The following is a 72,089-nucleotide window of genomic DNA, read 5'->3' on the forward strand; positions in this document are numbered from 1 at the left end:
TTTTCGGAGAGCTTTTGAACTTGAGTGAACTTTAATTTCTTGTTTTCATTGCCTTCAATTTCATTTTACATTTGTCTTGGATCTGGGATTAGAGAATTGAAGAAATTCTGTTTCAATCTCAATCTTGGATCTCTCTGTTTTCTTTACTGTTAATTGAATTCCATTTCCGGTTCATTGTTCTTCATCTCTTTTCTTTGCAATTTACAATTCCCTTGCAATTGTCTTGTTGGATCTAGGAAGGCATTGAGATCTAGACTTGGTTTTCTAGTCTCTGTGTCCTGAGATCTGAATTTCCCATTCCACTTCTCTGTTTACTGCTTTCTATGTTCAGTTACTTTTCTGCTTCATATCCGGTTCAATCCCAATTCCCTTTCCCTCTTCTGTTTAATGCAATTCAACCTTTCTTTGTTTAAATTCTGCAAATCCATTCCCCAATCCCCTTTACATTTCAAGCAATTTACATTCCTTGCACTTTAAGATTCCGCAATTTACATTTCTTGCACTTTAAGTTTCTGCCATTTAATTTCTTGTTCTTTAAGTTTCAGCAATTTATTTCTTGTTCTCTTTACTTCAATGCAATTTAATTCTGCAAGTCACAAAACCATCAACCAAATCTTGATTCGCTTGACTAAATCAACCACTAAACTAAAATTGCTCAATCCTTCAATCCCTGTGGGATCGACCTCACTCCCGTGAGTTTTTATTACTTGATACGACCCGTTACACTTGCCGGTTAGTTTTGGGTGTTTTGGGAGAGATTATATTTCCTCCAAAATATCTCATCAAGTTTTTGGCGCCGTTGCCGGGGATTGATTAGATTGACAATGATTAAGTGAGGTGGTGATCTAGATCAAGCACTTTTTCTTTAATTTTTGACTAACCCACTAACTGTTTGAAGTTTTGTCTCAACCGGCTACACTCAATTTTCAAGAGAATCACTGTGTTTTCTATTGATTGATTCATATGTCACAGGAAAGAAGAACATCCCAACATGAAGCCGCAACTCATTACACTAATAGAGAACAATTGTTCTTATGGTGGAAATCCCTTGGAAGATTCTGAACAGCATCTATCTATTTTTCTGAGGATCTGTGATGTTGTCAATCATGATGTCTACAAGCTCTTGCTATTCCCTTTCTCACTAAAGGATGAGGCAGCACAATGGCTTGAAACTCTCCCCCAAGGAAGTATCACTAGTTGGGATGGTCTGGTTGCCAAATTTCTAGCCAAATTCTCTACATCCCGACAAAACATCAAGATGAAAGAGGGAACACATCCATTCATGCAAGGAGAGGAAGAACCATTGCTCAAAGCATGGGAAAGATACATGAAAGCAAATGACAAAGTGGCTTTCCAAGCATTTTATGAAGGATTAACCCCAGAGATGAGAAAAGCAGTAGAGCACTCCTCAAATGATTTACTCAGAGCAACAGCAACTAGTCAAGGAACTGCAAGGTTCAACGACAAGAGAACCAACAACCAACACTCATTTGAGACACCACCAAATGCAACTTTGGAGGAAGATACAATGAATTCTGAAGGAGTGAAGGCAGTCATGAATCAAAGCAAACAGCTACATCAGCAAACTCAGCAACAATTGGAGTCAATGGCTAGACAACTTGATTTTCTCCACTCCACTACAGTGAATGCACAGTTCCCACCATGGAAACCACATTCTTATCTAAGAATGAGGGAACCTCAACATCAGGAACCAAGGAACTTCAACTACAACAACCATTTCCCAAACTTGCAAAAACCACACTGCCCATCCTTCCAACCTCAGATACCTCACAACCAACAACTTTCACAACACTATCATAGATTCACCAACTTGGAGACCTTGATAGAAAAAATGATGAAACACCAAGAAATAACAAACAAAAACTATGAAGCCTCATTGAAGAACCTGGAGAGGCAGATTGGGCAGCTCTCCAAGCAAATTTCTATTGAGAGACCTTCAAGCTCACTGCCCAGTGACACAATCCCAAACTTGCAACAACATCACCACATAATCTCACAGAATTCTCAAAGGATCTCCAATCTAGAAAGTGGAGTAGAGAGAATGATGACACATATAAAGAGGATGAACAAACACTATGAGGACCTACTCGGGGAAATTGGGAAGCAAATAGAACAATTAGCCAAAAACCCCACAGAAACAAGTAAGAAGGAAGCAAAGCCTCACTTAGATGGACAATGGGACAAGGAGAAGAAAGCTCAGAATCTGAAATAAGCAAGCACAGAGGATGTCAAGCTAGTGACAATAAAAGAGCGCTTGTTGGGAGGCAACCCAACCCGAGGTAGTTTTCTGTTCATAGCTATTTTAATAAAAAGGCTAATTAGTTTTATCTATATTGCAAGAAGCTAAGTTTGGTGTTGCACACCAAAACAATCTAAGGGAGAATGAAAGATTCTAAGTTTGGTGCTCCACCAAAATCTCTTCATAAAACACACTCTCACCTTCTGCATAATGCTGGCTTCAAGCATGTTGGATAAACTAGTTAACTATTCTGCTGTTTCCTAGTTTTCAGTTTTATTGCTTTTGAAAAAGAAGAAAAAGAGTTTCACACATGGTTAATTTGATGCATTGGCAAGGTACTAAGTTTGGTGTTCCCACACCAAAGTAAGTACAAAGGCCCACAAATAAATCATGCAAGCTAACCATGTTTCTAAGTGCTTGGGGAACAAGCAACTTCCAATATCATTGCAGAGCATCATACAAGCCTTTGGAGGGAGTAAGAATCATCAACCAAAGAAACAAAAGATGAACATAAAGGTCAGCAATGGTGATGAGAAGGAAAGCAAGTGAACTCCAACAGGTTGTATTGTTAAGTGACTGTTTACATCAAATATTGCTGCTATTGCAAGTTGCTGCCTGTCTGCATAGTATAGTTTTTATATATATATACCCTTGCTTGCATGCATAGCATGGTTTTCCTTTATAATTCAATAAGCAAGATGTTTGATCATTCACAACATCCTCATCTTCAAAACTTGTTTGCACTCAATTTCCAAGAAATGCATCACATGAAAATTCTTTGAAAAGAAGGATTGAGGAATTAAACAATTTTGAGGCAAGCAAAAGATTAGGAGAAGTGGTGGTTCTAGTTGTATGATTTTGTATTGAGGTTGCATGCTTGTGAAAACTTGCATGGGAGCTCATAGGCAGGACATGAAGTTCAAAGAAGTGTTGTGGAGATTCTCAAAAATTTATTGATCCAAGAAGCAGCAAACAAAACAAAAGAAAGAAAAGAAAATGCAAAAACAAAAAGAAAATGGCCCAAGGCTCTGAGCATCAATTACTAGGCAGAAAAAGAAAGAAAGAAACAAAAACTCAAAGAGTTGTTATCCTAGTAAATGCTTGTGGTTGAAGTGTGTCAAGGAAAGAGGCTTGAGCAAGTAAATCCTTAGGGGTGCTTTAACACCTAATACCTTAAAACCAACTGGTTTAGGACTATTGATTGAAAGCTTATCTAAAGAGCCGCTTTGAGACATGATAGTTAGAGTCGAGGCCAAAGCACAGAAACTATAAGCTGCTTCAAGGTGATTACATATAAAGAGATCTCCATGATACCATTTGGATGAAAATCCTAAGACCTACGACTCCCAATATGTAAGGACTAGTGAGCACTGAAGCCCTTGCATAAGCATATGATTTAGAGCTCACCCCACTGATACTTGATCACTTCACTCACTGCACTTTACAAGTGTTCCTCAATCCATCTTAATTGAAAGAACCTTGGAGCATAAATCTATTTCTTGCTTGGGGACAAGCAAGCTTTAAGTTTGGTGTTGTGATGACAAGTCATCCTAGCCTATTTTAGCTAGTCTTTTTCTTTTATTTTCAGTAGAATTATGCACTTTCTTGAGCTACAAGCAAGCTAATTGAGTAGATTTTCATGTTTCCCTTGATTGAACCAACCATATATGAATTTATGCCATTTCATGAGGTTTTATGCTATATTTGTTGCATATTATGAAAGAATGAATATCTCATGATTTTGAGCATAGCTTTGATGAGTTTGGTTGATTAATGATAGGTGAAGAAAGCTTGGAGAAAAGTTGAAGCAAAGAGGAATGGCTAGGAGTGAAGAGAAGACAATGGAATAAGTGAAATTGAACCAGGAAGCAAGAAGTTAGCCCCAACGTTAGCCCCCTAACTTGGAGGCTAACGTTGGAACTTGAAATTTCCTCCCTGGCCATCCCACGTTTGCGCCAACGTTAGCCCCCTAACTTGGAGGCTAACGTTGGCACATGAATTCCTCCCTGGCCATCCAACGTTTGCGCCAACGTTAGCCCCCTAACTTGGAGGCTAACGTTGGCACATGAAAACATAAGGGAGAAGGGCCAACGTTTGCGCCAACGTTAGCCCCCTAACTTGGAGGCTAACGTTGGCACCACAAGCACACTAGACAAGGCCAACGTTAGGGTCAAAGTTAGACCCCTAACATTGGCACCAACGTGCATACCAGAAAAATGTGTTTGCTGCTATGAAAAGTTGGAGCCAAAGTTAGACCCCTAACTTTGGCTCAAACTTTTGGTCCAACTTTTGCTAACCTCAAAACCGGTTCAATTGGTTCACTTCGGTTCTTCTCCAAACTTCAAGAGCAATCAACCAAGGCCTCTTTCAACCCAATTCCACCAAGAGCAAAGGCCCAACTCAAGGCTTGAAGATCATTTTTGAAAGTGTATAAATAGGATAGAATTCAAGTTCTTCGGGGAGCTTTCCTTTTAGAATTTTCATAATAGTTTTCGGAGAGCTTTTGAACTTGAGTGAACTTTAATTTCTTGTTTTCATTGCCTTCAATTTCATTTTACATTTGTCTTGGATCTGGGATTAGAGAATTGAAGAAATTCTGTTTCAATCTCAATCTTGGATCTCTCTGTTTTCTTTACTGTTAATTGAATTCCATTTCCGGTTCATTGTTCTTCATCTCTTTTCTTTGCAATTTACAATTCCCTTGCAATTGTCTTGTTGGATCTAGGAAGGCATTGAGATCTAGACTTGGTTTTCTAGTCTCTGTGTCCTGAGATCTGAATTTCCCATTCCACTTCTCTGTTTACTGCTTTCTATGTTCAGTTACTTTTCTGCTTCATATCCGGTTCAATCCCAATTCCCTTTCCCTCTTCTGTTTAATGCAATTCAACCTTTCTTTGTTTAAATTCTGCAAATCCATTCCCCAATCCCCTTTACATTTCAAGCAATTTACATTCCTTGCACTTTAAGATTCCGCAATTTACATTTCTTGCACTTTAAGTTTCTGCCATTTAATTTCTTGTTCTTTAAGTTTCAGCAATTTATTTCTTGTTCTCTTTACTTCAATGCAATTTAATTCTGCAAGTCACAAAACCATCAACCAAATCTTGATTCGCTTGACTAAATCAACCACTAAACTAAAATTGCTCAATCCTTCAATCCCTGTGGGATCGACCTCACTCCCGTGAGTTTTTATTACTTGATACGACCCGTTACACTTGCCGGTTAGTTTTGGGTGTTTTGGGAGAGATTATATTTCCTCCAAAATATCTCATCAAGTTTTTGGCGCCGTTGCCGGGGATTGATTAGATTGACAATGATTAAGTGAGGTGGTGATCTAGATCAAGCACTTTTTCTTTAATTTTTGACTAACCCACTAACTGTTTGAAGTTTTGTCTCAACCGGCTACACTCAATTTTCAAGAGAATCACTGTGTTTTCTATTGATTGATTCATATGTCACAGGAAAGAAGAACATCCCAACATGAAGCCGCAACTCATTACACTAATAGAGAACAATTGTTCTTATGGTGGAAATCCCTTGGAAGATTCTGAACAGCATCTATCTATTTTTCTGAGGATCTGTGATGTTGTCAATCATGATGTCTACAAGCTCTTGCTATTCCCTTTCTCACTAAAGGATGAGGCAGCACAATGGCTTGAAACTCTCCCCCAAGGAAGTATCACTAGTTGGGATGGTCTGGTTGCCAAATTTCTAGCCAAATTCTCTACATCCCGACAAAACATCAAGATGAAAGAGGGAACACATCCATTCATGCAAGGAGAGGAAGAACCATTGCTCAAAGCATGGGAAAGATACATGAAAGCAAATGACAAAGTGGCTTTCCAAGCATTTTATGAAGGATTAACCCCAGAGATGAGAAAAGCAGTAGAGCACTCCTCAAATGATTTACTCAGAGCAACAGCAACTAGTCAAGGAACTGCAAGGTTCAACGACAAGAGAACCAACAACCAACACTCATTTGAGACACCACCAAATGCAACTTTGGAGGAAGATACAATGAATTCTGAAGGAGTGAAGGCAGTCATGAATCAAAGCAAACAGCTACATCAGCAAACTCAGCAACAATTGGAGTCAATGGCTAGACAACTTGATTTTCTCCACTCCACTACAGTGAATGCACAGTTCCCACCATGGAAACCACATTCTTATCTAAGAATGAGGGAACCTCAACATCAGGAACCAAGGAACTTCAACTACAACAACCATTTCCCAAACTTGCAAAAACCACACTGCCCATCCTTCCAACCTCAGATACCTCACAACCAACAACTTTCACAACACTATCATAGATTCACCAACTTGGAGACCTTGATAGAAAAAATGATGAAACACCAAGAAATAACAAACAAAAACTATGAAGCCTCATTGAAGAACCTGGAGAGGCAGATTGGGCAGCTCTCCAAGCAAATTTCTATTGAGAGACCTTCAAGCTCACTGCCCAGTGACACAATCCCAAACTTGCAACAACATCACCACATAATCTCACAGAATTCTCAAAGGATCTCCAATCTAGAAAGTGGAGTAGAGAGAATGATGACACATATAAAGAGGATGAACAAACACTATGAGGACCTACTCGGGGAAATTGGGAAGCAAATAGAACAATTAGCCAAAAACCCCACAGAAACAAGTAAGAAGGAAGCAAAGCCTCACTTAGATGGACAATGGGACAAGGAGAAGAAAGCTCAGAATCTGAAATAAGCAAGCACAGAGGATGTCAAGCTAGTGACAATAAAAGAGCGCTTGTTGGGAGGCAACCCAACCCGAGGTAGTTTTCTGTTCATAGCTATTTTAATAAAAAGGCTAATTAGTTTTATCTATATTGCAAGAAGCTAAGTTTGGTGTTGCACACCAAAACAATCTAAGGGAGAATGAAAGATTCTAAGTTTGGTGCTCCACCAAAATCTCTTCATAAAACACACTCTCACCTTCTGCATAATGCTGGCTTCAAGCATGTTGGATAAACTAGTTAACTATTCTGCTGTTTCCTAGTTTTCAGTTTTATTGCTTTTGAAAAAGAAGAAAAAGAGTTTCACACATGGTTAATTTGATGCATTGGCAAGGTACTAAGTTTGGTGTTCCCACACCAAAGTAAGTACAAAGGCCCACAAATAAATCATGCAAGCTAACCATGTTTCTAAGTGCTTGGGGAACAAGCAACTTCCAATATCATTGCAGAGCATCATACAAGCCTTTGGAGGGAGTAAGAATCATCAACCAAAGAAACAAAAGATGAACATAAAGGTCAGCAATGGTGATGAGAAGGAAAGCAAGTGAACTCCAACAGGTTGTATTGTTAAGTGACTGTTTACATCAAATATTGCTGCTATTGCAAGTTGCTGCCTGTCTGCATAGTATAGTTTTTATATATATATACCCTTGCTTGCATGCATAGCATGGTTTTCCTTTATAATTCAATAAGCAAGATGTTTGATCATTCACAACATCCTCATCTTCAAAACTTGTTTGCACTCAATTTCCAAGAAATGCATCACATGAAAATTCTTTGAAAAGAAGGATTGAGGAATTAAACAATTTTGAGGCAAGCAAAAGATTAGGAGAAGTGGTGGTTCTAGTTGTATGATTTTGTATTGAGGTTGCATGCTTGTGAAAACTTGCATGGGAGCTCATAGGCAGGACATGAAGTTCAAAGAAGTGTTGTGGAGATTCTCAAAAATTTATTGATCCAAGAAGCAGCAAACAAAACAAAAGAAAGAAAAGAAAATGCAAAAACAAAAAGAAAATGGCCCAAGGCTCTGAGCATCAATTACTAGGCAGAAAAAGAAAGAAAGAAACAAAAACTCAAAGAGTTGTTATCCTAGTAAATGCTTGTGGTTGAAGTGTGTCAAGGAAAGAGGCTTGAGCAAGTAAATCCTTAGGGGTGCTTTAACACCTAATACCTTAAAACCAACTGGTTTAGGACTATTGATTGAAAGCTTATCTAAAGAGCCGCTTTGAGACATGATAGTTAGAGTCGAGGCCAAAGCACAGAAACTATAAGCTGCTTCAAGGTGATTACATATAAAGAGATCTCCATGATACCATTTGGATGAAAATCCTAAGACCTACGACTCCCAATATGTAAGGACTAGTGAGCACTGAAGCCCTTGCATAAGCATATGATTTAGAGCTCACCCCACTGATACTTGATCACTTCACTCACTGCACTTTACAAGTGTTCCTCAATCCATCTTAATTGAAAGAACCTTGGAGCATAAATCTATTTCTTGCTTGGGGACAAGCAAGCTTTAAGTTTGGTGTTGTGATGACAAGTCATCCTAGCCTATTTTAGCTAGTCTTTTTCTTTTATTTTCAGTAGAATTATGCACTTTCTTGAGCTACAAGCAAGCTAATTGAGTAGATTTTCATGTTTCCCTTGATTGAACCAACCATATATGAATTTATGCCATTTCATGAGGTTTTATGCTATATTTGTTGCATATTATGAAAGAATGAATATCTCATGATTTTGAGCATAGCTTTGATGAGTTTGGTTGATTAATGATAGGTGAAGAAAGCTTGGAGAAAAGTTGAAGCAAAGAGGAATGGCTAGGAGTGAAGAGAAGACAATGGAATAAGTGAAATTGAACCAGGAAGCAAGAAGTTAGCCCCAACGTTAGCCCCCTAACTTGGAGGCTAACGTTGGAACTTGAAATTTCCTCCCTGGCCATCCCACGTTTGCGCCAACGTTAGCCCCCTAACTTGGAGGCTAACGTTGGCACATGAATTCCTCCCTGGCCATCCAACGTTTGCGCCAACGTTAGCCCCCTAACTTGGAGGCTAACGTTGGCACATGAAAACATAAGGGAGAAGGGCCAACGTTTGCGCCAACGTTAGCCCCCTAACTTGGAGGCTAACGTTGGCACCACAAGCACACTAGACAAGGCCAACGTTAGGGTCAAAGTTAGACCCCTAACATTGGCACCAACGTGCATACCAGAAAAATGTGTTTGCTGCTATGAAAAGTTGGAGCCAAAGTTAGACCCCTAACTTTGGCTCAAACTTTTGGTCCAACTTTTGCTAACCTCAAAACCGGTTCAATTGGTTCACTTCGGTTCTTCTCCAAACTTCAAGAGCAATCAACCAAGGCCTCTTTCAACCCAATTCCACCAAGAGCAAAGGCCCAACTCAAGGCTTGAAGATCATTTTTGAAAGTGTATAAATAGGATAGAATTCAAGTTCTTCGGGGAGCTTTCCTTTTAGAATTTTCATAATAGTTTTCGGAGAGCTTTTGAACTTGAGTGAACTTTAATTTCTTGTTTTCATTGCCTTCAATTTCATTTTACATTTGTCTTGGATCTGGGATTAGAGAATTGAAGAAATTCTGTTTCAATCTCAATCTTGGATCTCTCTGTTTTCTTTACTGTTAATTGAATTCCATTTCCGGTTCATTGTTCTTCATCTCTTTTCTTTGCAATTTACAATTCCCTTGCAATTGTCTTGTTGGATCTAGGAAGGCATTGAGATCTAGACTTGGTTTTCTAGTCTCTGTGTCCTGAGATCTGAATTTCCCATTCCACTTCTCTGTTTACTGCTTTCTATGTTCAGTTACTTTTCTGCTTCATATCCGGTTCAATCCCAATTCCCTTTCCCTCTTCTGTTTAATGCAATTCAACCTTTCTTTGTTTAAATTCTGCAAATCCATTCCCCAATCCCCTTTACATTTCAAGCAATTTACATTCCTTGCACTTTAAGTTTCTGCCATTTAATTTCTTGTTCTTTAAGTTTCAGCAATTTATTTCTTGTTCTCTTTACTTCAATGCAATTTAATTCTGCAAGTCACAAAACCATCAACCAAATCTTGATTCGCTTGACTAAATCAACCACTAAACTAAAATTGCTCAATCCTTCAATCCCTGTGGGATCGACCTCACTCCCGCGAGTTTTTATTACTTGATACGACCCGGTACACTTGCCGGTTAGTTTTGGGTGTTTTGGGAGAGATTATATTTCCTCCAAAATATCTCATCACCCCTACTAACCTAACCCTAGCCGCCTAAGTTTCCATTCTTCTACCAAACACATGGCGGCAGCAGCAGTAGAAAAATAGAAAAAAAGAAAAGAGAAGTGAGGGGGAAACAGAGAAGAACGAAGATGGAGAAGGAAGGAGAAATGGGGAAAAGAAAGAGAGCAAGGGATCTGAGGAAGAAGAGAGAAGGAGAGGGGAGCTGAGTCGCCAAGAAGGGAAACCGTTCGCGACCCGTCGCCGCCGCTGGAGGGAGGCCGACGTCGCATCCAGCCACTGTCGTTATCACTGAGCCGCCGATAAGTCAGACTCGCCGTCAATGAAGCTTCCATCGCCGTCGCCGCGCTCCACACCACCGCTGAGCTGCTTCTACTGCTGTTGTTACCATCTCACCGCCAATGCATGTCGCCGCCGCCACTTTCAGCCATCGCCATTCGAGTCCAGTTGCCGTTACCTTGCTTCGTTGTCACCAAAGGAGAGGGAGTCGCGAGGAGCGTTGCTGTCATGGACAAGCAAAACGCAAACAGTGAGGAGGAAAACTCGTCTGATGAGGAGAAGGCTGCACCATCGTGCCTGGCTACCGGAAAATGGCATCGTGGTCACCGAGGAGTACGCCAAAGGTGCTGCTATCCTTGTTCTTCCTTCCTAGTGGTCCAGTAAGCCTCTTTTTCTCAGAAAATCTCTCTTTGTCACTATTTTGTTATGGATTATTGAGTTTTGCGCGACTATTTTATGTCAGGATTGAGTTATTGTTGTTAGCTGGTGCCCTTGTGACTGTTACTGCTACAGAACATAGTCGGAGTTGACGCCATTTCTGGGCCAAAGGTAAAAGGTTTTCTATAACGCATTGGTTCGACTAACTGAGGTAGGGGGTTTATTTTTAAAATTAAATGTTTTAATTTAAGAATGCCTAAAAAGCTTATTGAGTAATTGCAAATAATTTACGAGAGTTTAGTATTACTAGTTGATGTGAATTTGTTGAATTGTGGTTGTGAATGGTGTTCAATTGGTGTTGTTTGTTAAACTGAGATATCAATTAAGTTTGGATTGAGGCTGTGAATGTTGCTGGAATTTCTAGTCATGTTAATTTCTTAGTTTGGTTATTGATTTGAGATTTGTTTGATAATAGTGAGTACTGTTGCAATGATTTGGGAATTGTTGTTTGTTGATTATGCTAATTCAATTTGGATATTGTGGTATTGAATGCCGAAGTGGACTGTTGGTTATTAAATTGAGTTAAAGTAGGTTGATTATTAAGAATCATGCTGTATTGATGTTTGTGGAATCAGATTAGTGAATTGTTGAGAGAATGAAGGAGCCCGTAAGGGTTGTGAATTCGAATGTTAAGGGAGGTCCTGTCTGAGTTTTTATAAAGATATACAAAAAGGTGATTTTGATTTGAAAATCTGACTTATAATCATATTTTGAGAAATGTTTCTATGTTGAGAAAAGAATAGGTTTACATATTTACACATATCAAGAAAATGGTTTAATATTGAAAGGTTTGATTTATATTTCTAAAGTAAGGAATGACTTGGGTTTAAAACTGTTGGAAAGAGTTTGAGAAAGTGTTGGTTGATTTATTGGTAACAAATGCAGAGTTGAAAATAATTTAATATTGAAATTAGTTAGCTTTCAGATTTATAAATGCTTTGATAATGGATATGGTTTATTGGATTTATCAATGATTTTTTAGAATTGAAAATAGTTTGGTAGGGACCCTGGAAGGGTGGCATAGTCCGAATTTTGGAGGAAATGCTGCCAAATTTTTATAAAACTCTAAGACTTTATTTAAAGCGTTATTTAAAAGCAAATTTGATTTAAGAATATTATTTGATTTTGATTTATTATGGAAAGAGCCTTTTTTATTCAATTTATTAAGAAAAGTATAATGTTTTAAATTCAATCTTTTAAGGAGAGATTTTGTTTAAAGTTAGGATTAGAGTTCAGTTTGTTAAGATGAAGAAAGAAGGAGAAAAGAGAACATGGCACGTGTGATTTATGAAATGATTAAAAGGTCATGAGAGGGTGACGAAAAGTAAATAGTTATGGTGCCGATGTGAAAATGTTAAGTGATATATGAGTTTTTGTCGGTCTAGAAATTTTCACAAAAATAATCACGGTGCAAGTGTAGTCCAAACCGACAAACAACCTTCTATCAAAGTTTAATTTGGTTGTCACAAGTTCAACCCAATAAAAATAATCGAGAGTATTACTCCTGGGTCGTTCTCCCTAAGAATTGCAATCGAGTGCTCAATTATTGGTTATGAGTTTCACGGGGTTGGGTTGATGATAAGACAAGAAATTAAATGACAAGAAAAGTAAATCAAGTGACTAAAAATGACAATTACTAAAAAGAGGCATTCATGGCAAGGATTGAGAATCTAGGTTTTCTATCCTAGTCATTAATCATAAGACAATAATTATCAAGAGCTAATCCTATTTCGTTATCTCCACATTGGAAAAAAGTCAAATAAGCCTTGTTAATCCTAATCCATAAGTAATGTTAATGGATACAAGACTAACTAATCACTCTAGATCATCAATCTGAATTGGATATTAATGACTCAAGAGCAGCTAATTTCTCTTTCCAAGCCAAGAATGCTCAAAATCTACTCTAAAGTCCAACCAAGCATTTTGTCAAATACTTGGAAGGCATAAAAAGAAAGCATTGTAAAATTGCAAGGAACAATAAATTCTACAACTACCCAATGCAAGAAAATAACAACAATAACCCAAACAAGCATTAAAAAATTGCATTAAAGGAAATTGAAAGTACCAAGACTGTTCATAAAACTAAAAGTGACGTAAAAGAGAAATTAACAAGTAAAACTAAGAGAATTAAAGTGTTAGAACAAGGAAAAGTAAAAGAAACTATATCAAAACAAGAATCAAAACCTAAATCTAAGAGGAAAATCAACCTAAAAACCCTAATTCTAAAGAGAAGAGGGAGCTTCTCTCTCTAGAAAACTACCCTAAAACATGGTCCTAAGCTACCCTAATTGCTCCCGCCCCCCTGCCCATTCTTGATTTCTACCTCAAATATTTTATAATTGAGTTATTTTGGCCTTAGCAAGCTCAGAAATTTCCCCCAGCGTGTTGCCTTTAATGAGATCACGTGCCGCTTGTCACGCGTATGCGTACGCGTCGGCTGGACGAGTTTCTTCTTCACGCGTACGCGTCGCTCACGCGTACGCATCGCCTTGAATCTTCCAAATCCTTATTTTCCATTAATTCTCTACATTGCATGCTTTTCTCTGCACTCCTTTGATTCATGTCTTGCCTCTTAACCCTAAAATCACTAACAAACATATCGAGGTATCGAGTGGAATCAAAGTGAATTAAATTTATCAATTTTAAAGCCTAAAAAAGCATGTTTTTAACCATTAAGCACAATTTAGGGAGAATTAAAAAACCATGCTATTTTAATGAATAAATGTGAGAAAAGTTAGTAAAATCCTCTAAATTCAACACAAGATAAACCCTAAAAATGGGGTTTATCAACCTCCACACACTTAACCAAGCATGTCCTCATGCTAAATTCAAGAAAGACAAAAGGGTAATGAATTTATTCAATGCAAATTATCTAAATGCAAGCTACCCACAAGTATCTAGCTATTCTAATTACTATATGTGTGTGTGTGTGTGTGTGTGTGTGTGTGTGAAGAGTTCACAAACTTGCAAGATAAGCAATGATCAAAGATGGACATATGGAATTGAGCAATTGAACCCTCACCAGATGTGTATATGCACTCTAGTTGCTCAAGTGTTTAGGGCTAATCCACTCAAATCTCCTCTAATCATGCTTTCTAAATTTTCTTCTTCATCTAACCAATCAACAAATATTTAGTGTACATATGCAAATATCATGAGGGCTTTTCAAGGTTGTAATGGGGCAAGGTAAGGGTGAAGATATATGTGTGGCAAAGTGAGCTATCATTTGAATCTTTCACTAACCTAAGTTCTCGCCTAACACATACACACACTCTATACAATTCTAAAATCAAGCTTAGCTACCCAAAATCTCACTTTTACATATATACACACACTCATGTATCAATTCCAATTCCATCACATATGCATTGATCTTCTTATTGAACTTCACATTGGCGTAATTTTGTACCCTATTCATTATTTCTTTTTCTTTTCTTTTCTTTTTTTTCTTTTTTTATTTTTTTTATGAAATTATTATTTATACAAAGGACATCAATGCATATGGTTTCTATACTTTCACATGAGTACACACCCAAATTCTCAATATTTCTCAATAAAAACAAAACACATTCTCATCAACCAAAGTTCTCACATTTTTCCACACTTAATTAACACACACACTCACTATCTTAAGTTAACCAAAGATTCAAATAGGACAAATAATTGTTTTTCTGTTTAAGGCTAGTGATGTGGTAATATAAAGAATAAAAGGGGGTTAAAAAGGCTCAAAGTGGCAAACAAAGGTAAATGAAATGGTAGGCTATTTGGGTCAATTGAGCTATAATCAAATGATGGCCTCAATCACATAAATGCATGAATATACACTAAATAATGGACATATAGAATGGAACAAACCAAAGATTACAATCATAGAGAAGAAAACACACAAGAATCAACCGGTCCTGTTGACAGAGGAAAATTGTCGGTAAAGATTTTCACAAAAATTCGCGTTGCAAGTATAGTTCTAAACCGACAAATTATCCTCAATCAAAATTTAATTTGTTTGTCACTAAAGCAAACCCAATAAAAATCAACCGAAGTATTTAAACCTCGGGTCGTCTCCTAAGGAATTGCAGAAAAGTGTAGTTATTATTGGTTATGAGAAAGTATATTTTTGGGTTTTGTGATAAGAGGAAAGTAACGTAAATAACAAGGAATAAAATAACAACTAAGAAACAGTCCTAACGAGGATTGTGAATTGGAATTCCTATCCTTATTATCATCATCAATTGTGATGGTAATTACCTTTTGGTTTCACTTAGTCAACCTCTAACAATGGAGGAAAGTCAAGTGAAGAAAAATCAACTTAAGTTCACAAGTCCTAATCAAAGACTAGATTTAGTGAAGCCTAAGCCAACTAGCAAGTTTCAATCACCAATCAACAAAAGAATTTTGATAAATCAAGAGTCTCTAATTGATCAATCCAAGTTAAGAACGTAAAAACCTAATTTAAAATCCAACCAAGCATTTTATCAAACACTTGGAAGGTATAACATAAAAACATAGAAACTAACAAGACATAGAAAAATCTAAAACTAACCAAAGCAGGAGGAAACAATATCAACAAATTAAAGAAAACACTCATAAACATGAAAACCTCAAATTGCATTAATATGGAAATTGAATCTAACATCAAGAGTTGATAAACTAAATTGGAGAGTACATAAATCAACAAGAGAAGATAGATAAACTAAAGTACTAGGACAAATAAAAGTATAAGAGAGCTAATTAAAGTATAATAGAAATCTGAAATTTAGAAGAACTAAAGCTAAAAACCCTAAAACCTAGAGAGAGGAGAGAGCCTATCTCTCTCTAGAAAACTACATCTAAAACCTAACTAATGTTGTATGATTGATTCCCCCTCCAGCTCCACTCTACAGCCTCTAATCTGGATTTTCGGACCTGAAACGGGGTCAAAAAGGAGCCCAGAAATCGCCCCCCGTGTTTTTTGCAAATTGCAGCACGTGACGCTCTGTCACGCGTACGTGTCGCCCACGCGTACGCGTCGCTTGACAAAATCCTGGTCACGCGTATGCGTCATTCACGTGTACACGTCGCTTGTCTCCCACAGTAGTCACGCATACGCGTCGTCCACGCGTGCGCGTCGCTGCTAGCTTCTCAAAACTACACTTTCGTGTGTTCCTTCCACTTTTGCGTGCTTCCTTTCCATCCTCCAAGCCATTCCTGCCCTATAAACTCCGGAAACACTTAACATACATATCACGGCATCAAATGATAATAAAGGAGGATTAAAAATTAGTAATTTAAGGTCAAAGAAGCATGTTTTCAATCATAGCACAAAATTAGGAAGGAAAATGTAAAACATGTAATTTATATGGATAAGTGTGAGAATAATTGATAAAATCCACTCAATTCAATACAAAATAAACCATAAAAAAGTGGTTTATCAATCTCCCCACACTTAAACATTAGCATGTCCTCATGCTAAGTTCAAGAGAAGCTAAAAAGGGGTGAAGAGGGATGGTAGAATTATGGAATGCAACCTATCTATATGAATGCAACTAAATGTAAAATACTTCTACTATTATCTATTTATATATATATAAGCATATATGTGGTCAAAGTGAGTTAAATTTCTAAGAAATCATATATGCACAATCAAGGGCTAATTCAATCATATCAAAGCACATTCACAATTGAGTTGAGTTATGCAAAAGAATTCACAAACTTGCAAGATAAGCAATGATCAAATATGGACATATGGAATTGAACAATTGAACCCTCACCAGATGTGTATATGCACTCTAATCGCTCAAGTGTTTAGACTTCAGCCACTCAAGTCTCCTCTAATCATGATTTCTAAAACTTTTTTCTTCATCTAACCAATCAACAAATATTTAGTGTACAAATGCAAACATTATGAGGGCTTTTCAAGGTTGTAATGGGGATAAGGTAAGGGTAAGGATATATGTATGGCCAAGTGAGCTAACAATTGAATCTTTGACTAACATAAGTTCTCAGCTAATACATGCACACTCTCTATACAATTCTAAAATCAAGCTTAGTCACCCAAAATCTCACTTTTGAATATTTTCACACACTAGCGTATCAATTCTAGTTCCATCACATATGCATTGATCTTTTTATTGAACTTAGCATTGGGGTGAGTTTATCCCCTATTCATATATTTCTTCTTTTTTTTTTTTGCTTTTTTTTCATAAATTAAAGCATAATACATCAATGCATATGGTTTTTATAATTTCACACGAGTATACACCTAAATTCTCAATATTTGTCAATAAAAATAAAACACATTCTCATCAACCAAAGTTCTCACATTTTCCCACACTTAGTTGACACACACTCACTATCTTAAGCTAACCAAAGATTCAAATAGGATAATTAATTATTTTTTTGCTTAAGGCTAGTGATGTGGTAATATAAAGAACAAATGGGGTTAAAAAGGCTCAAAGTGGCAAACAAAGGCAAATGAAATGGTAGGCTATTTGGGATAAGTGAGCTATAATCAAATGATAGCCTCAATCACATAAATGCATGAATATACACTAAATAATGGACATATAGAATGGAACAAACCAAAGATTACAATCATAGAGATGAAAATACACAAGAATAAAAATCATGGTTAATTAATGTAACTATATAATTAGGCTCAAAAACTTACAGGTTGTGTGTTCTTAGCTCAAAAACCATATTCCAAATTGTAATACATCATGCAAGTTTCAAAAGGTTTCAACTTAAATCAATGTGAATCTTAATGCCCATTTTAAGAAAAAGATACATTCCTTGAAAATTTTATCAATTTGACCAACATTTCTTATATTATATATATACTAAATGTAATGCTGTGATTAAGAAAAGTAAAAAATTTGTAGTTCACTCCCTATTTTCAATCAAACCAAATTCTCATATGCAAAAGGGGTAAACTAAGCTCAACAATCCACATTTATCCAAATCACAACTACTAGACCAAAATAACTATATATATGTACTATTAACTAAAAGTGCAACTCAAACTAAAAATCTAACATGTATACAAACCAAAGTGCAAAATGCGATAAACTCAAAAGTATCCATAATAATTAATATATACAAAAGCTGAAAGTGCAATAAAGTAAAAATGTGCAAATACTGAAAAGTAAAACAAAAAATAAAAGCAGAATTGTCTAAATGGTTCACCAAAATATAACTCTGCCGATGAAGGCAACCTCCCCACACTTAAATCACAGCATCGTCCTCGATGCTTGGTGGACGAAATTGTGATCACATTAATGTAGTACTCTTTGTTATTGTATGGAATCATTATTATGGCTCTTTACTATGTGTGGACACAACTCCGTTCAACTAACCAGCAAGTGTACTGGGTCGTCCAAGTAATAAACCTTACGTGAGTAAGGGTCGATCCCACAGAGATTGTTGGCTTGAAGCAAGCTATGGTCACCTTGTAAATCTCAGTCAGGCGGATTTAAACATGATATTTTATTAGATTAAAATAAACAATAAAAGGGATAGAGAAACTTATGTAATTCATTGATAGGAATTTCAGATAAGCGAATGGAGATGCTTTCGTTCCTCTGAACCTCTGCTTTCCTGCTATCTTCATCCAATCAGTCTTACTCCTTTCCATGGCTGGCTTTATGTGATACATCACCACTGTCAATGGCTACTTTCGGTCATCTCACGGGAAAATGATCCAATGCCCTGTCACGGCACGGCTAATCGTCTGGAGGCATCACCCTTGTCAATGGCTTCATCTTATCCTCTCAGTGAATAATATGCTCACGCACCCTGTCACGGCACGGCTATTCATCTGTCGGTTCTCGATTATGCTGGAATAGGATTTACTATCCTTTTGCGTCTGTCACTAACGCCCTGCAATCGCGAGTTAGGAGCTCGTCACAGTCATTCAATCATTGAATCCTACTCGGAATACCACAGACAAGGTTTAGACCTTCCGGATTCTCTTGAATGCCGCCATCATTCTAGCTTACGCCACGAAGATTCTGGTTAGGAGATCTAAGAGATACTCATTCTAGCTTATTTCATGTAGAACGGAAGTGTTTGTCAGACACGCGTTCATAGGGGAGATGGTGGTGAGCGTCACACATAATCATCACCTTCATCACGTTCTTGGGTGCGAATGGATATCTTAGAAGCGAAATAAGAAGAATTGAATAGAAAACAGTAGTACTTTGCATTAATCTTTGAGGAACAGCAGAGCTCCACACCTTAATCTATGGAGTGTAGAAACTCTACCGTATGAAAATACATAAGTGAAGGTCCAGGCATGGCCGTGTGGCCAGCCCCCTAAAACGTGATCAAAGGATCATAAGGTAATCCAAAGATGCCTAATACAATAGTAAGAGGTCCTATTTATAATAAACTAGCTACTAGGGTTTACATGAGTAAGTATTTGATGTATAAATCCACTTCCGGGGCCCACTTGGTGTGTGTTTGGGCTGAGCTTAAGTGTTGCACGTGAAGAGGCCATTTGTGGAGTTGAACGCCAGTTTTTGTGCCAGTTTGGGCGTTCAACTCTGGTTTTGGATCCTTTTCTGGCGCTGGACGCCAGATTTGGGCAGAAGGCTGGCGTTGAACGCCAGTTTACGTCATCAATTCTTGGCCAAAGTATGGACTATTATATATTTCTGGAAAGCCCTGGATGTCTACTTTCCAACGCAATTGGAAGCGCGCCATTTTGAGTTCTGTAGCTCCAGAAAATCCACTTTGAGTGCAGGGAGGTCAGAATCCAACAGCATCAGCAGTCCTTTTTCAACCTCTGAATCTGATTTTTGCTCAAGTCCCTCAATTTCAGCCAGAAATTACCTGAAATCACAGAAAAACACACAAACTCATAGTAAAGTCCAGAAATGTGAATTTAACATAAAAACTAATGAAAACATCCCTAAAAGTAACTAGATCCTATTAAAAACTTACTAAAAACAATGCCAAAAAGCGTATAAATTATCCGCTCATCAATGCTCTCAATCAAGCTAGGTGAGAAGGATCATCGCCCACTGGTCTACTGTCTGCTGCAAGTGTCGGTGCCTCTGTCAAATGCTCAGGCTGAGTCGCCTCATGCTGCACAACCTCCTGCTGGTCCTCCTCCTCCTTAGAGTGCTCCGAGGGTGTGTCAGGCTCAGAGGGGATGTCCGTACGCCCAGTAGTCATAATCAGCTTCAGATGGGTATAGCGTCGCTTGTTGCAACACTCCGACTGCTCATAGCATCGCTGATTGTGGCACTCCATCTGATCAATGCCCTCGAAAAGGCGCTGCACAAGGTGGTAAACTATCTGAGAAGTGGATAATAGTGCTGTTGAAGTAGGTAGTGCTGCTGAGGATGTGGCCGCCTCAGTGGGAGTAGTCTTATGTGGTCTGTGGCCTAGAGGTCCAAACCACTTGCCGTGCCAAATAACCTTCTTGCAATCGGCAATCGGTGGTCTCTCATCCTGGGGCTTCCAAGGCACCTTAGCTCGAGTAGCCATCTGAGTGATCAAATAAGGAAAAGCCAAGGTGCCTCTGACATGAACTCTAGACATATACTTCCTGATGAGTCTTGGAAGGTATAGGTCCTTCCCTTCCATGACACACCAAATAAGGTGGCTCATAGCAACTGACACCTCTGACTCATGAGTGCTAGGCATGACATAATTGCTCAGTATCTGTTGCCACAGCCTAGCCTCATCATTTAGATAATCAACCTTGATATCCCGTGGAGTTTCCTTCGACTTTCCCATAGCCTACGGAACATCAAGATCAATGGCTATAGTATGTCGGACGGCATCCCAATCAAAGCTCATAAATCGAATAGCTTCCTCGGCCTTCTGAAAACCATCTGTATCATCTGTTTTAAGCCAGAAGTGGAGGATATCCTGTATTGACTCCTCTGTGACTAAGATCTGCTTACCCCTAAGCTGCACTGCATCAAGGGTCATCCTATAATAGTTGGAATAGAACTCACGGACCCATCATGCGTTCACATCCGCCAGATCTCTATCCAGAAATACCCAACCTCTGTTCAATCTAGGGGCGGCAATATGTACCCTACCCGCAGGTACCCAACCCGACCCCACCCGATCGGGTAGGGTTGCCAACCCGATCCGCAGCGGGTAGGATAGGGTGCGGGTAGGGTTTTCGTGCGGGTCGGGTAAGGTGCGGGTTGAGCTTCAACCCTACCCGACCAACCCGCACCCTATATATGTATATGTTATATACTTATATAAAAATATATTTTAAGTAGATGTTAAACTAAAGACTTCTCACTAAATACAAAAGATCTTTAGTCATTAAAAGAAGATCATTAATTGATAATTTAATAAACTTTTTTTTACATGAAAGTTAGTTCTATTTTAAATTATCATCAAGTTATATAATAACGTTGCATTTTTTTTGTAACCCGCGGGTAGGGTCGGGTACCCGTAGGTTAAGAGCGGGTAGGGTTAGGGTTGAGATATTCTCAACCCGCGGGTAGGGTTAGGGTTGACTCCAAACCCTACCCTACCCTACCCATTGCCACCCCTAGTTCAATCTGATGTTCAGTGTACTTCCTCAAATCGGTTGATATTTTGAGTTTTCTTTCCAAGTAGAGGTTCCGTTTTTCCACAAATATTGGAAACCGGAGTTCACAGTAAAGGTTAGCAAATTTGACTGAGTCGTTAGCAGGCACAAGTTGATAAGCTTTTTCTTGATCAGAAAATTTCTTTTCACACCAAAATTCATCCAATAAAATAATGGATGACTGGCCTCTCTTCCTTTTACTGGAGCTGGCCTTAGCCTTGTCTTTCCCTTTCCTATCGACATCCTAAAAAATAGAATTCCTGGGGTACAGATTATCAAATCAAAATAGAGAAACAAAAAGGCAAAAAATATGTAAGCAAAACAAACAGAAGATAGGCAACAGAGGAGCTAAAGCTAAAACATGAAGTGAGTCAGAAAGAGATAAATCCTTGGAATGAAAGAGAGGTAGGATTCAAAGAAATCAATTAGAAATCACAATCCAAGAATCTATACAATGAAATTTAGAATGCTTGTTTGTTAAGAACAACAAGTATCATGCCTCGAAAGAAATTAAAAGAGTTAGTTTTAAAATGGTGAAAACTAAAAAGAAAAGTGAGAAAGTCAATTTAGTTAAAAGTTAGAGAAGTGGGTTAAAATTAGTGACATGGTAATATAGTTCCTAACTAAAAGAAGTTCAAAAGGTTTAAGAACAAGCAAGCTCACATCCATGCATACAATGCAAGTCATTGAAGATGAATCATGTAATGAAAGAAGCACAAAAAGAATTGAAATCATCAACAATACATTTCAAATAGAAAGGGAACCAAAAGGTACGGAAATGCTAACCCATCACCCCATGAATTAGCTTTGGTTTAAACCAAATAGCAGCAAAATAACTCATATGAATCCAAAATAAATCAAACAGGTACAAGAAATAGGAAATCCATATGATTCGGGCAACATTAAGCAAAATAAAACAACTCAAATCAGCATAGCAGCAGTCAAACAGCTTATATGAATCCAAAACAACTCAACCATAAGCTTAATATGAGGATTCATGGAAACTGAGACAAATAACTAAATTGAGTAACACTTTCAATCAGCAGTAGCATACAAAAAGTAGAGACAACTTCAATTCATACATTAAAGCAAGAACAAAGCAACAACAAAATTGTCTCGCTATAACACAGTGACGAAATTGCTCATATCAAATAACAGACCTCAACAAGAACAAAGAAACAATGAATAGCAAGGCAGCAGCATCAAGCAAACTAATGTAGCACAAGGGCAAATCAACCAGCAACACCAAAAACCAATTGCAGATAGAAAATTAGTCATTCCAAACAGTAGCAGTAATCAAGAAAAACCTAAGTCAATTATCCAGTTCAGATTCTCAAACAACCTAAGCAACTAACATGAATTTCTAACTAGCTGAATTAAGCAAAATTAAGCAATACTAACCAAATTATTTAAACAGAGTAAAACAAGCGCAGAAAGAGAAAACAGGGGAAGCTGGAAGGGTTCGGAAGCAGAAACAGAAATGCAAACTGGAGGGGGGAAAAGAGAGAGCAATTTTATGTTTCTATGTCCTTTTTATGTTCATCTTAATTGCTATTGTTGATTTCTTGCTTGTGGTAATCATGGGTTTCACTAATTCTTACATTTTGTGATGTTTACTTTTATTGCACACTAGGTGTTTGATAGAATGTTTCCTTTAGTTTTTGAGTAGTTCTCTTTACTATTGGCCAAGGCTAAGGGAATTGAGTGACCTTGAGTCATTGGGTCTCATTGAATTGGTGATTTGAGAACCCTTGGTGATCAATTTGATATCCATTGACACTAACCCACTACTAATCTAATTAGTAGATAGGTTGGGACTTATGGGTTGATGTGATCAAGCCTATTTGACCTACTTCAAGCCTAGGAGTAGATATTACGTACTTAAGGCTTTTGAAAGTAGACTTAATAGGTTGGCCTCTCATAATTATCAATGTATAGTTTGTAGACAAGGATGGTGATCTGAATTACCTATGTCTAGCCAAGAGTTCGCTCCTTTATTTTATTAGTTCTTATCATTTATTTTCTTGCCATTTATTTTCTTGTAAATTGAAAATCAAACCCCCTTACATCCTCATAGCCAATAATTGAGCATTTCATTGCAATTCCTTGTGAGACGACCTGGAGTTCAAATACTTCGGTTAATTCTTATTTGGGGTTTGTTACTTGTGACAACCAAATTTTTGATTGGGAGGATTGTTTGTTGGTGTAGAACTATACTTGCAACGAGAATTCATTCAATTGAGGAAATTTTATACCGACACGACAATTTTCACACATCAATGGTCACCGAACCCGTTCCCTCAAGAAATAACTTTCTCCTTCTTGCTGTGAACTACCGGTGTCTCATCTCCTTGCTCCCATGGTACCTCAGCCTGGTGAGCTAACTGTGTGATCAAACATGGGAATGGCAGGTTACCTCTGATGTGGACCCGACCCAAATACCTCCTGATGAGTCTCGAAAGGTAGAGTTCTTTCCGCTCCAAGACACACCATATCAATGCAATCATGTCGGCCAGAACCTCAGTCGCATGAGTGCTAGGCATGTGATGCCAGGGCATCATGACTTGTTTTTCTATGCTTTTTCACCTTTAATTTTCACTAATCATGATTAATTATTGAGTATTTTTGTGCTTAAATCATAGATTACTTTCATCTCTTTGAGTTGATCTATTTTGCAAAAATTAGTGGAAAAAGGAAGTAAAAAGCACAAAACAAGCATAAAAGAAGAAAGGAGTTTAAAAGGGAAGCAAAAAAAGCAGAGAAAGCAACGTTGGTGGCCAAAGTTGGCTCACCAACGTTGCCTCAAACATTGAGGAAGAGGGCAATGCAACGTTGGTGGCCAAAGTTGGCTCACCAACATTGCTTGCAACGTTGTGAAAAATGGGTGCAAACGTTGGAAGAAACATTGGTAAACCAACGTTACCCCCAGCGTTTGCGATAAAAATCTCAGTTGGAAAATTTGATGCAACGCACACGCGTGACCAAGCCAACGTTGATGTGCTAACGTTGCCTTAAACGTTGCTCACCAACGCCTGCGACAAAATTCTTGGAAAATTTGGTTGTGACGCGTACGCATCGATGACGCATACGTGTAAAAGAGGAATTTTAGCCAGTCTCACACACGCGTGAGCGAAGCAAACGCGCAAAATGCAGATTGATGCGTACGCGTACGCGTGACCAGACGAACATTGGTGCAAAAACGTTGAGTCAAACGTTGCTGGCAACGCCCAGAAATCCTTTTTTCAAGCAACTTTTGACTCAACATTTTCATGCAAACTTTGGTCACCAACTTCAATGCAATTAGGCACCCATGCAAAGAATGCACTCTCAAGCAAGCAAGCCCACAATTGTCAACCAATCAAGTCCGCAAGAATCATCTAGAATAGTTAATTTGATTGTAATTTACTTTCAATTTTATTCCAATTTGTAATTTAGGAAAGCCTATATAAAGGCCTTAATTTCATTGAAAGAGGGGGGACATTCAAGAGGAAGGGTCTTCGGACTCCCTTATCCATACTTCTCTTCTCCTCCATTTCTTTCTTACTTTGTAAATAATTTTAGTTATGAATTACTAACTCTTTCCATTGGAAAAGAGAGCTCTATTGTTATTCAATGGATCATTTGTAATTTTCATTCTTCTTCTTCTTTCTTTTCTCTTGATTTTGCTTGAAAGCTTTCGATCTCCATCCAATTGAACAATTGTCTCGAAAGAGAAATTATTCATACTTGGATTTTCTTGGAACCTTAAAAGAGAAATGAGGAAATCATGCTAGAAATGCTTTCTCATGTTGGACTGGGTTGGGGGTTGGATGGATATAGTGACATGTAATCCTACCAATACTTTGATCTAGAAAAACATGTGGTATAATCAGTGATCGTACTTCATCTCTTCCCATGAGCAATCAGATCAAGACGTTGGGAAATTGTTCAAGCTTAGAGAGATTGGATTGCCAAGACATTGGGATCCAATCACCTAAGATTGCCAAGAAGATCAATGAATGCATTTATTGAGGAAGAGATGAAAATGAACTTGATTCAGAGAATGTAATATCTCTTGATCCCAATGCTTATTTTATCTTTTATTTACTTTATGGTTATTTACACTTTCTGCACTTTACATTTCCAACACTTTACATTCTTGTCATTTTACTTTTCTACACTTTATTGCTTCCTTTACTTTCATGCAATTTACATTTCCTGTTGCTCATCATTATCACTCCAATATGAACCATCTAACTAGGATAATCAATTAACCATTGATTGCTTAATCCGTTAATCTCTGTGGGATTCGACCTTACTCTATTGTGAGTTATTACTTGATGACAATTCGGTATACTTGCCGAGGAAAATTTGTAGCGATACAGATTTTCGTGCATCAGCATGACATAAGTACTCAGGATCTGCTGCCACACCTTAGCCTCATGCGTCAGATACTCAAACTTGATGCCTTTGGGACCTTGTTTAGAATGACCATACTCCAAAGGAACATCAGAACTAATAGGAACAACCTGGCGCACTGTGTCCCAATCAAAATTCATAAAATGCATCACTTCCTCGACCTTATCGAAGTCATCTTTATCACCGATCTTTGGCAGGAAATGGAGGATCTCCTCAATAGCTTCCTCTGTCACCAGAATCTATCTATCTCTGAGGTGAACTGCATCAAGGGTCACTCGGTAATAATTACTGTAAAAATTCCGGACACAAGATTCGTTCACTCGCACCAAGTCTCTATCCAGAAATACCCAACCATGTTCCTCAATTTGATGCTCAGTAAACTTCTTCATATCAGAGGGTACAACTAATTTCTTCTCCATAATGAGTTTTCGCTGCAGAAATTATAGAAATCTGAGCTCATAGTACAGATTGGCAAACTTAACTGAGTTGGAGGAAGGCGTAGCTTGGTCAGCCTTCTCCTTCTCATTAAGCCGCTACTCAAATAAAGCCACATTCGCTGACTCAGGGGATGGTTGTAATCTCTTCCTCTTACTGGAGGTGGCATTAGCTTTACCTTTTCCTCTGTCAGACATCCTAAAAAATAGAATTCACAGGATACGGAATATCAATTAAAAGCAGAAGAATGAAAAGCAAACAGCATATAATCAATTAGACAGAAGATAAGAAACAGAAGAGGTAGAACTAAAACGTGAAGTGAGTATATAAAATGTAATTTCTTGGGATGGAAGGAAAACAGCATTCAAAAATCAATAAGAAATCACATTCCAAGAAATGAAACACAATAAGATTTAGAATGCTTGTCCGTTAAGAAATAAAAATTGTTATGCCTTAAAAGAATTTAAAAGGGGTTAATTGGAAAAAAGGGAAAATTAAAAAGAAAAGTTAGAAAGTTAGTTAAACCAAGAGTTAGAAAAGAAAGTTAAAAGTTAGTGGCATAACAGTTAATGATCTTAACTAAGATAATTTCAAAAATTTCAAGAGACAAGCACACTCACATTCATGAAATGCAATGCAAGTCATTGATGATGAAATATGTAATGCACATAAGCATAAAAGAGAAACGAAAGTCATCATCAATGTGTTTGATCACTTAAGTGCAAAAATTGGTGTGGAAGAATTAAACATATACTTATGTAACCCAAAGTGAATTGAAACTAAGATTTTTGTTGAAAACGGTTACAAAAGTAAAAATGGACCAATAATTATAACTTGAAAGAACCTCAATCAAAAAGGAACAAGATTAGGCCAAATTGAAGATTTGTGAAAACAACTTCGATGGTTAAGCAAAAATAAAATTGAAATATGACCATGAAGGAGAAAAAATTTTGACCTAACTTGAAAATTTAAGAACCTAAAAGAGGTTCAAATGCAATTGGCCAACAAAGGTCTATTTGACACAAAAATCCGTCAAATAGCTCCTTCTTGCCATCAATCAAGTAATTCAAATAAAGGGAAGCAAAGAAGAGGCAGAATGCTAGCCGACCAATTCATGAATTGAGTTTGGTAATAACCAAATAGGACCAAAGTGAAAATGTACTAATAAACCACTATTTTATGGTTTATCTTGTGCTCAATTGAGTGGTTTTTATCAGGTCTTTGCACACTTATTCATACAATTTGCATGATTTCACAATTCCTTCCCAATTTTGTTCTATGATTGAAAACTTGCTTCCTAAGCCTTTAGATTATGTATTTTGATTCCCTTTTATACCATTCGATGTCGTGATTTGTGCGTTAAGTATTTTCAGGCTGTATAGGGCAGGAATGACTTAAAGGATGGAGAGGAAGCTTGCAAAAATAAAAGGAACACAAGAAATAAAGGAGATGACCAGCGAGGATCGATGCGCACGCATGGCTCACACGTGCGCGTGACTTGAAGCTTTGCACAGCGACGCGTGCGTGTACCTGACGCGTACGCGTGACTGACGCGTACGCGTGACATGCGCCACGTGCAGAAAACGTAGAAGACGCTGGCGGCGATTTTGGGCTGAGTTTGGACCCAGTTTTTGGCCCAGAAATGCAGACTAGAGCCAGGGGACAAGCAGAGACTCAACACACATTCACTTTTACACAGTTTTTAGTTTTAGTTTTGAATCTTGGAGAGAGAACACCACTTCCTCTAGGTTTTCTTCACATTCATAGTTTTAGGATTTTATGCTTTTGATTTGGATATTGAGAAGAGTTACTACCTCCGTTGAAGTTTCCGTCATTCTAGTTTGTTTTCTTATTTCCTTACTCTTTTAATCACCCATTAACCCTGTTCAGATATTACATATGGATATCTTCAATTTTGGAATTTATTAATGCAAAGAACTATTTTTGTCTTTAATTAATTTTCTGTTATTATTTTATTTGAATTTTCATGTTTTCTTTTCTTCCCCTTTTATCGTTTATGAAAATGGCATTCATGTTAATGGAGTAAACTCCCAACTTGACTTGGGAGTTGATTAAAAGGAGACTCTTGAGTTGGAATACTCAAGTGTCAATTTTAATTGGAAGTTGTTGGCTAACTCTCCATTCACTAACGCTAATCCTTCCATGGGAGAGGATTAGGACTTGTGAATTAGAGTTAGCTCAATTACTTGACTTTTCCTTATTCGGTAAAGGTTAACTAAGTAAAAACAACAACCTCTTGCTATTACACTTGGGAAAATTCAACAAGGATAGAACTTCCAATTAATCTTCTCCCGGTTAAGGCTTTTTATTTTGATTATATAAATTCTCTTGCTAATTTTCATTGCTTTAATTTACAATCATTTATTTTTCTGTTCTCCAACTCTTAAAATTTCTCGGAAAATTCCTGACCAATAAATTGCACTCTATTGTCAACTCGTTGGGAGATGACCTGGGAATTCTACTCCCAGTAATTTAGTCTAAATTTGTGACAACCCTTTTTAAATTGATAAGCGGAATTTTCGTCGGTTAAGAACTGTACTCGCAATGCTATTTCCATTATAAATTCTCAATCGGCAATTTTTCGCCCGTCAATTTTCGGCGCCGTTGCCGGAGAGTTGCAATAGCGTGCTAAATTATTGGTTGGTGTAAATATTTTTAGTTTTACATATTTGCATATTTTATTTTATTGTATTACCATGAGTTGTATGTTACTTTCATTGAATGACGCGTTCACTACCTGATCCGAGCTTAGCCGCGTTTGATCCCAAAATTGAAAGAACTATTTCACGTATTAGGCGAGCTCGGTGTCGGTTAGCCTCTGAGGGTGGTAAAGTGGTTACTACCAACTCACCAGTCTTATCTGAGAGCAAATATAAAGCGCCATTTGAGGAAGAAACAAGCTCCTCTTCTACTGATTCTGTTGATTTACGTGCAGGTAATATGGCGGAGCCCAGAAGGATTACTCTCCAGGAAGCAGAAGCTCCAGACTTTACACTGCAACCATATCAAGCGCATCATCCAAATCTGTCTGCAGATTTTGAACTGAAGACCGCGCTAATCAACCTAATACCCAAGTTTCATGGCTTACCTGCTCAAGAGCCTATCAAGCACCTGAGAGATTTTCAGACAGCCTGCTCAACTGCTAGGCGTCATGGTGCAGATGAAACTACTATTTGTCTATATGCCTTCCCGTTTTCTCTTGAGGGAAAGGAAAGGGAGTGGTTCTACACACAACCTGAAGAAGTTGTTATTAATTGGGATCTGCTCAGAAGGGAATTCCTGGACAAATACTTCCCAGCTGAAGTTACAGACAGACTGAGGAAAGAAATTTCCTGCATTATTCAAGGTGAATCAGAGACTCCTTATGAATATTGGAAACGCTTCAGGAATATCCTAGACTCATGTTCCCACCACAAGATTGACCAGTAGGTGTTGATTAGCTACTTCACACAAGGCATAAAGGGAAAGGGAATAAAAAGAGGGTTGGCTGGCGGTGGTTCGGGGTCGCCGAAATTGAGAGGTGGTGTGTGGTGTTGTTAACAGGTTGATGGGGGTGGTTATGGAGGTAGGAGGGAAAGAGACGTTGGAGGGAAGAAGAGAGAAGGGCTATGCGAATGAGCCAGGGCACTCGCGCACTATAAAAAAATACTCATTCAACCACACTTTTTTTAAGCTACATTTGAAAAGCGTTGCCTATTCTATTCTAGGAATAGGCTACGCTTTTTCGCATGGTGCCCTTTTATAAGAGAATAAGAAACACTATTGAGGCATCACTTCAAAAGTGTCTCCTTAGATATTTTAAATATCACTTATAAAGTGTAGCCGTATCGAAATATCTATGAGTACACTTTTCTTACCAAAGAGTGCGCTTTTAAAGAGTAACCTATTTGTTATATTTTTTGATGCGCTTTAAAAACGTCTCCTAATGTATCTACGGCTAAATACAAACACTTAGTGAAATTTTTTTCACCTTTTCACCAAATCTGGAACGGCATCCTATCCCCCAATCCCTAATCTAATGAACCCCCTTTGTCTCTCTTCTCTGTTCTCTCTCGCCACTCTCTTTTCTGTTCTCTGTCACTCTCTCACCTCGTCTCGTCGCCCTCACCTCTCGTCTACGGTCTCAAGTTCACTTCTCTCTCGGTCTTGCACTCACTGTCTCAGACTCAAGTTCGTCGTTGCGGTTTGTGTCGTCACCATCTCGCACTCAGTCGCCGCCTTCACTGCGCTCACCTCGGGTGGTGGTGGTCTTCGTCTTCTTGTTTCGGCCAGTAGTTCAGTTGGTCAGCTTTCTTCACCATCGATCCCAAGTGAGTTTCCTTCGGCCCTGTTCTTTCAATGTCAATTTCGATGTATCTTAGGGTTTCATAGTGAAATTAGAATTTTATGGTGGTGGTGGAATTTTAGAATTTTAGCTACTAGATATGCCACTAGGAATTGGAGATTTTAGATTCAGAACGATCCACCTGAATCGCATTTTCCTGTAGGATCAACGGCGAGCAATAGGCTTTCATTTTCTCTTGGTGTCATTTAATCGGAAAAGAGGAGAAACTATTTGTAAGTGTAGCTTCTGCTAAATGCATCCATTCATTCATTCATCTTCATCTTTTTCATTCCTATTACTTAATGCATAGTGACTGAACCAAAAAGGAAAAATGAATGTTGCTCTGTGTGCCTCCGTGCTTTAAATGTAATTCCTGCACCTAAGCCAAATTTTAACCTGTTTTTATTACATTTTTCTTAATATGCTTTGTTGTAAGATCATAAAACTAAGAATTTTTCGAAACTGACTCTAATGGAGACGAGAATATTATCAGCTTGTACCAATGCAGGCTAACTGTGACTGTTCTGCAACATTGCAACTAATTTTACTATTTTCATTTTATTTAACAAAGGTCTAAAAATAATAACAAAAACTGTTTCTTCTGTTTTGTTTATTATATATACTAGTTATAGGTTACTTATATGGTACTTATGTATGTTTGGAGAAAAAGTATCATAGTTGGAAGGTGGTTCATATTGGTGAGAGTCTTGAGGTGGTGTATAAGAAAATGGTGGTTCTTGGGAGTATTGGTGTTGGAATGGTGGTGGCTCTAGGTATAGTTCACATGGTGGTTAGTATGGTGGATATGGGTTAGGATCATATGGAGGTGTTTGGTGGTATGAGACTTGTGAGTGAGGTTGACAACAATATTGAGGGATTGGTTCATAATTATGTACATTATGGGGTAGATTGTAGCCATGAGAGATTGGAGGAAGTTATTACCATGAAGGTTGACCATAAACATGTGTCTCCTCCCTAATTTGATATCCATTCCCACAGTGTGATTCTTCATTGAAGTTTTCATTCCCTACAACATAATTATAACCAAACTCATAGCCAAAGTGGTGAGAATTCATAGTGACAAGAGAAAATAAAAATAAAAATAAAAACAAATACTAATAAGAACTAATAAAAACTAACTCCTAAAGCAAGCAAAAACTAACAAAGTAGCATATTCACAATATCAACATATATACAATAGCCAATAACATAACACCATTGCAATTCCGCGGCAACGGCGCCAAAAACTTGAAAGAGGTATTTTCGTCGGTTGAGAATTTCACAAAATAATTCCGTTGATAGTATAGTTCCCAACCAACAAATAATACTCAATCAAAGTTTTAATATTGGTTGTCACAAGTACAAACCCCAATAAAATAACCGAGAGTATTCAAACCTCGGGTCGTCTCACAAGGAATTGCAATGAAGTAATCAATTATTGGCTATGAAGGAACAAGAGGAGTTTGATTTGGTGATATGTCAAGAAAAGTAAATAACAAGAAAGTAAATGACAATTAACTAATAAAGGAAAGGAAAAGAACTCTTGGCTAAGACATGGGAATTGAAATCACCATCCTTGTCTATAAACCATGTATTGACAATTGTGAGGGACCAACCCATCAAGTCTACTTTTATGCTTGAAGTACGTCAAAAGTCTACTTCAACGCTTGAAGTACGTCAAATAGGCTTGATCAACATCAACCCATAAGTCCCAACCTAGCTACTAATTGACTTAGTAGTAGGCTAGTGTTAATGGGTATCAAATTGACCACAAAGGATTCTCAAATCACCAATTCAATGAGACCCAATGACTCAAGATCACCCAATTCCCTTAGCCTAAGCCAAGAGTAAAGAAAACTACTCAATAACTAGAGAAAATATTTTAACAAACACCTAGAGTGCAATAAAGTAAACATCATAAATTGTAAGAATTAATGAAAACCATAACTAACACAAACAAGAAATCAACAATAGTAACTAAGATAAACATAAAAAGACATGAAAACATAAAATTACATAAAAAGAAAATTAAAATCCAAAAAGAGTGTATGAATATAAAAGCAACAAAATAAAGGAAATGACAAGTAAAACTAGAAGAGCAAAGATGCCATAACAAGAAATTAAAAGGGAAAACTAAATCAAAACAAGAATTAAAACTTGGATCTAAGAAACATTAACCTAAGTTACCCTAAATTCTAGAGAGAAGAGTCTCTCTAGAATTATAACCTACAACATGATGAAAAACTATACTATGACTACTTTCCCCCTATTCCCTTGCAATCATTAGGTTCAAAAGCATTAGAAATAAGTTGGATTTGGGCCTCCTTGAGCTCAGAAATCACCCCCAGCGTATTGCCCTTAAGTTGGTCACGTGCTGCTTGTCACGTATACGCATGGGTCACGCGTACACGTCGCATTGCAAAATTCCTTTCTACGCGTACGCGTGGGTGACGCGTGCACGTCGTTGGCAGATCTCCTTCTCACGCGTACACGTGGGTGACGCGTTTGTGTGGCCTTAAGTTCAGCAAATCCTTATTTCTTCATGAATTCTCTATTTTTCCATGCTTTTTCTTCACTCCTTAACCCAATCTTTGCCTTCTAATCCTGAGATCACTTAACAAACATATCAAGGCATCGAATGGAATTAAAGTGAATTAAAATTAGCAATTTAAAGGCCTAAAAAACATGTTTTTACTCTTAAGCACAAATTAGGAGAAATTCACAAAACCATGCTATTTCATTGAATAAATGTGAGAAAAGTTGATAAAATTTCCTAAATTCAACACAAGATAAACCACAAAATTGGAGTTTATCAAGCCTCCCCCTTTTTTTGACAAACAAAAAATAGATTTTAAAATTCTCCCTACACTATATGCAACTCCAAACCAACCAAAAATTAAATCTAAAAGAAATCTTTGAGTTTTTTTTATTTTTTTCAAATACTATACTAAGCAACTCAAACAAAACTTGCAATTCAAACAAAATGCGATACAAAACAACTAACCTACAACCTAAGGTATCAATTTAATCAGAGAAACTAGCAACCAAAGCAATATATACAAGTGTAAAAAGAAAAAAAATTACCTAACAATGGCAACTCAATTCATTCACTTATTATATTTACAAGAGAAATAGAAAGAGTTTACCATGGTGGGGTGTCTCCCACCTAGCACTTTTATTTAAAGTCCTTAAGTTGGACCATTGATGGGGTCCTTGCTATGGTGGCTTATGCTTGAATTCTTTCTTGAATCCCCACCAATGCTTGCATATCCAGTGTCCATCGGGATCCCAAATTAGGCGCACAAGGCCTTCAAATAAGCTTAAGCAAGTGACAAGGCCACAAATTTGTTGATTGTTGAAGTGGATTCCGGGGTCCCAAACATTATTTTTGCACCCATCTTCTTGTTGACTACCATAGTTCAATCCGGGTGACAAGACTTGTGAATTCTCCTTTAAGCACCAAGCTATCCTCCTAGACCTATTAAATTTAGTAGCACATCAATCCTTGCTCCTAAACCTTGAGCTTCTAACTATAATAAACCGCGAATCATGATGTCAACCACTAATCGTCTCTCTTTTGCTCTTAATTTCACACAAAGTTCTAAGTTGACAGTCCGTTTCAAGCAAATCATATTCAAGTGGGATTACAAAGCTTAGAGATAAAAAATTTACCCACTTGAATGAAAGAATGGATGGTTGCTTAGTGAGGGAGGCTTCCAATGGCATTGTAATTTTCACTCCCTTGTGCTCTTCTTTGACTACATCCACCTCTTGACAAGCATCTTCCATGTCCACTTCTTGACAAGGTTCTTCACATTCAATCACTTCCTCACTAACCTCTTCTAACTCTTCTCCATTCTTTGTGTCACAACTTGGAGGTAATGTGGAACTTATCTCAACATCAACCTCAATTTTAATGGAAGAAGACTCCTCAAATACAAAGGGACCATGTGTTGGTGCGGAATCATCATCAAGATAAATATTTGTTGCTTGCCCAACTTCTTCCAATTCTTCATCATTCACCATATGCTTTGGAGGTTGCGCACCTTCCTTAACATTGCTTTCAAGCTCAATAGAAGAAGGGTCAACAGGATCATCGAGGTGATTTGTTAGTGTGGACAAGAACTCATCAATGATTGAATCCAATTCTTGATCAACCTCTCCTAATTCTTCAACCACTCCTTCCGTCTCAATTATCTCAACTTTCTCCTCTTGTTACAATTCTTGCTTCAACACTTCTTCTTCACCTTGAAGCTCCAAGTCCTTCTCCTCCCTATACTCTTTGGTTGATCCTCCACATTCGTCAATGGGAGTATCTTGATTGAATGAGCTTAGGTGGGAGGCCATACGGTTAACGACTTCAGTCATGGTAGCCACTATGATTTCTATCTTCTTTAGCTCCTTTTGCTCTTCTTCTTGCTTTTGGAGATAAGAGCAAATATCCTTTTGTATGGAGAACTTCATCCAATGAAGGAGGTGGTAAAAGAGAGGGTTCATTATTTGGGAGAAAGAGTTCATAATTGGAAGGTGGTTCATCTTGGTAAATGTATGGAGGTGATGTATATGGGATTGATGGTTCTTGAGAATGTCGATGTTGGAATGGTGGTGGCTCTAAATATGGCTCATATGGTTGTTGGTATGGTGGATATGAGTTAGGATCGTATGGAGGTGAATGGTGGTATGGGACTTGTGAGTAAGATTGTTTAGGGCTATGTTGAGGGAAGGGATTATATGCATATGGTAATTGTGGTTGACAACCACAATGAGGTTCACCACATCCATTAAATTGGTATGCATTAGGAGTTGGATTATACCCATAAAAAACTGTAGGAGGTTATTGCCAAGAAGAGTATCCATATGCTTGAGGTTCCTCCCACCTTTGATTTCCAATTCCTTGGTGCAAACCTCCATTAAAACTTCCATTTCCTACAACATAGTTTGAACCAAACTCATAACTAAAGTGATGAGAATTCATAATGAAAGGGAAACAAAAACAAAAAGCACAAGAAACAAAGAGATAAAACTTAACTACTAGCTCAAACAAGCAAACCAACAAAAGAGAAAACTATTCACAATATTCACATATGAACAATAACCAATAACAAGCACACATTGCAATTTCCCGGCAATGGCGCCAAAAACTTGATATATGAGTTTTTGTCGGTCTAGAAATTTCCACAAAAATAATCACGTTGCAAGTATAGTCCAAACCGACAAACAAGTTTCTATCAAAGTTTAATTTGGTTGTCACAAGTTCAACCCAATAAAAATAACCGAGAGTATTACTCCTAGGTCGTTCTCCCTAGGAATTACAATCAAGTGCTCAATTATTGGTTATGAGTTTCACGGGGTTGGGTTGATGATAAGACAAGAAATTAAATGACAAGAAAAGTAAATCAAGCGACTAAAAATAACAATTACTAAAAAGAGGCATTCATGGCAAGGATTGAGAATCTAGGTTTTTTATCATAGCCATTAATAATCATAACACAATAATTATCAAGAACTAATCCTATTTCGTTATCTCTACATCGGAAGAAAGTCAAATAAGCCTAGTTAATCCCAATCCATAAGTAATGTCAATGAATACAAGACTAACTAATCACTCTAGATCGCCAATCTAAATTGGGTATTAATGACTCAAGAGCACCTAATTTCTCTTTCCAAGTCAAGAATGCTCAAAATCTACTCTAAAGCCCAACCAAACATTTTCTCAAACACTTGGAATACATAAAAAGAAAGCCTGGTAAAATTACAAGGAACAGTAAATTCTACAACTACCCAATGCAAGAAAATAACAACTCAAACAAGCATTAAAAGAGCATAAAATATGAAATTGCATTAAAAAAAATTGAAAGTACCAATAGTGTTCATAAAACTAAAAGTGACGTAAAAGAGAAATTAACAAATAAAACTAAGAGAATTAAAATGCTAGAACAAGTAAAAGTAAAAGAAACTATATCAAAACAAGAATCAAAACCTAAATCTAAGAGGAAAATCAACCTAAAAATCCTAATTCTAGAGAGAAGAGGGAGCTTCTCTCTCTAGAAAACTACCCTAAAACATGGTCCTAAGCTACCCTAATTGCTCCTCCCTTGTCCATTCTTGATTTCTGCCTCAAATACTTCAAAATTGAGTTGGATTTGGGCCTTAGCAAGCTCATAAATCGTCCCCAGCATGTTGCCTTTAATGAGGTCACGTGCCGCTTGTCACGCGTACGCGTCGCCTTGAATCTTCCAAATCCTTATTTTCCATGAATTCTCCATCTTGCATGCTTTTCTCTGTACTCCTTTGATCCATTCTTTACCTCTTAACCCTGAAATCACTAACAAACATATCAAAGTATCGAGTAGAATCAAAGTGAATTAAATTTATCAATTTTAAAGCCTAAAAAAGCATGTTTTTTACCATTAAGCACAATTTAGGGAGAATTACAAGACCATGCTATTTTAGTGAATAAATGTGAGAAAAGTTTATAAAATTCTCTAAATTCAGCACAAGATAAACCCTAAAAATGGGATTTATCATTAAGCTGTGGACTTTATATGTGAATAATTGTGTGGGAACGCCCGTGTATATGGAATAGCTTCCAGGAGAAAGAGACACATGCTTCAGTTGGAGAATCAGTGCCTGCAAGAATTTGGAACCTTGCAGAGATTATGCCGCTGGAATGCCTTATCTTACTTGCGAGTCGGATTGCATCGGGTGCGGGTCGAAACCAACAAATGAGCTCATTACATGCGTTAAGAATAGACATGCATCATATTGTTTGCACATTCGCATTTGGTTATATTTGCTTGTATTACTTCTCTGTGATTGTGCTTCTCTGTGATTGTGCTGTTGACTTCTGTGTATTGGTTTAGATCTCTTGTGCTATTAGTTTACGGATGTATGGTGGTGAAATGTTGTGGTTGAGAAATGATTGTGACTGAAAAATGGTTAATATGACTAATTTTGTAATAAAAATTTTTTTTGAATTTAGAAATTTAAAAAAAAGTAATTAATTATCTAAAGTAAAACTAAAAGTATTTTCACGAATATAATAAAAAGTTTTATTGAGTAAAATTAGTTATTTGCAGTTTATATTCATTACTTTTACGGCATTCCTATTCCCTACTAAGAACGTGTGGTTTGTTTTCACTCCAAAATTTTCCACCCTTTCAGTGACACAAGTTCAAAGACTCAATACGAAACTGCAGACAATCAATTTAGAGATCTTTGATATGTGATTTTAATTAATAAAAACAAAATTTTTAGTTACTTTCTATAAAGTTGAAACGCAATATCGAACTAAAAACTCAATATTAAATATTAAATAAGAAAAATAGGTTAGTAACGCCTTACTTTTAATACGATCATGACATACTAGATGTTGGGTCATTACATCCTCAACAAGTGTTCTTTTTTCTTTTTTTTTGTTTTAAAATATTGTTTATTTCCAAAATAAAACTAAGGGTAAAATTGTCAGTTTAAATTGTGTATTTGACATGTTCTACATAACCAAACACAAATTTACACACCACAGTAATGTTATGTCATTGTCCACTATTTTCAAACACTATACACAAGCACATGTATGTTATGTCTTGTCTAATATCTTTGTCTTAATGCCCGTTTTAATGGATGTACAAACCAAACGGAGCCTAAAGGAAAATTCATAACAAGATATAACTCACGTTTAGTTTGGAAATTGAAACCGTTAACTTCAGAAAACAAATCACCTTAGTGGTAAGGTGGCACCCCAAGCAATGACTCCAAGGGAGCTAACTGCTCTTGGAGAAACTTATAAACCGATTCAGTTGTCATTGCAGCAACTCGAACAACAAGAATAGTTTTCTGCGCAAAAAATGAGGTTGAAAATGAAACAAATTATATAACCTAATTTATATAAATTATAACACAAAAAACCTAATTATTCTAAATCCTAAAACAAATTAAATGGTCAAACTTCATGTGTGGTCACAATGTACAATATTACTATTACCAAGTCGGCTCACAAGTCACTGAGTCAAAACATAATAAAGCTCAAGCTCAGTTTTCTTAAAAACAACAAGCTGAGATGTTCAGCTAATGCTTAGCTCATAAGCCCATGAACTCAGCTTATTGAACTGTTGATGACTTGAACTCGAGTTACCTCAACCACCCACTCAACTCACTTCTAATAGAGAAAACAGCAACTGCAAAAGCATGCCTGACTATGCTTGAAAGGGAATTAGTTTCCTTCTCCAATAATAATGGGAGGAATACCCTTTAGAGGGAAAAAAATAACAAAACAAATAAAAAAAATAAAAACATACAAAAATTAGACAATTGTAAATTGTAATATATAGAGTGTGCCAGAAATCAAGGACGGTAACGTATCAACTTGTGCAGCCAAAAATACACTTGCAGCTACCAAAAATATAGTCAAACTGACTAGTGTTTGAGAAGAAACTTTTGTCGGTTACTGAACGCTGAAGTGAGTAATACACAATAATACACTGTAAATCCTTGAAAAAATAACCATCCAAGAGGGAAAGGAAATATAAGAAAGTGTAAATGAAAACTTCTGCATTAATAGGTAATATTAAATACACAAAGATGTTAACTAGTGGAGGATTGAGACTGGTGCACAGTTACAGAAGAGCTCTTTGGAAAAACAAGGCCAAGGACCTGATGGTTCGACACCTAGACATTTTCAGGGTTATTAAGAGATATCATCTATTACCCTCCAAACAAACTATCAGAATTGGCTGAACCTAACTTATCCCAAAAGCTAGCTTAAGAGGTGATAGATGCCCCATCTTTAAAAATTCTCTAAAGATCATATCATTAACTGATGTGGAACTTGTAATACAAACATACCCCAAGTAGTAACCTGTCAGCCATTTTGCTAGTCTTCAAAAATAAAATAAAATAAATCACATTACATGTCGTTTGTTTGGCCTGAATTAGATAATAGAGAAAATTTAATTCAGAAAACTGAAATCCGCAGTACTCTAATTATAGCCAAACAAATTTTGGATGCACTTAAAAAACAGGCTAATCTACTTAAATATATATAAAAATACATATAAAGGGCTTTGAGAATGCTTACGAAGTATAAGTTGGGGATTTTATGATAAGGGTTTTCGAGGGGGAAAAAGACCTGAATCTAAGTGAAGAAGCTGCACGGCAAGAACTGTGATTATTAATGATGAGAAAAGAGCATGGTTTTGTGGGGAAAAAGGCAGTAAGAAATCTCCATTTTCGTTTAATTTTGTTGTGAAACTCCTAAAGTGACCTTCTAGGCACTAAGATTACAATCTATCTTTTGTAATTTGTGGATGACACAATTTTCTTAGAAAATGATGTGGAAAACTTAACCACCCTCTCTTGGGTTCAAGCTTTTGGGAAGACATCAACATGTCTAAAAGTGATAAAGCTTTTGTCATTTTGTACCACATGATCTACCAATAATATAATTTAGTAACAAACCTACCAAAATTATCCACAGAAGATAAAAATAATCACAAAAGATAGAAACCAAAACTACATAACAATGTAGGCAATTTTATGACTTAATTATCATTTCCAATTTTGTAATATCCGAGTGCTAATTCTAACCATGAAAGATGTAAACAACTGATGCCCATAAAAAATTGGATTAATTTGACAAAACTATCCAAAATACTACCTACTATGGTTAGTTTTGTCAAACTATCTCAATCTTTTATAGGTACAAGCAACAACAACAACAAAGTCTTGTCCCACTAGGTGGGATCGGCTACATAAATCAAACGACGCCATTGAGCTCTATCATGTATCATGTCAATAGAAAGACCGTTTACATGTAGATCTCGTTTGACCACCTCATGGATAGTCTTCTTAGGTCTTCCTCTACCTTTCGCCCATTGTCCATCTTCCATCTCATCCATCCTCCTGACTGGGTGTTCTGTCGGTCTTCTTCTCACATGTCCGAACCATCTGAGACGCGATTCTACCATTTTTTCCACAATAGATGCTACTCCAACTCTCTCTCTTATATCTTCATTCCTTATTCTATCCAATCGCGTATCATCACTTATCCATCTCAACATCTTTATCTCTGCCACACTTAGCTTATGTTCGTGCTCCCCTTTCGCCGCCCAACACTCTGTACCATAAAGCATAACCAGTCTGATAGCAGTGTGTTAGGGACTTGGGTATTATGGGTGCTCAAAGTCCCATATCGAGTAGTATGGGATGCTTGATGTTGTATATAAAGAGAGTGGTTCTTCCCCCTTAACAGCTAGCTTTTAAGGTGTGGTTTCCCACTTTCCTTAGATACTTAACAATGGTATCAGAGCGTGGTTGTTGGCACCATGGAAAGGGCTACCTATAGGCTGGATTAAGGTGAATACCGAATACTGATAGACCGTAGCAAAGTGGCTATCGTTGGGTCAGTGTCGATAGAGTGAAGCCGCCGTGGACGTTGGCTCTTAGGGCCGGTGTATTGTTAGGGACTTGGGTATTATGGGTGCTCAAAGTCCCACATCGAGTAGTATGGGATGCTTGATGTTGTATATAAGGAGAGTGGTTATTCCCCCTTAACAGCTAGCTTTTAAGGTGTGGTTTCCCACTTTTCTTAGATACCTAACATAGTGCGATAGAATTTACCTTTAAGTTTTAAAGGCACCTTTTTGTCATATATAAAACCAGACGCACTCCGCTATTTTGACCAACCTACTTGGATCCTATGATAAGTTGAGATCTTTTATAGGTAAGTTGAGATAATTCGATAAAATTACCCATTTTCGGGCTATTTTGGGTAGTTTGTTGAACTAGCCCAACCTTTGATGGGTAGCAAGTTAGTTTACACCTTTGATGGTTAAAATTGTTTGCAATCAAATCCTTCATGCTTAGAAATGGTAGTTTACTGGATTTTATATTTTATGGATATTTTTAGTTGTTTGTAACGATTCAGCAGTATAGTTGTTACTCTATTTACTTTCTGGGTTCTAATGCTAAATCCATAATTAATGATGGGAAGCACAGTTATAATAGAGAAAGAATGATTATTACTTGTAAAGATTGGATTGGGCCGAGATCATGAAGTTAGCTTTTATTGTTTTTCTTCCCCCTAGTTTCTATCCATTTGTAAAAGCTTTCAAGCCAAATATGCCCAAATTGGTTCTACACATACCCTACGCCTAAACAAATGTTAAATTAGATGCTATATACCCTAACATGACATTCTATTTATACCATATCATCAAGCATTATATCAAATACCAGTGCCAATAATACAAGCCAACGTCCCTAAGAACAACAAAACTGACATTCTATCATTTTAAGCAGTTAAAAACACAGAACGCATCTCTTTTAAATCCATTTTCTAACATTTTTTATCTTCATCCCTATAGAACTTCCTTTGAATTGACTACAAACTGTGAGCATGATCATAGTTAGATATCAGATTTAAACAAACTCATGTCAAAGTACACTTAAAACATTGAATCATATTTGTGTATTACAAGCATTATATTCATTAAATAATTCATAATTTACCTTAGTCCCAAAGACACTGCAAGAAGTCATCAAGCTTGGCTTGGAAATGAAATAACCAGCCTCATTTCTTTTGTGACTCAAGGCACCTGAAGGATGCTGCAATTGCTCAGACATAATTCCTTTTACCTTATCTTGCACCAGATTCTGCACAAACTGCAACTTTGGCCTGATAAACACATGCATGTAGTACACAAATTCATAATTTTGATTTTCTTTTATTTTGAAAAAAAAAAATGAAAGAAGGAGCGGATAAGCATGTCCATCAATAAGTCAAGAAAATTCATTCACCCCAGTAGTAGAATCATTGCAATCACTTGGTAGTCCTGCACAAGTTCATGTATGCAGCCAATTTTTTCTTTCTCTAATGACATCTGTATATCAAACAAACCATTTTAGTAGTGGGATGTAAGTATATAAGTCACAAAACTGGAAGATGACACAATTTTTTCCCAAATTTCTCAAAACTATATCTAAAATAGCATAGAAAGAATTTGTCATGTCCCAGGTTCCTCTGCATCCGCACTGCCAACCCAAATTGACGAATTCTTTCTGGTAACGCACCACAGTATCCATCTGTTTCCCATTAAATGCTCTTTTCCTCTGCTGATACTCCCTTGTATAGTCTTTGAACAAATTGCAAACAATTGCAGTTGATTTTGGATCTAGTTGGTGGCAATATTTCCACCATGGGTGTGCCCTATTGTTCGACACTGAAGGTTGAGTTTGTGGCACTTGGTTTGATATTGAAGTAGTAACGGGACTAGAGCATAAGCAAGAGAGAAGGAAATAAAAAATGAAGTGAAAGGAGAAGGGAAGCAAGAGATGGAAGTAAACAGGCAAAGGAGCCAAGAGAAGGAAGGAAAAAAATTAAGAGAACAGGCGAAAGATCTTTGGTACAGAACAGAGTGTGTTTCTTGTGTGTTGTTTAGTTTTTTTGGTGCTGTGAAGTATCTGAAGAATGAAAGATTATCTTAAACTTTATATATGAACAAATTAGGGTCGTCCTAGAATCCCAAAATGACAAAAAAAAACCCAAAAAAGGCACGCACATAACACTTGCAGCACAATTCTTCATTTTTCTCACAACTGAGGTTCTACGATTTCTGCGACAGAACGCGCCGCCAGGACCCGTCGTGGAACTCCTTGGACGCAAGCAAAAACCGTGACGCTACGCCTTCCCTAATGCCAAAATTGAAAAATCCGCTATGATATTGCATTATAGCGCCACAAGTCCACCATTTGACAAACATTGCTTCGAATACCAACATCCAAAACTTAGTAAGTTTTAAACAGGACCTTTTTCCCATAAAGAGGGAGGTACTAAAATCATTAAACTATGCATAAAAAATGATTGTATACCAAACGTGTTTAACAGTCGGGATAAATTATTTCCCTGTATTTTATGAACATAAAACAAAATAAATTATTGCCATCTGATAATTATGTTTCATTCAAATAGTTTAAGTGCTTGCATCAGAAGAAATTATTGCCATCAGAATTTGTTTATTAACGGGTACTGGGTTTAGCCCCCATCAAACCCGACAACAACAGTAGGGAAATGGGGCAAGGGGAAGATGTGACGCATGCAGTGCAACAAGTTAGACTTGCATAAGATTAGGAAAGCTATTTAAGTTGCATTATTATTATTGGGAATACCAATGAATTTCCAAAAGCCATACTCGGATAAAAGATAAAGTTTGCTACAGAGAGATCCCGTCGAAATATTGAAAGCTAAGACTTAAAAATAATTTTAACAGATTATACACCTAACAAAATCAAGCGATCAAGAAACACAATTTGTATTTGTAATAACCTTATCAAGGACAAGAAAATGTATGTTACCGTATCGAGAAACAATGGTTCACCACCCTCCAAGAATATATTATTGATGCTTCTATAAAGATCAAAATCCCATTTTTCTCCACTTTCATGTCGCCCACTGGTTATCCAATCAACAATGACCAGATTTGAGTTTGAAGACACATTAAATACTTGCTTCTGGTAGTATCTTGCAGTGGAGAAACATGTTACAGGATCTGGAATGATGGCTAAAAGTGCATTGCTTCCAACTCTTGCCTACTATATTGAACAAAATCTTAGAAGTGTGTTTCACAATAACATAAAAAGTAATAGTAGTAAAAATATGCTAAAACAAATTAAAAATGTAATCCATTATATCAGACCAAACCTCTGTATCAATAACATGACCATAAATATTGATTGACATCAAATATTGTAAAGTGAAACGCAATCATTATTAATCATTTCTTCTATTTCTATCTTATAAAATGACAACTCCCTAATAAATGCCAAGCATAGCTGCTAAACAGAAACACGCAATGCTGCTACCTCCAATATTTGTTTAGAGCACTTAGATCCCACTGATTTGTAGACCTAAACAAAGACAAAATATCTTTAGTTCTTAGCACTTAGGATAAACCAATTTAAAGAACAGTCAATCACTCCTACTAATCAAAGAGATAAACGGTCCAACTCATGAACATCTGAACGAGAAGCTACAATTAGCCAAAATAATGAAAATAGACAACAATGTAAAAAATGAGATCACCTTAGTGGAACCTTGCGTGGTTAACACCATTGTACAACAATCTCCCACTGAAAATTTGCATAAAATTTGATCACCCTACACCACAAACCCAAAGTCCAAATTTGTTGCAAAAGAAACAAGCATCTAACCAAAGTAGTTAAGAAATAGTACAACAAGCGACCAAACAAAATGGAAGGATCTTACCGATACAATTCCACCTCCATAATTGAGGGCATAAACCCATACAGCATCAGTTCTGGAAGAACCCACCTAGGCAAACCATGAAAAAATATTTTTGACAAATTAAGATTTTTGTCATGGTAACAATCACTACATAAAAGTCGGATTTAGAGAGGGAAAAAAAATAAAAATAAACGATTCCAGTATGTTTTTAGTTCTTCCAGAACTTTTGCTTTGATTTTAATCTATCTTTTCTCTTTTCCTATAACTGGGGATTTAGTCCCCATCACTTGTATTCGGAGTCAACTAATAATACAAATTTCAAATATTTCTATTGTTTATCTGCATGCTCTGAAGTAATTACAAGAATCAAACTCAAATTAAAGAAGAGAAGAGAATAGAAGGACCAAAATCATAGCAAAAGATTTAAACAGACTAGGGTCAAACTGACCTATATTTATATGGATTAAAAACATAAGAAAGAAAAAAAATTTAAAATCAACTTTAAAAGAAGATTAAAGAATTGTCAAAACCTTTTTGGGTATAATGAACTTGACGGGATATCTTGAGAAGCAGTGTACCACTGATGATCTGCCGCCGACCTTTTCAACTACAATTGAACCCATTTCCATTTCTTTGTCCTCCTGTTCGTTTCCCATTCTTCCTCTACTGTAATGTTAAGTATGAGTAATTAGACAATAAAAATGGGAGAAAAATGCCCTGCATTCAAAGTTCAAAGAATAGAAACCCAAAGATCAAAACCGATAGAAACCCTTAAAAGTACACAGAGGAAACACCCAAAGCATAAATGTTTGCTATAAATGTAGTGCAGGAACGAAAAACGTACTGCATTGTTCTTACACTTTTTCTATGTATTTAGTTTATGCAGCAAATTATAGAAGATATTAATCTCTTCTTTTCTTCCTTAAAGCTGTGTTTTTCAGTTAATCCATTTCAGAGGCCATTGACTAGGTTTGAGTCACCGAAACTGGGTTAGGGTCATAAAATTAACTCAGATTATCAACAATCAACAACAATCACAAAATTAACTCGTAAACATTATCTGAGATTATCAACAATCAACAACATTCATAAAAATTAACTCTGAAAAAAAAAAAAACTGAAGAAGCACTGGAGCAGCAAGCAGTGAGCGGGGAGCCGAGGAGTGCTTGCTGGAGAGATGGCGAGGGAGGAAGGTGAGGGACGGCGAGGTGAGCAGAGACCAGAGACCCGAGAGCAGCAAGCAGTGAGGGGACACGCGAGGTGATCGACGGCCAGGTGAGAAATGGGAGCCACGTGAGCTTGGTGTACTAGGAAATCGAACAGTCAAATGAGTATATTTAAACGGGACCCGCTACTGAATCGGTCGAATGACAGATTCAAATTATCGTTGTTTGTAATTAAACTAGTTTAAATAAATAATTAACAAAACTATTTAAATTGTTAATATAAATTTTTAAAATTCAAAATTAATAATTTAATATTAGTAAAGTAAAAAAATCCATTAAAATTTACTTTCAATACAATTATTAGTCAATTAATTTTGTTCCAAAATTACTCGTATAACTGTATTTAAATTCTATAACTATTGATCCGTACCTTATAGCTTAGACCGACGTTATACCTCAAATAGGCTAAGTCAAAATTCATTTGCGCCGAGTAAGAGAGATCCGCGCCATATCTCGACTCCCATCCTAGGAATCTCGGGATCTCAAGGAAAAACGCACTCGCTCAAGCATAAATAAGATACTGCGAGTGACCTACACATACAACGAATACAAACACACGACATAGCTCAAAAAGTCGCTATTATAATTAATTCTTGATCATGGATTGACTTAAGCATTGGAGTTCTTTTTGCAGGTTCTCCATATTGCTCGGACGAGGAAGGAACTTGCGGTGCAGCATACAGGAGAAGGACGTTATCAGCAATCTTCCAGTTTTAAAATGAAATCACTTTTCATATATTTTTACAAAAATTGGACAGCATTTTTCCTTAAAGTTGGACTTTGCCACCCTTTTCGAGTCCTAACCGAACCATTTTCAACCTCTTTTCAATCATTTCAAATCTCAATTCAATACCAAAAAAATCAAACCAAACAAATTCCAACATTTTTAAATTATCCCAACGTAATTCAGAAATTAAATTCATCAGAATAACTCAATTCCTGGCTGCATTTAATTCCTCCTAACCTCAAACTTTTCACAAATATCAATATAAATTCAATCGACAAGTAATCACGACATCAATTCACTTATCAAATACCAATTTAACCAATGAAAATTTACTAAAACCCTACCTCCGTACGAAATCAAACCAACGGGATTTTCGAAGAAGTTTTCTGACCGAGCTACTGAAGAAGAAAACGTTAGGAATCATCTGTGTCTCCTAAAACTCCAATTGGCCGAACTCGAGGGGAAGAGAGGCTACGTCACCGTTAACTTCTACTGGACAAAAGTAACGCCAACGTGTAGAGGAGGAAAATACGAACACTTTTACCGGATTAGATTTTTTAATGGAGTTACGGATTAGAAGAAATCGGAGAAAGAAGCTTCACAGTCCCATTGCCTCACGTTTCACTCTCTCTTGGCTTTTCTTTCTCTTGTTTTTCTTTCTTTTGGTTCGGTAGTTCCAGTAAGTAAATGAAGGATGATGATATGCTTAATGAAATAAAGGAATAGGTGTCACATTTTTATATATATATTAATATGTGCATAACCCACGTTTGGCTTTATTTCCTTTGGTTTCCTTATGGCATTCAGCCAAGAGAAGGAATCAAGGTGAATATATTAAATAATGATGCTAATTGAAAGATATTTGATGAGCTAAATAATATATATAAGGTTGAATAATATAAAATAATAGTAACATATATAAGATTAAATATATATGAGTTATTAATATAAATGACATTAGTAACTTAAGGATAAAAAATATTTGATGAAGCATTAGCGAAGTTATGCTCACCGAAAAATACCGTTATATTTACTCATATCGACGGATTGAAAATTTGATAATAATAATAATATTAACTAAACTCTATTTTTAAATAAAAAATATTAATTACTTAAATTAAAATATACATATAATTTTTATTACTTATGAATTACTAGAATTAAAATTTTAATTATGTAAAATATATTATCATAAAATATATATATAAGAATATGAATTTGATTAAATTCGAATAGTTATAAAATTAATTTAATTACTTATAATAAAATAATTTCTAAAAATAAGGAACTCCAATTTATAAAAATAAATTTTAACTTATTTATATTTATATTTTAAAAAATATGGGTCCTTACAAAAACTTTTTATTTTTAAATTTTGAAACTAAAAAAATAATTTTTTTTGCCAAAAAGTAAAAAAATAAAGAATTTCAAAAATATCCAATAAACAAAAATTTAAAAAGTTTAAATTTTTAAAATTATTTTATTCTATATTTGTGAAAAAATAGCATTATCTGGTGAATAAAAAAATAAAAAAATATTCTTGATGTGTGGAAAACGATCCAACACAAAACTCATCGGCAAGTGGACCGGGTCGCATCAAGTAATAATAACTCACATGAGTGAGGTCGATCCCACAGGGATTGAAGGATTGAGCAATTTTAGTTTAGTGGTTGATTTAGTCAAGCGAATCAAGTATTGGTTGAGTGGTTTATAATTGACAGAAACTAAATTGCATGAATTGTAAAGAGAGAAGGAAGACTTGCAGTAAATTAAAGAGAACAGAAAATAAAAGTGCTGAATCTTAAAGAACAAGTAAATTTATTGCAGAAACTTAGATTGCAAGAAATGTAAATGACTGAATCTTAAATTGCAATAAATGTAAATTGCTTGAATTATAAAAGGGTTCAGGGAGCTGGGATTGCAGAAATTAAACAAGCAGAAGTAAATTGCAACAAACAGAAGAGCATAAGAGGAATTGAATTGAAATGGATCTCAAACAGAAAAGTAACAATGCTTGAAGAGTTTAAAAACAGAAAATGACTGATGCTTAGTTGCAGCAATTTAAAAGAAGGTTGAAGATCTCAGGAGTGGAAGAGACTAGAAAATAAGTCTAGATCTCAAATTCTTCCTTGATCCAACAAAAGCAATTGCAAAAGAAATAAAGAAAAGTAAATTGCAGAAAGAGTAGAAGATGAAGCAGTAAACAGAAATTGAAATTCAATTATGCAGAAAAGTAAACAAGAGATCCCAAGGTGAGATTGAAACAGAAGTTCTTCAATTCTCCACCCAAGATCCAAGATGAAAAGTAAAGGGTGCTCAAGCAAGAACAAGGAAGAAGAGAGATCAATTCTCCTTCCTAATTCTCCAAGATCCAAGTTCAAAGTAAAGAGCTCTCAAAATTACAAAAATGGAAATTCAAAGAAGCAAAAGAAAATTTCAAAGTAAGTAAAAAGCTCCTTTCTAGATCAAACTAACACCTATTTATACACTTCCTAAATTGGATCTAAGAATTTGGGTGGGCTCTAAAATTTGGTGAAGATTTGAATTTAATTGGATTTTTTATTGAATTTTCAGCCCATGGTACACCACCCAGGGGAAGGTTCGGCTCTTGGCAAGAGCTTTGGCCAAGAGCTTTGCTTCCCTTCCTTGTTTAAGTGCGCATGGTCCTTCCCTTGTGACAAGAGAACAAAGCTCTTTGCAAGAGCTTTTGAGCTCTTGGCAAGAGCTTTACTTGTCCTTGAGGTCCTTGGTTCAAGTCTTGGGTGGAGCACTTGTGGAGCTAATTTCCTTGGCACAAGAGGAGCGCCCAAAGTCTTGCTTCCTTGAGGTGCCCGGTTAAATCCTTGGAGAAGGAAGTTGCTGGCCATTTTCCTGGGCAAATGAGTGGCGCACAAAGCCTTGCTTCCTTGAGGAACATGGTTCGAATCCCATGGAGTGAAAACAAGCCAATTTTGGCTTATTTTTCTTGTAAAGTAGCGCTTTACTCTCTCCCTTTTGTCATGGGTTCAAGTCTTGGTGAGTGCATTAGTGAGCTTTTCTTTCTTGATTTTCTTCAAGGCATGCCCGAAAAAGCTCTCAGCAAGAGCTTTTAAGCTCTTGGCAAGAGCTTGGCTCTTGCTTCCTTCTTCCATGTGCTCTTGATAAAGCTCTTGGCAAGAGCTTGGCTTCTGATTCTTTGAAGGAAAGCTCTCCACAAGAGCTTTAAAGTTCTTGGCAAGAGCTTTATACCCTTGTTTCTTGAATGCATCCACGCTTCTCCTTCTTTGAGCCACGCTTCTCTTCCTTGTGCCACGCTTTCTTTCTTTGCTTAGATTATGCTCCTTAGGCTACGCTTTTCTTATTGTTTTCTTTTCCTCACCTACAAGTAATCAAAATAACCAATCAAAGTATCACAAAATTCACAAAGCTTAAAATTCATTTAAAACCAATTAATTTTAGTTTAAACTTCATGATTTTGCATCAATTAAAGGGTGGTTGATTGATTCAAAGAGATCATGCAATTCCATTCCAAATTGCTTACTTATAATGCAAGAAAGTGCATAAAACCTAATAAAAACAAAGAAAAAAAACTAGTAAAACTAGGCTAAGATGACTTGTCATCACAACACCAAACTTAAAACTTGCTTGTCCCCAAGCAAGCATTAAACACAAGAGAAGATAAAATGAAATAGAGTAGCATACATGTCCTTATTAAGCAGATAGTTGAACTAAGTTCATGGGATTTCATGAAGATCAATAGTAACTCATTTATTCTTTGCTGCTACATAAGATATGTTTCTTAAAAGATTCACTATGGTTGCTGCTACAATGCCTTACTTTTTGCTTACTCCCTTGCTAGCTTTTTCCTTCTTTCTTTTGCTTAGAGAGCTTATTACTTGTTGAAGGCTTGGTGGCAAATGTTGCAGTAGCCTTTGGCTTTATTGCACTCAACATTCCTTCACCACAGACACATGGCTCACTTTTTTCCTCCTAGGATCATTGATGCCCAGCATCTCTTTGGATAACTAAGTGTTTTGTAGCTAAGTTGCTCTTTATTGTGGACTTTCAGTTGGCAATCCCAAATCAGTTGATCTAAGTGGCCAAGTTTTGAAATACTCCTTAGAACTTACTTGTCCAAGCATATCCTAGTACACAAACACCACAGGCATATGTCCTAGGGTCCAAGCTATTAGTGTCTAGCCTTATTATTTGTTTCTTTGCCACTTTTTGGCTTTTTCTATTTCTTTTTATTTCTGTTTTGATTATTTTCAAGGGGCTTTCATTAATTGAAGGATCATAACAGCAAACTAGCTTAGGCTTCAAAGAACATGTCATTATGCAGCATTTATTTTGTGAACTATCAATTGAATCAAACACATACCACCACTAACTTTCATTCTAACTTTTGCAACATTGAACAATTACTTTTCTAAATCAAACATCCTTCTTTCATTCAGACAGCATGGGGGACAAAACAAAATTTAAGCAAATGAAGGATAACAAGATTATAATGCAAGCAATCTATTAAAGCATTAAAATGTAAAACATAAAGGCATTAAAATGCAAACACAACAGCATTGAAGGCATGTCATGTTTCAGACATACATATTTCTTATTTCAGTAAAAGTAAAAAGAACTTCACCACCTCTATTTGTCAGGCATTTCCATTCTGCTGGATTCTCCCCTCTTCTTTTTCCTCTTCTTTTTTCTCTTCTTTGTATAATCTTGAGCTTCTTCACAAGGGCATCTTCTGTCCCAGACAGAGTCTAGCAGGCCCGAGAGTCCAACATCCTCCAATCTGTTTTACATACGTGCTGAGTATCTATCTGTTCTTGCTCTCTGCTAGTTCACTAATTCAGTGCACATCCCAAATGGTTTAATCTGTGGATTTATTGCTGGCATGCTGTGAGTTAAGTAATCCAGCTTGGCCTGGGTATCTTCATCATATTCTATCCTATCCACATGCCTACACTCTCCAATGGTATGATGTATGTTCTTCCATTGATACAAGTTGTGAGTGTACTCCCCATATTTGGCTTGAGTCAAGAACATTTTGTCGTAGGACTCTTTGAGATTTGTTGTTTGCTCTCTTTGCCCCTCAAGAATCTTTGTTTGAAATTCTTGTTGTTGGGCCATCATTTGTTGCTGCCAGCTCTCCTGTCTCTCCTCCATTTTGTGCTGCCAAGCTTCGTTTTGCTCCCTATCTCTCAAATATTGCTCTCGGTGCTCTAGATATTGCTCTTGTTGCCTTGAGTACTGTTCTTGTGCTCTTTCATTTTGTTGTGATATTTCCTCAAGAGCCCTCTGCAATTGACTTAAGTCTATGGCACCAAGAGTTTGCTCTCCTTCCCTTTGAGGTCTTCTTCTCCTTTGGGGTTCTTCTTCTTGCTCATCCTCTTCATTAATGCTTTCCATGCTTCTCTTTGTAATTCCCTTCCCCTTCTTTACTTTCTCCATGTCCTCATCTTCAAAGATCACTCCAGCTTTGTTGCAGAGCCTTAGGATGGTGCTTGGATGGCCAAGCCTACTTGAAGTGATTGTGCTTTCATCCATCTCTTGGATACTGTCGGCAATAAGTTGTGCCAGATTGATTTTTTCTCCATGTAGGATACAGTATACTAAGAGTGCACGCTTAATTATAACAGATGAGGTGTTCCCAGTGGGAAGTATGGATCTTTTTACTACCTCGTACCACCCCTTGGCTTCAGGGGTAAGATTCATTCTTTTCAAGTGGCTTGGAACTCCTTTTGAATCTCTTTCCCAGTCTGTGCCTTCCAAGCATATCCCCTGTAGGATCTCATCGGGATCATTCTCCCTTCGCAGTCTGGCTTCATAGCTGGGCTCTTCATAATTTAGGGTTCTCAATTTCAGGGCCCTTGTAATGGATGCTGGACTGAAATCCACTTCAACTCCTCTAACATAACTCTTGTAAGAGATACTGTCTTCGCTTTCTCTCACCGCGTTTGCATAGAATTCCCTGATCAGCACTGCACTAATGTCAGTGAGAGGATCGCATAGAAGCTCCCATCTTCTTTCCTTAGTGATTTGCTTCATTATGGGGTACTCCCCTTCCCTTAGCTCAAAGCCCATCTCATGAATAATAGCTTTGATTTCATGAGCCTGTGGTATCTTCCTTCATGAAATTGAGATCTGAATTTCCTTGCATCGTAGGCTGGAGGTTCTGTCACCATTGGTTCCTTTCCTGGTCTTCTCCTTGAACTTGATGAGGCCATGGGTTTAGAGAAAATAGAGAAGTAGGGATGGACTTGGGGATTGGTTGAGACACGGCTTTGTAATGCACAAGGGATGTAGAGAGGAATATTGCTATTGAATGGAGAATGGGACGTGTTTTGGGTGTACACACGATAGAGCAGAAGCTTATAAGTGTGAAGAAGGCTTGTAGGAATGTGTGATGCAAGAAATGTCCTACCTATTTATATGCAGGGTATTAAAATCTTGGATAAAGATCATACTTGAAGAAGGATTTGGTCCTGACTTATGAAGGGTGGAGATTGAGCTGAGCAGCATAGTAACTTCATGAGATGAACGGCTTGCATGTTCTCTTGAGGATTGACAAGGATTCTCCTCCCATTGGTTGCATGAGGTTCGTCCTCCAAGGTGGTTAGCATGCAGATTTTTGCTTTCCAAGGTAGGCACACCTCTCTAGACACATATGACCCTCCTTTTTTGGCCTTTTCTAGCCGTGTCTTCTTCTTGTCTTTGCCTCAACCTTCTTTGTCCTGGTTAAGTCAAAATGGTAAGCATTAGGATACAAATGTAGCATGGTGATGAAGTGGTGAGTGCTTTAGATTATTTATTATATTTCTTATTCATAAAGGATCAATTGTCTTTTTATTAGTGAACCAAGGTTTGGTGAACACCAAACTTGTCCCTTGCTACGGGATTAATGTAAAATGCAAGCAATTCATCACAATTGATACCTTCATTATAAGATATAGTTCATTTTCTATCATAAATTCCTGAAATGAAATAATGTATGATCCATCTATGCATGACTTTGATTCTGTGAACAAAAATGATTTTCTTCTAAAGATTTGTACATATGCAGACACCAAACTTAATGTTTGGTCATATACTTTATCGGAATGACTAAGTACATGGTTTAAGAATGCTTGAAAGGCTATTCTTGTGTGCTGTTAAGCACACCAAACTTAGACGTCTGGCATGTGTTTCAAAGCAGTGTATGCATCTGTCAAGTGTGTCCAATAGAGTTCAAAAATCATGCTAAAGTGATCATAGTTTATTGAATTTAAAACGAACAAGAATCTTAAATCATGGGTTGCCTCTCATGGAGCGCTCTTTTATTGTCATTAGCTTGACATTGGGCCCTCTTTTAGGGTGGTTGATGACTGTAATGTCTCAGCTTGTCCCCCCTCACTGTGAGCTTCTTCTTCGTTCCTTGATGCTCAATTTCGGCATGCTCAAGTGAGAGTATTTTGCAAATAGTTTAGTAGTCATTGACTTATTGGTTTGTCCCCAACTGTTGATAGATCAACTGTACTTCATCACCCTTGGAGAACCCCTCTGTTGGAATCTTTTTGTTCTTCCAACCCTTTTTAGTCTTGTTCTTATTTTTCTTCTTTCTCTTTGTTGATCTTTCTTCTTTGACAGTAGGCTTCACTTTGAGATTTTTTTTTCTTAATTGCTAACACTTCACTGTCTTCTTGAATTTCTTCATCACTCTGCACAATCTCTTTCTCTTTTTCAATGAGCTGTGTTTCTGGAAATACATTCAGGGTAACGCTTTCATCATGCATTCTGAGGGTTAACTCTTCTTGTTCTACGTCTATAATGGCTCTAGCAGTGGCTAAAAATGGTCTTCCCAGTATAATGGAATCACCTTCATCCTCATCTGAGTCTAAGACCACAAAATCTCCAGGGAATATGAATTTGTCTACCTTGACTAGAAGGTTCTCAATCACACCCCTGGGACATATCACTGACTTGTCCACCAGTTCTAAAGACATCTGTACTGGTTTCACTTCTTCTATGCACAACTTTTTCACTAGAGAGGAAGGCATCAGATTGATACTAGCTCCTAAGTCACACATTGCCTTGTTGATGGTCATATTACCAATGGCACAAGGTAGAAAGAAGCTTCCAGGATCTTCAAGTTTAGGGGGAAGTCCTTTCTGGATTAATGCTCTGCATTCTTCAGTGAGCAGTATAGTTTCATTCCCTTGCCAACTTCTCTTCTTGTTGATAAGTTCTTTTAAGAACTTTGCATACAGGGGCATCTGTTCCAATGCTTTGGCCAGTGGAATGTTTATCTCTAATTTCTTGAAGACTTCAAGAAATTTAGGGAAGTATTGATCCTTAGTCTCTTTGCTGAACCTTTGAGGATATGGCAATGGAGGTGTGGGATTCACTCCCTGCCTTTGGTCCTTGGGTGATTCTTTCATTGCTTCTTTCCCTTTTCTTGATATTTGTGGCTGGCCTTCCTTTTCTTGAGCCTGATCTTGAGTTTGCTTGCTTGCTGTTACATCCTCATCATTGGCTTTCTCTTCTTCAGCTTGTTTCTTGTCACTTTCCCTTGACTTCTTGGTTACTTCTTCATTCTTTACCAAGATCTTTCCACTCCTTAGTTGTATAGCTTTGCATTCCTCCTTTGGATTAGGGATGGTATCGCTTGGTAGTAAGCTTGATGGTCTTTCCATGGCAATTTGCTTGGAGATCTGTCCAATCTGCCTGTCCATATTTTTCATGGATGCTTCCTGGTTCTTTGTTGTCATCTCTTGGTGCTTCATCATTTTATCCATTAAGAGCTCCAAGTTGGTGATCCTCTGAGAGTCTTGTGAGATTGGTTGGTTGTGGGGTGTTGAGGGTTGAGGATAAGTGTTTTGGTTGATGGTTTGGTTATTGGATGGATGATGGTTAGAGTTGGGATAAGTATTTTGTGGTTTTCTGTATGTGTTTTGGTTATTGGTTTGCTAGTTGTTGTGGTTAGTGTTTTTCCAATTGTTTTGGTTTGAGTTCCTTTGCTGTTGAGTTTGATTGTGGTTGTCTCCCGATCTGAGGTTTGGGTGGTTCTTCCAGGATGGGTTATAAGTATCACCATAAACTTCATTTGATCCAAAATTTTGGTTGTGCATATACTGGACTTGTTCCTGCTGTAGGTCCTCTTGAATTTCTTCATTTGTCCCCCATGTGGTTGATGGTTGGCTTGTGGTTACTGCTGCAACTTGAAGGCTATCAATCCTCTTGGCCATTTGCTCAAATTTTTGTTGAATTTGCTGCTGCATCATTTTATTTTGAGCTAGGATTGAGTCCATGATGGTGTTTTTGTGGAAAAATGAATTTTCCAAAACACCTAAAACTCACCGGCAAGTGTACCGGGTCATATCAAGTAGTAAAACTCACTTAGAGTGAGGTCGATCCCACAGGGATTGATAGATCAAGCAACTTTAGTGGGTGATTAGTTTAGTCAAGCTAACATTGAGTGATTTGAGTGACAATTGAAACAACAGAAAGTAAATGACAAGAGGAATTAAAGTGCGGAATGTAAATTGGCAAGAAACTTAAAGAGCAAGAAATGTAAATTGCAAGAATCTTAAATGACAAGAAATGTAAATTGCATGAAATATAAAGGGGAGTGGGTGCTGGAAATTAAAATTTAACAGGAAAGTGTAAATAGCAATCAAATAGAGAAGTAAAAGGTGCAAAATCATGCAACAGATCTAAACAGAAAAGGGAAATTGCTTGAAGAATTCAAAACAGAAAAGCAGTGCTTAATTTGCAGCAATTTAAAAGTGGTTCAAGATCTCAGGAGTGGAAGAGACTAGAAAACAAGTCTAGATCTCAAATCCTTCCTTGATCCAACAAGAACAATTGCAAAATGAAAATATAAAAGTAAATTGCAGAAGAAAAGAAAGATGAAAGCAATCAAGGAAACTCAGATTTTATGCAGAAGAGGAACAAGAGATTTCAGATCAAGTGAAACAGAATTTCTTCAATTCTTGATCCAAAATTTAAAACAGAATGGAAAACTCAAGAGAGAGAGAGCAAAATGAAAACTAAAGAGTGCAAAACTCCCTATTGGAGCTAGCCTCCATACAATTGAGCTCTTTAACAAAGATGAAAATGATGCCTTATATAGGCTTTACAAAATGAAAATGAAAATGAAATGAAAGACAAATTACAATTAAATGAAATTCCTAATCTAATTGATCCTTGGGCCTTTGAGTGATGATAATGGGCTTAGCTTGCTTTGGATTTGAGAAAGAGTGGGTCTGGATGGCCTTGGTTCAATTGATGAAGAATTGTGTTCTGTGAGAATTTTAATTGAATTTTGCGCGCTTATCTTCCTTGGACCGTGTCAAATGTTGCGCGCTCCTTCCTTGGTCCGTGTCAAATGGTTGTGGGATGCACCATGAGTAGTGCTCAGCTCTCCAAGTGAGCTGAGCATCGGTACTTCCAAGGGAAGGTCCCAAGTTCAAACCTTGGTGGAGGCATTCTTGTGAGCCTTTTCCTTGCATTTTCTTGAGTGGGAGCCCGATAAAGCTCAGCTCACAAAGTGAACTGAGCGCTCCTTGCTTGCTTTCCTTGTTTTCCTTGTGTTTCCCCCTTCGAACCTTGGTGGAAGCATTGGCTGATTTTTTTTGCTTATTTTTGGCCCTTAAAGATGCCTTTCACTCGTACCTCAATTTCATGCCAAATATGGATTGCCATACATCGTTGGAAAGCTCTAAATGTCAGCTTTCCAACGCAACTAGAAGCACATCAATCGGACATCTGTAGCTCAAGTTATAGCCCTTTGAAGGAGGCATGGTCATGCTATGAGCGCCCAGATTTTAACTTAGCCAAAATTTTGCTTTCCAAGCTCATTTTGCACTCTTGTAGCGCTCTGCTCACCTTGTGAGCTGAGCTTTGTGCTGATTGCCTATTTTTCTTTTATTTGGTCATGGGCCACGCTTTTAAAAGCGTGGCCTAAGGCTCCAAAGTGTGCTCCAACTTCAAAGTGTACCCCAAAGCTCTTTTTTTCTCCTTTTTAGCTTATTTTGTGCTTCTTTGCTTCTTTTTCTTCTTATTTCCTACAAGATTTATAAAATTAAAAGATCAAAGAAATATACCAATTAAGCACAAAAGCATTCAATTTTTAAGCACAAATCATCAATTTCTTGTATGAAAAAGCATAGAAAAACATGACATGGTGACATGTCATCACAACACCAAACTTAAATCTTGTTTGTCCCCAAGCAAGAAAAGAATCATGCATTAAAGATTGACAATCCAAGGTAAGAAGAATAGCAACTCAATGTTCATGGTAAGCTAGTTTTCTAAGCATGCTACAATCACAAAAGAAATGTAAATGATTGATGCTTCCATCTAGCTCAATTTATGAAATCTTTCTCTTATATTTCTTCCTTGAAACAAGCTTTTGATTTTCTTATTTAGCTTCTCCTTTTGGGTGCTTTGCCCCATGAGTTGATAACAAAGCTACGACTTCTAAATGCTTTGTTTTCAAGTATTACCACTTGATACATAGGCACCACAAGCATTTGATTAGAGGACTTCATTAAGCACATTTTTCTTTCTTTTCTTGACTCTCTAATCATTGATGCTCAGAGCCTTGAGCTTTGAGGGAGTGCTTTTGCACTTTGAGCCTAACCTTGACTTCTAAGTGTTTTGTTTTCAAGCATTTGGCTTGATACATAAACACCACAAGTACTTAACAAATAAATTGCCATTGGTACTCAGAGCCTTCAGCTTTCTCATTCTTTTCCTTTTTCTTTTCTTGCTTTAATTGTATTTGCTTCTTCAAGGTTTTCATGATTTTCAAGAGATTTCACAAAATGTCCTAGATGAAAACTTCAATTAAATGAAATCCAATGCAATTGAGCAACAATTAATCATACTAGCTTTCCAATGCTTGTATGCACATGCTAAAACCTTCTTTAATGCCTTGTTTGTTTATGATCATGATAATTTATTGCTTTAAGCTTTACAAAACTCAAGTTGGTAGTCATAATGCCACAGCAACATGTTACAAATCAAGATTCAAGCTATGCTTTATTCATACACACATGTAAACAGAAAAGATGAAGACAATCATGCAATTTAAGTGTTGTAAACAAATGAGAAGAAAAGGAACTCTACAACCTTGTAGTTCATCTTCATTATTGTTGTCCTTTTTCCTTTATTCTTCCTCTTTCCCTTGCCAAACTCAGAATGCTTGCTCATCCTCAAGCAACAATTAGAACAATGGCTATGGGGCTAAGATAGATCATGAATGTCTTACACAATGAAAAGTTAGTAGTATATGTGTTCTAAGCAAGCAAAATTAAAGATAATAATCAAGGCACAAGAGACAGAGACATTGTGATTGCAAACTTAAGAAGGTGAGCATAATACATTGCATAAAAGATAAGTGGCACACCAAACTTAGTGTGACACTTTCACTTGGAATCAATGCAAGTATCCAGTAAAGATTTGAAGCAAATTGTGTTGCATAGTAACACCAAACTTAGAATGCAATCCTATGTCCATTTATTTGAATTAAAACCAAGCAAATGAAACTGTTATTTATTAAGTACAATCACCAAGCCAAGAATCTGTCATTAATAAAGCTCTCTTGGTAATGTATTAACAAACACAGTAAATAAGCAAACTAAAATGAAAGCATTAAAAACAAAGAATTAACTAAAGTAAACAGAATAACAAAATATCAAACCAAAAGAAAATTAACACTGCAAAGACATTATGGTTATGCAGACAAGTGGTGTTGCTGAATGATTTGCATAGAAAAATAGGTGGCACACCAAACTTAGAATCTTGGTGTGTCACTTTCATTTTTTTTTATTTGATGCAATCATCCAAAAAGATTGAAAACAATGTGTTGCATGGCAACACCAAACTTAGAATGTAACCCTATGCCAATTTATTGAATTTAAACAAAGCAAAGAAAGAAAACAAAGCAGAGAAGAGAAATTATACCTACGGTTGGGTTACCTCCCAACAAGTGCTCTTTTAGTGTCATTAGCTTGACATGATGTTCTTTACTTTCTTCCTCTTCTTCCAGTTTGTTAAGAGGAATGACCTCAAGGGAGGAGAAGATTCAGCTACTGTCCCTTGTCTTGGCCTTTCCTCAGCAAGCTTCCTTTTGCAAATGACTTGATTGCTCTTGCTTGCTGGCTTAGGGACAGAATTGGTGCTCTTGCTAGTTGCCTTCACTTCTTTGGATTCAAGACTTGGTGGTTGTGTGATTGTTGGAATGATTTCTTCATTAAGAGCTTCTTGTAATGGTGGTTTTATGAGCTCTTCCTCTGTGCACTTCTCCATTTCACTTGGGTGTGAATTCTCTTGAATGACTTCCTCACTTTTTTGTTCCTCCACTCCTTTCTTTGCACTCAACATTTGACTTAATAGTTCTTTTATGGAGGAGGTTTGTTGTTCTTCCCAAGATTTCTTCAAATGTTGCGCGCTCCTTCCTTGGTCCATGTCAAATGGTTGTGGGATGCACCATGAGTAGCGCTCAGCTCTCCAAGTGAGCTGAGCATTGGTACTTCCAAGGGAAGGTCCCAAGTTCAAACCTTGGTGGAGGCATTCTTGTGAGCCTTTTCCTTGCATTTTCTTGAGTGGGAGCCCGATAAAGCTCAGCTCACAAAGTGAACTGAGCACTCCTTGCTTGCTTTCCTTGTTTTCCTTGTGTTTCCCCCTTCGAACCTTGGTGGAAGCATTGGCTGATTTTTTTGCTTATTTTTGGCCCTTAAATATGCCTTTCACTCGTGCCTCAATTTCATGCTAAATATGGATTGCCATATATCATTGGAAAGCTCTGAATGTCAGCTTTCCAACGCAACTGGAAGCACATCAATCGGACATCTGTAGCTCAAGTTATAGCCCTTTGAAGGAGGCATGGTCATGCTATGAGCGCCCAGATTTTAACTTAGCCAAAATTTTGCTTTCCAAGCTCATTTTGCACTCTTGTAGCGCTCTGCTCACCTTGTGAGCTGAGCTTTGTGCTGATTGCCTATTTTCCTTTTATTTGGTTATGGGCCACGCTTTTAAAAGCATGGCCTAAGGCTCCAAAGTGTGCTCCAACTTCAAAGTGTACCCCAAAGCTCTTTTTTTCTCCTTTTTAGCTTATTTTGTGCTTCTTTGCTTCTTTTTCTTCTTATTTCCTACAAGATTTATAAAATTAAAAGATCAAAGAAATATACCAATTAAGCACAAAAACATTCAATTTTTAAGCACAAATCATCAATTTCTTATATGAAAAAGCATAGAAAAACATGACATGGTGACATGTGATCAGTCTACTCCTTCCAACTCCATCACTCTTTTCCTTTGTGATGGTTGGCGTTGCCTTTGGTGAGCAAAGAAATACTGGTTATTGGCCACCATATCAATGAGGTTTTGAGCTTCCTCTGTAGTTTTCATGAGTTGCAAAGAGCCTCCAGCTGAATGATCCAACGCTTCCTGGGATTTCAAAGTCAAGCCTTCATAAAAGTTCTGCTACTTATCCCACTCAGTAAACATTTCAGGAGGGCACTTCCTGATTAGAGCCTTGTATCTCTCCCATGCCTCATAGATGGGTTCAGCTTCCATTTGTGTGAATGTTTGTACCTCAGTCTTCAACCTAATGATCCTTTGAGGTGGGTAGAATTTAGCAAGGAACTTGGTTACTAGATTGTCCCAATTGTTGATGCTGTCTCTTAGGAAGGACTCCAACCATTGAGTGGCTTTGTCCCTGAGGGAGAATGGAAATAGCAGTAGCTTGTAGCTATCAGGATGCACTCTATTAGTTTTGACAGTGTCACAAATCCTCAAGAAGGTAGACAAGTGTTGGTTAGGGTCTTCAAGTGGTCCTCCCCCATAGGAACAATTATTTTGGACCAAGGTGATGAGTTGTGGCTTTAGTTCAAAGTTATTTGCATTAATATTTGGGGTAAGAATGCTACTCCCACAATGTCTAGGATTTGCAAAAGTGTAGGAAGCCAAAATTCTCCTCTGTGGTAGATTGTTGTTGTTATGGGCTGCTCCTTCTGGTGGATTTAGTGGATTTGTTAAGTGTTCCTCCATGTCCTGGAATTCTTCTTCTGAATCCTCTTCGCCAACAATGTTTTTCCCTCTTTCAGCTCTCCTTAATCTCCTAAGAGTTCTTTCGTCTTGTTCACAAAAAGTGGGTATAATTCTCCTTGTACCTGACATACAACCAAAGTATAAGAATCACACAACACCAGAAAGGCAATAACACTTCAATCCATTGCTAAAGTGAAATGTTAGTTGACTTAAGCAAAAATTCAAACAGTTAGTGGGTTAATCAAGAGTTAAAGAAACAGAAAAGAAAAAGTGCTTGATCTAGATCTCCACTTCACTTAATCATTGTCAATCTAATTCAATCCCTGGAAACGGCGCCAAAAACTTGATGTGTGGAAAACGATCCAACACAAAACTCACCGGCAAGTGGACCGGGTCGCATCAAGTAATAATAACTCACATGAGTGAGGTCGATCCCACAGGGATTGAAGGATTGAGCAATTTTAGTTTAGTGGTTGATTTAGTTAAGCGAATCAAGTATTGGTTGAGTGGTTTATAATTGATAGAAACTAAATTGCATGAATTGTAAAGAGAGAGGGAAGACTTGCAGTAAATTAAAGAGAACAAAAAATAAAAGTGCTGAATCTTAAAGAACAAGTAAATTTAATTACAGAAACTTAGATTGCAAGAAATGTAAATGACTGAATCTTAAAGTGCAAGAAATGTAAATTGCTTGAATTATAAAAGGGTTCAGGGAGCTGGGATTGCAGAAATTAAACAAGCAGAAGTAAATTGCAACAAACAGAAGAGCAAAAGAGGAATTGAATTGAAATGGATCTCAAACAGAAAAGTAACAATGCTTGAAGAGTTTAAAAACAGAAAATGACTGATGCTTAGTTGCAGCAATTTAAAAGAAGGTTGAAGATCTCAGGAGTGGAAGAGACTAGAAAATAAGTCTAGATCTCAAATCCTTCCTTGATCCAACAAAAGCAATTGCAAAAGAAATAAAGAAAAGTAAATTACAGAAAGAGTAGAAGATGAAGTAGTAAACAGAAATTGAAATTCAATTATGCAGAAAAGTAAACAAGATATCCCAATGTGAGATTGAAACAAAAGTTCTTCAATTCTCCACCCAAGATCCAAGATGAAAAGTAAAGGGTGCTCAAGCAAGAACAAGGAAGAAGAGAGATCAATTCTCCTTCCTAATTCTCCAAGATCCAAGTTCAAAGTAAAGAGCTCTCAAAATTACAAAAATGAAAATTCAAAGAAGCAAAAGAAAATTTCAAAGTAAGTAAAAAGCTCCATTCTAAATCAAACTAACACCTATTTATACACTTCCTAAATTGGATCTAAGAATTTGGGTGGGCTCTAAAAATTGGTGAAGATTTGAATTTAATTGGATTTTTGATTGAATTTTCAGCCCATGGTGCACCTCCCAGGGGAAGGTTCGGCTCTTGGCAAGAGCTTTGGCCAAGAGCTTTGCTTCCCTTCCTTGTTTAAGTGCGCACGGTCCTTCCCTTGTGACAAGAGAACAAAGCTCTTTGCAAGAGCTTTTGAGCTCTTGGCAAGAGCTTTACTTGTCCTTGAGGTCCTTGGTTCAAGTCTTGGGTGGAGCACTTGTGGAGCTAATTTCCTTGGCACAAGAGGAGCGCCCAAAGTCTTGCTTCCTTGAGGTGCCCGGTTCAATCCTTGGTGAAGGAAGTTGCTGGCCATTTTCCTTGGCAAATGAGTGGCGCACAAAGCCTTGCTTCCTTGAGGAACATGGTTCGAATCCCATGGAGTGAAAACAAGCCAATTTTGGCTTATTTTTCTTGTAAAGTAGCGCTTCACTCTCTCCCTTTTGTCATGGGTTCAAGTCTTGGTGAGTGCATTAGTGAGCTTTTCTTTCTTAATTTTCTACAAGGCATGCCCGAAAAAGCTCTCAGCAAGAGCTTGGCTCTTGCTTCCTTCTTCCATGTGCTCTTGATAAAGCTCTTGGCAAGAGCTTGGCTTCTGATTCTTTGAAGGAAAGCTCTCCACAAGAGCTTTAAAGCTCTTGGCAAGAGCTTTATACCCTTGTTTCTTGAATGCATCCACGCTTCTCCTTCTTTGAGCCACGCTTCTCTTTCTTGTGCCACGCTTTCTTTCTTTGCTTAGATTATGCTCCTTAGGCTACGCTTTTCTTATTTTTTTTTCTTTTCCTCACCTACAAGTAATCAAAACAACCAATCAAAGTATCACAAAATTCACAAAGCTTAAAATTCATTTAAAACCAATTAATTTTAGTTTAAACTTCATGATTTTGCATCAATTAAAGGGTGGTTGATTGATTCAAAGAGATCATGCAATTCCATTCCAAATTGCTTACTTATAATGTAAGAAAGTGCATAAAACCTAATAAAAACAAAGAAAACGACTAGTAAAACTAGGCTAAGATGACTTGTCATCAATTCTCAATAAAAAATTTAGAATTTGAAAAGAAAATTTTTCATTTTTTTGAATTTATAAATTTAAAAATTAAATTTTTCATTTAAAATAAAAAATAAAATAAAGTCCGGCAATATTAGGTGGACAAAAAAAAAAGATGAAAACTTTTATTATTTTTAAATTTTGAAACTAAAAAATAATTTTTTTACCAAAATGTAGAAAAATAAAGAATTTCAAAAATATCCAAAAAACAAAAATTTTAAAAATTTTAATTTTTAAAATTAATTTATTGTATATTTGTGAAAAATAGCATTATCCGGGAAATAAAAACTAAAAAAAATATTCTTGATAAAAAATTTAGGATTTCAACAGACAAAATTTTTTATTTTTTTGAATTTTTAAATATAAAAATTAAAATTTTTTAAATAAAAAAATTAAATAAAGTCCGGCAATATTATGTACACAAAAAAAAAGATGTAAACTTTTTATTTTTAAATTTTGAAACTAAAAAAATAACTTTTTTTACTAAAAAGTAGAAAAATAAAGAATTTCAAAAATATCCAATAAAAAATTTTCAAAAGTTTAAATTTTTAAAATTAATTTATTCTATATTTGTGAAAAAATAGCATTATCCGGTGAATAAAAAAATAAAAAAATATTCTCAAAAAAAGTTAGGATTTCAAAAGACAAAAGTTTTTATTTTTTAAAATTTTTAACTTTAAAAATTAAATTTTTTATTTAAAATTAAAAAATAAAATAAAGTTCAACAATATTAGGAAGACAAAAAAAAGATGAAAACTTTTTATTTTTAAATTTTGAATCTAAAAAATAATTTTTTTACCAAAAAGTAGAAAAATAAAAAATTTCAAAAATATCCAATAAAAAAAATTTAAAAATTTTAAATTTTAAAATTAATTTATTCTATATTTGTGAAAATATATCATTATCCGGTGAATAAAAAAATAAAAAAATATTCTTAAAAAAATTTAGAATTTCAAATGACAAAATTTTTCATTTTTTTGAATTTTTAAATTTAAAAATTAAATTTTTTATTTAAAATAAAAAAATAAAATAAAGTCCAACAATACGAAGACAAGAAAAAAAGATGAAAACTTTTTATTTTTAAATTTTGAAACTAAAAAAATAATTTTTTTTGCCAAAAAGTAGAAAAATAAAGAATTTGAAAAATATCCAATAAAAAAATTTAAAAAGTTTAAATTTTTAAAATTAATTTATTCTATATTTGTGAGAAAATAGTATTATCCAATGAATAAACATTAAAAAATATTCTTGATAAAAAATTTAGGATTTGAAAAGACAAAATTTTTCATTTTTTTGAATTTTTAGATTTAAAAATTAAATTTTTTATTTAAAATAAAAAATAAAATAAAGTCCGGTAATATTAGGTTGACAAAAAAAAGAGAGTAAAGGACAAATAGGTCACTGACCTTTTTTTTCTGCGGACATTTTCATCCCCAACGATTAGAAAATACATTCATATCCTTGACCCTTCTAAAACGCGGACAAATTTACCTCTCCGTTTAAGTGACTCCATTGGACTCAACGAAAAACGCTGACGTGGCTCCCGTGGCACTGACCTGGCCGTTACGGGAGCACACGTGGCATGTAACTTTTTAAAACAGGTCATATTAGTCCTCTCACACCAAAATGTGTAGCTTTTCAAAACAGGACATATTAGTTCTCCCACCCCAAAATGACGTCGTTTCACTCAAATCCCCAATCTTTCACATTTATGAGCCCTATGCTGTCCTCAGCCACCTCCAACCCCAACCACCTCCTGCCCCTTGACTCCCTCTTCCACCACCACTTACGCTGCCCCTCCTCTCCTTGCCCCATCCCTTTCCCTCTCCACTCCCTCACTTACCCTAACACACTCTACTCCCCTCCCTTTCCACTCCCTCGCTTACCCCAAGGACGAAGAGAACGGTGGTGTAGAATCTCTGCTATAGGGGTTTAGGGTTTTAATGGCGTAAAAATGATTACTTGATTATACCGCCACTGTGTATCTCTAATTACTGTTTGGTTCCGATACCAGTGATTGAAGAATCTTACATTTCTCCATTCCCTCTTTGCCGCCAATGGCTCTCACTGCAGATCACCTATTCGAACCTGTTGCCGCCACTACTTGCTTCCACTGTGAAGCGGTAAAACCCTCTCTTTTTCTCTTTTTCACTTTATTTGTCATTCAAAGCCGAGTTTTTTATTTATTTAGTTATTTTCCTTCTCTGTGGCAGTGGAAGAAGAAGTGTTCGAAGCTTCAAGAATCACGAAACGCTCTTCGCCAAGCTATGAAGCTTCTAGAAACCAAAATCAATGAACTTCAGGCTCAAAATGTGAAGCTCAGCCAAGGTTATTTATTTATTTATTTTCAATTTTTCATTTTTGTGCCTTTTTCTTTGGGATGTGAGTAGTGTATCTGAATAAGAATTTTATGCATATGTAGTGGAATTTCTGCGAGTGGATTCACTGAACAGATTGGATTAAGTTGTAATTAGTGAACATTGCAATGTTGTATTTTCTGCAGAATGTGAAGAAGAACGGGCGCGAGCCAAAGCAGACGCTGAGAAGAAGCTTAAAGAATGTAATGCTAGAGTATCTTTAGAGAATGTAGTATGTAGCTTGAGGTCTGAAATTGATGCGATTCGGCAGAAACCTGGTGGTGATGCTAAGAATGGAAATGAGAGCATAGAGGGTTTTCAAGCTTGTATAGCTGATAAGGAAAGGAAATCAGTAGGTTGAAGGAGCTCCTGGAGGCAGAGAAGAAAAAGGCGGATAAGGAGAAGAAAAACTTGGAGAAGGAGAGAAAGAAAGCAGCTGAAGCTTTGAAGGCAGTAGAAGCGGAGAAGAGCAAAACTGCAGAAAAAGAGATGCAAATTGCCAAAATTGAAGCAGAGAAGGTTGAGGAGTATAGGACTCGGATTGTTCGATTGGAGAAAGAAGCTAATGAGGCAAAAACAAAGCTGGCTCATAAATGTGAAAAATTGGAGATTTGGGTGAAACGACGTCATTTTGGGGTGAGAGGACTAATATGTCCTGTTTTGAAAAGCTACACGTTTTAGTGTGAGAGGACTAATATGTCTTGTTTTAAAAAGTTACATGCCACGTGTACTCCCGTAACGGCCAGGTCAGCGCCTTAAATTTGTCCGCGTTTTGGAAGGGTAAGGGACATGAATATATTTTCCAATCCTTGGGGACGAAAATGTCCGCAGAAAAAAAGGCCAGGGACCTATTTGTCCTTTACTAAAAAAAATGAAAACTTTTATTATTTTTAAATTTCGAAACTAAAAAAATAATTTGTTTACGAAAAAGTAGAAAAATTAAGAATTTCAAAAATATCCAAAAAACAAAAATTCTAAAAGTTTAAATTTTTAAAATTAATTTACTCTATATTTGTGAAAAAATAGCATTATCCGGAGAACAAAAAATAAAAAATTATTCTTGATAAAAAATTTAGGATTTCAAAAGACAAAATTTTTCATTTTTTTGAATTTTGAAATTTAAAAATTAAATTTTTTATTTAAAATAAAAAAATAAAGTCCGACAATATTAGGTAGACAAAAAAAAGATGAAAAATTTTTATTTTTAAATTTTGAAACTAAAAAAATAATTTTTTTGCCAAAAAATAGAAAAAAAATTTTCAAAACAAAAATTTAAAAAGTTTATATTTTTAAAATTAATTTATTCTATATTTGTCAAAAAATAGTATTATCCAATGAATAAAAAATCAAAAAAATATTCTTGAAAAAAAATTTAGGATTTCAAAAGACAAAATTTTTTATTTTTTGAATTTTTAAATTTAAAAATTAAATTTTTTATTTAAAATAAAAAATAAAATAAAGTCCGGCCATATTAGGTAGAAAAAAAAGATGAAAACTTTTTATTTTTAAATTTTGAAACTAAAAAAATAATTTTTTTACTAAAAAGTATAAAAATAAAGAATTTCAAAAAATATCCGATAAACAAAAATTTAAAAATTTTAAATTTTTAAAATTAATTTATTCTATATATGTGAAAAATAGCATTATCCAGTGAATAAAAAATAAAAAATATTCTCGAAAAAATTTAGGATTTCAAAAGAAAATTTTTTTATTTTTTTGAATTTTTAAATTTAAAAATTAAATATTTATTTAAAATAGAAAAATGAAATAAAGTCCAACAATGTTAGGAAGACAAAAAAAAAGATGAAAACTTTTTTTTTTAAAATTTTGAAACTAGAAAAAAATTTTATTACAAAAAAGTAGAAAAATAAAGAATTTCAAAATTATCCAATAAACAAAAATTTAAAAAGGTTAAATTTTTAAAATTAATTTATTCTATATTTGAGAAAAAAATAGCATTATCCGGTGAATGAAAAATAAAAAAATATGCTTGAAAAAAATTTAGGATATCAAAAGATAAAATTTTTTTGAATTTTTAAATTTAAAAATTAAATTTTTTATTTAAAATAAAAATTAAAATAAAGTCCGGCAATATTAGGTAGACAAAAAAGAAAGATGAAAACTTTTTATTTTTAAGTTTTGAAACTTAAAAAATAATTTTTTTGCCAAAAAGTAAAAACATAAAGAATTTCAAAAATATCCAATAAGCAAAATTTTAAAAAGATTAAATCTTTAAAATTAATTTATTTTATATTTTTGAAAAAATAGCATTATTCGATGAAGAAAAAATAAAAAATATTCTTGAAAAAAATTTAGGATCTCAAAGGACAAATTTTTTTATTTTTTTGAATTTTTAAATTTAAAAATAAATTTTTTTATTTAAAATAGAAAAATAAAATAAAGTCCAGCAATATTAGGAAGACAAAAAAAGATGAAAACTTTTTACTTTTAAATTTTGAAACTAGAAAAATAATTTTTTTACCAAAAAGTAGAAAAATAAGTAATTTCAAAAATATCCAATAAACACAAATTTAAAAAGTTTAAATTTTTAAAATTAATTCATTCTATATTGTGAAAAATTGGCATTTATGCGGTGAATAAAAAAATAAAAAAATATTCTTGATGATAAATTTAGGATTTCAAAAGACAAAATTTTTTATTTTTTTGAATTTTTAAATTTAAAAATTAAAATTTTTATTTAAAATAAAAAATAAAATAAAGTCTAATAATATTAGAAAGATAAAACAAAAAGATGAAAACTTTTTATTTTTAAATTTTGAAACCAAAAAATTATTTTTTTACAAAAAATTAGAAAATTAAAGAATTTAAATGATATCCAATAAACAAAAATTTTAAAATTTTAAAATTTTAAAATTAATTTATTCTATATTGGTGAAGAAATAGCATTATCTGGTAAATAAAAAAAATAAAAATTTTCTCGAAAAAAATTTAGGATTTCAAAAGACAAAATTTTTTATTTTTTTTATTTAAAAATTAAAATTTTTATTTAAAATAAAAAAATCAAATAAAGTCTAACAATATTTGGAAGATAAGAGAAAACAATGAAAACCTTTTATTTTTAAATTTTGAAACGAAAAAAATAATTTTTTGCCAAAAAATAAAGAATTTTAAAAATATCCAATAAACAAAAATTTAAAAAGTTTAAATTTTTAAAATTAATTTATTCTATATATTTGAAAAAATAGCATTATCCGGTGAATAAAAAAATAAAAAAATATTCCCGAAAAAAAATTTAGGATATCAAAAGAATTTTTTTTTATTTTTTTAATTTTAAAATTTAAAAATTAAATTTTATTTATAATAAAAAAATAAAATAAAGTCGAGCAATATTAGGAAGACAAGGAAAAAAAGATGAAAACTTTTTATTTTTAAACTTTGAAACTAAAAATAATTTTTTTTGCCAAAAAGTAGAAAAATAAAGAATTTCAAAAATATCCAATAAACCAAAATTTAAAAAGTTTAAAATTTTAAAATTAGTTTATTCTAAATATGTGAAAAAATAGCATTATCCCGTGCATAAAAAAATAAAAAAAATTCCCGAAAAAAAATTTAGGATTTCAAAAGACAAAATTTTTCGTTTTTTTTTTTGAATTTTTGTATTTAAAAATTAAATTTTATATTTAAAATATATAAAAAAATAAAGTCCAAGAATGTTAGGAAGACAAAAAAAAGATGAAAACTTTTTCTTTTTAAATTTTGAAACTAAAAAAAATAATTTTTTACAAAAAATTAGAAAAATTAAGAATTTTAAAAATATCCAACAAACAAAAATTTAAAATGTTTTAATTTTTAAAATTAATTTATTTTATATTTGTGAAGAAATAGCATTATCCGGTGAAAAAAATTAAAAAATATTCTGGAAAAAAATTTAGGATTTCAAAAGAAATTTTTTTTATTGATTTGAATTTTTAAATTTAAAAATTAAATTTTTAATTTAAAATAGAAAAATAAAATAAAGTCCAACAATGTTTGGATGACAAAAAAAACAAGATGAAAACTTTTTATTCTTAAATTTTAAAACTAAAAAATTAATTTTTTACCAAGAATTAGAAAAATAAAGAATTTAAAAAATATCCAATAAACAAAATTTAAAAAGTTTAAATTTTTAAAATTAATTTATTCTATATTTGTAAAGAAATAGCATTATCCGGAGAATAAAAAAATAACAAAAATATTCTTAAAAAAAATTTAGGATTTCAACAGACAAAATATTTCATTTTTTTTAATTTTTGTATTTAAAAATTAAATTTTTATTTAAAATAAAAAATCAAATAAAGTCCAGCAATATTTGGAAAACAAGAAAAAAAGATGAATAGTTTTTATATAAAAAATTTGAAACTAAAAAAATAATTTTTTTTGCCAAAAAATAAAGAATTTCAAAAATATCCAATAAACAAAAATTTAAAAAGTTTAAATTTTTAAAATTAATTTATTCTATATTTGTGAAAAAATAGTATTATGCGGTGAATAAAACATAAAAAATATTGTTGAAAAAAAATTAGGATTTCCAAAGACAAATTTTTTTCATTTTTTAGAACTTTTAAATTTAAAAATAAAATTTTTTATTTAAAATAAAAAGTTCAAATAAAGTCCAGCAATATTTGGAAGATAAGTAAAAAAGATGAAATTTTTTTTAAAATTTTAAAACTAAAAAAATAAATAATTTCAAAACTATCCAATAAACAAAAATTCAAAAAGATTGAATTTTTAAAATTAAATTATTTTATATTTGAGAAAAAATAGCATTATCCGGTGAATAAAAAAATATTCTTGAAAAAATATTTAGGATTTCAAAAGACAAAATTTTTTATTTTTTCATTTTCAAATTTAAAAATAAATTTTTTATTTAAAATAAAAAAATAAAAGAAAATTCCAGCAATATTAGGAAGACAAGAAAAAAAGATGAAAATTTTTTATTTTTAATCTTTGAAACTAAAAAAATAATTTTTTTGCTAAAAAGTAGAAAAATAAAGAATTTCAAAAATATCAAATAAACAAAAGCTTAAAAAGTTTAAATTTTTAAAATTAATTTATTCTATATATGTGAAAAAATAGCATTATCCGGAGAATAAAAAAATAAAAAATATTCTCAAAAAAAAATTATGATTTCAAAAGAATTTTTTTTATTGTTTAGAAATATTAAATTTAAAATTTTAATTTTTTATTTAAAATTGAAAAATAAAATAAAATTCAACAATATTAGGAAGACAAAAAAATATGAAAACTTTTTATTTTTAAATTTTGAAAATAAAATTTTTTTTTTTGCCAAAAATTAGAAAATTCAAGAATTTCAAAAATATCCAATAAACAAAAATTTTAAAATTTTAAAACTTTAAATTTTAAAAATTAATTTATTCTATATTGGTGAAGAAATAGCATTATCTGGTAAATAAATAAATAACAAAAATATTCT

At 35.3% G+C, this 72,089-nt stretch overlaps 1 protein-coding gene across 6 annotated transcripts; it reads right to left on the reverse strand.

Annotated features, from left to right (window-relative positions):
* Positions 1-38,190: 38,190 nt before the first annotated feature.
* LOC112727380 (urease accessory protein D) lies at positions 38,191-46,262 on the reverse strand. 6 transcript variants are annotated; one of them, XM_025777104.3, is made up of 9 exons: positions 46,019-46,241; positions 45,449-45,584; positions 44,940-45,005; positions 44,757-44,831; positions 44,537-44,581; positions 44,030-44,263; positions 42,476-42,558; positions 42,188-42,353; positions 38,191-38,515 (listed from the first exon to the last, which is right to left on the reverse strand). In XM_025777104.3, the coding sequence occupies exons 2-9, from the start codon at positions 45,572-45,574 to the stop codon at positions 38,402-38,404; spliced, it is 909 nt and encodes a 302-aa protein (XP_025632889.1). In that variant the 5' UTR covers positions 45,575-45,584; positions 46,019-46,241; the 3' UTR covers positions 38,191-38,401. The 6 variants fall into 6 exon arrangements, with proteins under 6 accessions (XP_025632889.1, XP_025632888.1, XP_072065365.1 ...); XM_025777103.3 differs by having other exon boundaries at positions 45,777-46,224; XM_072209264.1 differs by having other exon boundaries at positions 44,757-44,803; positions 46,019-46,217.
* Between the last annotated feature and the right edge of the window lie 25,827 nt (positions 46,263-72,089).

Source organism: Arachis hypogaea, chromosome 12 (genome assembly GCF_003086295.3).
Source record: "Arachis hypogaea cultivar Tifrunner chromosome 12, arahy.Tifrunner.gnm2.J5K5, whole genome shotgun sequence".
NCBI classification, from domain to species: domain Eukaryota; kingdom Viridiplantae; phylum Streptophyta; class Magnoliopsida; order Fabales; family Fabaceae; genus Arachis; species Arachis hypogaea.

Coding starts and splice junctions, on each gene's coding strand:
- LOC112727380 (XM_025777104.3), bottom strand. CDS start 45,574: ATGGGAAACGAACAGGAGGACAAAGAAATGGAAATGGGTTCAATTGTA. Junction 45,006..45,448: donor AGTTCATTATACCCAAAAAG/GTTTTGACAATT, acceptor TGGTTTGCCTAG/GTGGGTTCTTCCAGAACTGA. Junction 42,354..42,475: donor GCAATGATTCTACTACTGGG/GTGAATGAATTT, acceptor TGTGTTTATCAG/GCCAAAGTTGCAGTTTGTGC.